Here is a 72,089-nt window from a genome sequence, read left to right on the forward strand (position 1 = left end):
AACCCCGGGGGCTGGATATGAATCCAGATGTATATGTGAGAAGATGGAGAAAAAACGGGGTTAGAGGAGAGAGACGCGCTACATCCAAAGTGTATTATTGATTTTGGTTATTTTTATTGGAAAAGTGACAACGCGTTTCAACGCCGTAATGGCGTCTTCATCAGGTCAAAACACTGTGGGGTTACATGGTAAAAGAACATGAGGTGACATAATTAGTTAGTTAATGAGTTAGTGGACACAGACATAAATACAGAAGTACAAAAATACAAAAATACAAATCTAGTGAAATGTACAGATACAGAAATAAAATATACTAATACAAAGGGGAACCGGTATTTGATCAAATAGTAAGTGGGTAATGGGCTGTACTAGTGAATGTGAATATATTCGAGGGTCTGAGCAAGTGAGCTAAGGATAGTAGAATCAATTAATTAAATAATTAATTAAATAAATAATTAAATAATTAAATAATTGGATTCAGTAAAAAATGAATAAACAGAATGTGGTACATCAGTTGGTTAATAAATAAATTAATAAATAGATAAACTAATAAATTATTAAATTATTAGATTATTAAACAAGCAGTAAACATATGGGAGTATGGTAAAGTCGGTGTGGAGGAGAGAAGGGAGAGGTACCTGCAGTGTGACCTGCGGTGTTGTGGGCAGATACTGTGCTGCCTGGAGGTCCAATCCTGAGGAAGGGAATGCAGATGAGAGAACAGAGCATAAGAGACCGATGGAATGAAAGCAGTGTGTGGGATATAAAGTGGCGCTTACTTACCGCTGCAAACGGTGTAGCGGGGAAGGGAGGCTGCGTGCTGACACCGGCGTGGGATGGACAGAAAGCGCGCCGGGTAGACACGCGGTTTTTTATTTGGTGTGGCAGGCGGCTGATTGAGGAAGATGCGGGGGCAGTGCGCCTGCGCGGGTTGCGGCACGGAGATATGGGTTGAGCGCAAGGTGAGTTTGAAGTAACTGTAATGTAATGTGCTGAGAGCAGGGATTGTGTGTATGTATGGGGATGAGAAGAGTAAAAGAATAGACTGAAGATATGGGAAGATGAATTATTAAGGAAGACAGAAGAAATGAAGTGAAAATGAAGTGAATAATGCAGTGGAAAGAGGAGATGATGGATGGAAAGACATGGGAGACAGGAACGATTGGGGGGGGGGGGGAATGCGCGTGGAAGGAGGAGTACAGGAATTGAAAAGTAAAGGAAGGTGATAGGAAACAGTCCCTGCTCTCAGCACATTACATTACAGTTACTTCAAACTCACCTTGCGCTCAACCCATATCTCCGTGCCGCAACCCGCGCAGGCGCACTGCCCCCGCATCTTCCTCAATCAGCCGCCTGCCACACCAAATAAAAAACCGCGTGTCTACCCGGCGCGCTTTCTGTCCATCCCACGCCGGTGTCAGCACGCAGCCTCCCTTCCCCGCTACACCGTTTGCAGCGGTAAGTAAGCGCCACTTTATATCCCACACACTGCTTTCATTCCATCGGTCTCTTATGCTCTGTTCTCTCATCTGCATTCCCTTCCTCAGGATTGGACCTCCAGGCAGCACAGTATCTGCCCACAACACCGCAGGTCACACTGCAGGTACCTCTCCCTTCTCTCCTCCACACCGACTTTACCATACTCCCATATGTTTACTGCTTGTTTAATAATCTAATAATTTAATAATTTATTAGTTTATCTATTTATTAATTTATTTATTAACCAACTGATGTACCACATTCTGTTTATTCATTTTTTACTGAATCCAATTATTTAATTATTTAATTATTTATTTAATTAATTATTTAATTAATTGATTCTACTATCCTTAGCTCACTTGCTCAGACCCTCGAATATATTCACATTCACTAGTACAGCCCATTACCCACTTACTATTTGATCAAATACCGGTTCCCCTTTGTATTAGTATATTTTATTTCTGTATCTGTACATTTCACTAGATTTGTATTTTTGTATTTTTGTACTTCTGTATTTATGTCTGTGTCCACTAACTCATTAACTAACTAATTATGTCACCTCATGTTCTTTTACCATGTAACCCCACAGTGTTTTGACCTGATGAAGACGCCATTACGGCGTTGAAACGCGTTGTCACTTTTCCAATAAAAATAACCAAAATCAATAATACACTTTGGATGTAGCGCGTCTCTCTCCTCTAACCCCGAAATCAATATGTTGATTGACTCTTTTGACCTTTTTTGGCAGATATTCCTTCATATTTGAAGCATGTGAATGCCTTTCTGGCAGCAGTGAAGTTTTTGCGCCTTTTCATATCGTCGCACTGTAATGAAAATGATATTGCTTTAGTCTGTGATTTACTGTTTACGTTAAAGCATAACACGTTTATGTCTGAGGGCTATTTGCAAAATATTAAGCAGTCATTGACGTCAAAGGCTTGAGAAAGACGTGGCATGCAGCCTTCCTGTAATGCAGCATCCTTTGAATAAAGACACGACTTACCTTCACATAGATTAGTGGCGCTCTTCTTTCTGGAGATAATTACAATAGTCTGGCTGTCCACTAACTTCCCGAGATCTGGTTCTTGAACCTCTTGTTGTTTACAAGCCACCGAAAACGCAATACTTCATTTCGAGGTAGTGGCTGTTATTTTTCTTTTCATTGTCTATATTCATATGTCATACATGTACACTGGATGGCTATTATTTATGTGTACTGCCTGGTTATTACATATGTACAGTGGCTGATTGTTATATAAGTTTACTAACTGTATCAGAAGTCGCATTAACGCCTGTACAAGCATCATAGACACTTGTACAGACAGTTTTACTTCTCAGAAAAGTCCCATGCAGATGAATCTGCATAGGACTTTTCTCTCTTCCGTCCTGGTCGTAAACTGCAGTAGCTTCATGTTCCTCACTTCTGCAGCTCACAACCCCAGTAGAAAATCTTGTGACCGGAGCAAAGTAGCCGCTGAAGCTTCAGTGATATGTTTGCTAAGGGCCCCGAGCTTCAACAAAGGAACCTTGTGTGTCCACCTGACACTGTGCACAGCGTTCATATATAATGTGTTCCCTTTTAAAAAATGTAAAAATCAAAAAAGCTATTTAAAAAAAGTACATTTAAAAATCCCCCCTCCCCCCCCCCCCTCATAGTTTGGTCAGGGGAACAGGGTTGTGGTGGAGCCAGTGACCATTTTCATTTTATTACTGCGGGAGTCTGCATGGGCAATTCAATAGTAAGGGAAGGCTGCATGGGGCATTTCATTCCTGGGGGAGGCTGTGGCCAAGGTATTTTCCACCCTAGGGTTATACTCAAGTTTATGGCCCACATTTAACAAAGTATTTGCACCAGTTTTCTGTCTGACTTTGCACTAGAAAGAACGTACAAACTGTTGGCACATGTATTTATAAAGTGTCTGCGCCAGTTTCGCATTGCAGCTACACTGTGTCGGACAAGACAAGAAAAATGGTCCAAATTTACTAAGGACCATGTGCCAGTTTTCTGGCAGACTTTGCACATGTATTTAAGAAGTGTCCGAGACACATTTCTGGTGTACAGGACACAATTTGTGGATGCAAAACATTATGTGGCGCGGCTGCACTATACCCGATGTATTCTGCACTGAAATAGGCGTTTCAGGGCTCCATCGGGGGGCTATAGTGTTGCTTTTATTTAGCAGTCAGATGAGTGTTGCAGACATAGTCACCTATATTTAGTTGTAGGGTATAAGAAGGTGCAGTGTGAGCACACGAATATATACAGGGACTGCTTTATGTATTGGATCACCAGGGACACAAAGGGGTGTACTTTCAGATGAATTTAACAGCAATAGTGTGCCATCGTGACAACCTATATCAGTGGTGGCGAACCTATGGCACGGGTGCCAGAGGTGGCACTCGGAGTGCTCTCTGTGGGCACTTAGGCTCAGCACAGAGTTCACCAGACAGGACTCAAAGAATCTAACTGCAGTTCCACACAAGTCAAGAATTACTAATCTCAGTGCTATTTTAAACCTTTAATCGCCAAGGAAGTATCTCATAGTCTGGATTTGCCCTCCTGCTTTCAATTGTATCAGTGTCCGTAGGAGGCTGTTATGTTAGGAGAACAGTTCAACAAATAAATAAATTACTGCTTATATTGGCACTTTGTGATAAATGTGTGGGTTTTGGTTGTAGTCTGGGCACTCGGTCTCAGAAAGGTTCGCCATCACTGACCTATATGGTTATATTAACGGTGTTACAGTGTTGCAAGTGTTATAGAGTGGTTGATTAAATCACAAACAAAACACTGGTGACCCCTAATGGCATTCCCTGATAGTGTGTTGAAACAGTTACTGAGTACATCCTCCTACCTGCATATGGTGACAATCCATTAATTTGTACACAACACCATTGATCTGTAGATTTTTAAACTTTTTTGTTCAGAAATAGAAAAACAATCAATTATCTATACACATTTTTTTATTGGTTGACAGAAATAAAAGTTAAACGGGTATTCCAGGAATCAGCATAATTCATATACAAATGGGTACTCAAAATATAAGCTAATGTGTAATTAGTTGTTATTTAAAATTTTGCTCCCCTTAGCAGAAAAATGCTGATGACATAGACTGTAATGAAGAATTAAAATGCTACTGGCCCTTTAATCAGTCCGTTAATTTCCTCCGCGCGGTCCGTTGCAGAACAGAAGATGGCCGCTGGTCACATGTCCACATCACATGTCCTGCACCTGCCTGGGCAGGTCATGTGATCACCACTAGGTTTGGCTGTAATCGGTTGGTTGCAGTGCACCCAGTGTGACTAGTGCTGTGGTGATGGCAGTTACACATCATTACTATGGTAACAGAGCAAGAAAACCTGTTACATCATCACTGGGAGCAGAGCATAAAAGGTAGGAGGAGTTACTGAGAACTAAAGGATCATGGAACTTGTAGTTTCCAGTGGCAGCCATCTTGGTGATAACTCCACCTACTTTAGAGAGGCCATACATTTTGTAAATCATAAAATCAAACAATTTATGCTCCATTTTGTGACAAATGACATTGAGTTGTGTTATATTCATTTATTTATATCATCATGGGTTTTTGTGTCAGACGTTCATATTCCCGGAATACCCCTTTAAGTTTTAGAACAATGGGTCTCAGTGAGGTCCTGATCGACCTATTTTTGGAATAAATGTTGAAACACATATGCACCCAGTCGGATATTACATCCATTTCTGTGATATGATTCTCCGTCAAACCGTGCACCACATTTATCAAGTCCAAAAGAAATGTGTTGCACACCCAATGTTAAAGGTGCACCATAAAAAAAGTGGTGCACTTTGTCGGAGCAGTGCAGGGGGTGCCAAATTCATGAAGAACGCCACAGATCACGTAGTACACAGTGCACTGTTTTTAGTAAATGTGGGCCTATATGTTTTCCCTTTTTGGGGGGTAAAATTAGGTGCCTTGGCTTATACTCGGGCCAGCTGTTTATACGGGATTACTGAAATTTAGGGTGCAATGAAATGTCAAATGTTATCTATATGAGCACAAATATACAGTCATGGCCATAAGTTTTGAGAATGACACTAATATTATATTTTCACATGTTCTGTTGCCCTCTGTTTTTTATGTTTGTTTATCAGATGTTTTTATCATATAAAGAAATACAAGTGCAATCTTATTATGAGTAACAAAAGCTTTTATTGACAGAATGAGTTACTGCAGCAAGTCAATATTTGCAGGGCTGACCCTTCTTCTTCAGGACCTCTGCAATTCTCCCTGGCAGCCCTCAATCAACTTCTTGACCAAATCCTGACTGATCGCAGTCCATTCTTGCACAAATCAATTGGTTTTTGTTTGTCCACCCGTCTATTGATGATTGACCACAAGTTCTCAATGGGATTAAGATATGGGGAGTTTCCAGGCCCAATATCTCTATGTTTGTTCCCTGAGCCATTTAGTTATCACCTGTTTTATTGAAAGGTGCTCCATCATGCTGGAAAAGGCATTGTTGATCACCAAACTGCTCTTGGAGGGTTGGGAGAAGTTGCTCTTGGAGGAGATTCTGGTGCCATTCTTTATTCATGGATGTGTTTTTAGGCAAGACTGTGAGAGAGCCGATTCCCTTGGCTGAGAAGTAACCCCACACATGAATGGTAGCAGGATGCTTTACAAGTGGCATGAGACAAGACTGGTGGAATCGCTCACCTTGTCTTCCCCGAACAAGCTGTTTTCCAGATGTTCCAAACAATCGGAAAGGGGATTCATCCCAGTAAAGGACTTTACCCCAGTTCTCAGCAATCCACTCCTTTTGCAGAATATCAGTCTGTCCCTGATGTTTTTTCTGGAGAGAAGTGGCTTCTTTGCTGCCCTCCTTGACACCAGGGCTTGCTCCAAGTGTCTCCGCCTCACAGTGCGTGCAGATGCACTCACACCTGCCTGCCGCCATTCCTGAGCAAGCTCTGCACTGCTGGTAGCCCGATCCCGAAGCTGAAACACTTTGGCAACAATGGAACCTCTCTCCTTCAATTCCTTGATGATGCGATAGATTGTTGACTGAGGTGCAATCTTTCTAGCTGCGATACTCTTCCCTGTTAGGCCAGTTTTGTGCAGTGCAATGATGACTGCACATGTTTCTTTAGAGATAACCATGGTTAACACAAGAGAAACAATGATGCCAAGTACCAGCCTCCTTTTAAATTGTCCAGTGGTGTGATTCTTACTTAAAAATTGATCTCCAGCCCTGTCCTCATCAGCACCCGCACCTGTGTTTATGGAGCAATCACTGAAACGATGCTAGCTGCTCCTTTTAAGGCAGGCCTGCAATGAAGTCGAAATGTGTTTTGGGGGAAAAAGTTCATTTTCTAGGCAAATATTGACTTTGCAATTAATTGTTGTTAAGCTGATCACTCTTTATAAAATTATGGAGTATATGCAAATTTCCATTATAAAACCTAATGCAGTAGACTTTGTAAAAGTAAACATTTGTATCATTCTCAAAACTTATGGCCATGACTGTACGTAGGTGGGCCGAACAAAGTTGGGGGATTGAGCCAATTTTTAAAAACTGTTTGCTACAAAAATCCGTGAGGTAGTTCAAGGAAGAAAGGGAATGCTGATCCTCATCTTTCACATATGCTTTGAACTGTATCAACATCCAGAGGGCAAGAATACAGTTTAAAGCACTGAGTGCAATAGACTCACTTCTCTAAACAATAAAATACAATTCTTTTTTAGGGGACCTGGTCACTAGGTTTTGGACCACTAAACTAATAGCATCCAAAGGAACAATATTGAATATCCTTAACACTCCTGCTTTTATGTTGTTTATGAAGCTATAATCCAGGTCTGCAGCCTTCTACTCTCTGCATTAAGCTTTTCCGCTGCTCCTCTCATCTGATAGGAGTAAAAGCTGTATCAAGATTTTGGTTGCATACTTACAGTAGTCACTCAGAGGAATGCTGAGTGGCTGTAGAACAGTTCATTGCAATGAGCCAAAAAAAGTTAACTTTTCACAATTTTTCTGCAACAAAGAAATGGTTACACAGATCTCCCTGGCCTATACGCAGTACTGTCTGCAGTTATTCACAGATGTCCTTTAATTCTCTCTTTTATTATCCGAGTGGAAACAAGAGAAAGCTTTAAAAGTAAAATGCAAAAAAGTCACCAGGGATTCTCATCCAATCTATTACATGGGTAAAATATGGTAAAATCATCCGGTATACATGTACAAGTATCATAAAAAATTAGACAGAAATGGTACTGGATTTTCTTAAGCACTGATTTTATTGAATATAAAATATAAAAATGTTCACAATGTAAGAATTTTGCATCAAATTTCCAGGTTTATCAATTTTTCCATTTAAATTTGCATTACAACGTGCAGACATTAATAAGCATTATTATAATCTCATTAATATGACATCATTATATAGAGATATACAGCAAAAAGTTAGTAAATCTGATATAAAGGAACATTAATAGAAGAATCAAAAATATGTTATATTGAGTTATTTTGAGTAGATTTAAAGGTCTTGTCTGGGTTTAATTTTTCTTTTTTTTTACTTGGGACCCCCGTGGGTAAGAAAATGTCAAACAGGGTATACCCACCCCTCTCCAGTGTTCTGGTGTTTGTATTCCGAGGCTCATTGGAGCTGGCTGTGGACTGAGCAGGTAAACCTACTGCCAATGCCACAGTACTGCTGAGTCTATGTGACAGAAGGCCCCACACTACCACAGAGTGCCGGAAAGGCGGCTAAGTATAACATGTATGTTTATACCGATTGACAACCTCTTTAAACCAGTTAAATACTGAAATGCTAATTTAATATATTATGCCTACATTTTTTAACATCAAAAAGTAGATGTTAAATCATAAACATCATAAAAATTGACAGTAACTGACTATCATCAACCCCCCCCCTCCCCCACATTTAATTAAAAAAATATATATTACATGTTTTTCCATTCTACTTGAGCTTTGGTGGTGTTTAGTAGTAATACTGCAGATATTTAATGGGGAGCAATCAGCTAAACCAGGCTGTATCCCTTGAAGAATGAATAACTCAAGTAAGCAACCCCTTTAAGATCAGTTATCGAAAAAAAATAAGTTATAAATGGGATCTTAATCTGCAACTCATAATTACTAAAGTGTGAATCTCATCTTTCCAATTCTCATTAGAATCATGGTACTGGTTGCTATACAGACCAAGCTATGGGCATCTAAAGGGAGTTTCTAAAGATGCACTATTCTCAGCTAATATTTATATTATTTCGGAGGCCCTTTATAGGAAAACAGGAGATTTCTAATGTGGAACCGTAATTTGAGCTAATTTTTTTAGATTGTCTGTTGGGGGATGTGGTGAAAATTTTCTAATATACTTCATTAACAAATTCTGCTTAGTTTGTAAAAGAAAATCAACCTACTCCTTCCAATAGAGATGCATAGGCCAGCCTTTGTGTCTGTTGAGGCTGCATGATTTAACATCTAATCTCCCTGTTTTTAGTTAAACAAACACTGAGATCTTGCTCTTTGATAATAATGCTCATAGCCAATTACAGCCAAATGGAGAGACCATGAAAGGATATACAAACAGGAGGGAGAGAGAGACCTTTAGGTGATTACATATGTTTTTCTATCTCCCGAATGGCTTCCTGCTAGCTTATTTGTCTCCATTGATAAGGGATTGTTCCTCGACCTTGGAATTGCAAATTATAATACTTTTCAAAGTCAGATTGGAAACGGCAGGTGACCCACTTCCAGTATGATAAGTTAGATTTGTCTGGAGTGATAGACCATTCGTTGTAAGGAGCTCCTGCATCTTTATAGTTTTTCATGGGAAATTGTTTGACAGTATCATCTTCCACCCACCATATCTCACTTGCTACAAGAGTTGTGCATATATCTATGCAAAAATATGTGGTATTATGCCAGTTTTCACCTCCTAAACCATTTGGACGATGGAACTGCATACTGTGACATCCGTCATGTGTATTTGTAGTATGTGTGCAAACTGCTTTACAGAATGGACATTGTTTCCAGCATCCAGGAAACTGGTCAAATAACATGGTGGATGTCATATTTTGAAGACTATTTAGATCACATCCTGATATCTCATCCTTTAAGCTTTTCACAACTTTTTGTAAAGCCTTTGTCATTGCCTCCCTCAGAAAACTTATGTCAGTTATGTCCTGATTTTCAACACTTTTCAGGTTTTTCGATGATAGTTGCATATCATTTTCAAGTCCCTGGCAAAATACTTTGATCCATAATTTTACATTTCCACATTTGTCTGTGACCTCTGCAGTCGATCGATCTATAACTTTTGATATAAGTTGTTTAAACACATCCACTTTAATCTTGAAGATAGCAGAGACACTGACTTTTTCTCTACAATACTTGTCAACGCTTTCTTCGATAAAGGTTCGCACTGCTAATTTAGGATCTTTTATGTAAGTAATGTAATCTCTGAAACATTCCTTCTCTGCCAGTGACTTGAGTAGACAGTATTCTAGTTTTGATCTGTTCCCATTAAAGGACACATCATTGCTTTTTATATCACTAGCTAACTGAATCGCGGCTCTTTTAACCCCTTAAGGACGCAGGGTATTTTCGCTGATTTCTCGCTCTCCATCTTCAAAAATCCATAACTTTTTCATTTTTCCGTGTACAGAGCTGTGTGAGGGCTTATTTTGTGCGTAACAAATTTTTCTTTCCCATGATGTTATTTATTATTCCATGCCATGTAGTGGGAAGCCGCAAAAAAATTCCAAATGTGGAAAAATTGAAAAAAACTGCATGTGCGTCATGTTCTTGTGGGCTCAGTTTTTACGACTTTCACTCTGCGCTCCAAATAACATGCCTACTTTATTCTTTGGTTCGGTACGATCGCGGTGATACCAAATTTATATAGGTTTTATTGCGTTTTAATAAATTTTCAAAAATTAAGCGAATGTGTACAAAAAAGAAAAAAAATTTTTTGCCATCTTCTGACGCTAATAACTTTTTCATACTTTGGCGCATGGAGATGTGTGAGGGGTCATTTTTTGTGAAATGAGCCGACGTTCTCATTGCTACCATTTTGAGGACTGTGCGACATTTGGATCATTTTTTATTACATTTTTTATGTCATCTAAAAAGGTGTAAAAGTCGCATTTTGGACATTTGGGCGCCATTTGCCGTTCCGGAGGTCACCGCCGCCCGTAACCGTTTTTATATTTTGATAGATCGGGCATTTTGGGACGCGGCGATACCTAATGTGTCTGTGATTTTTACTATTTATTATATTTTATATCAGTTCTAGGGAAAGGGGGGTGATTTGAACTTTTAATATTTTATTATTTTTTTACATTTTTTAAACTTTTTTTTTTCTCTTTTTTTCCACTGTTTCTTAGACCCTCTAGGGTACATTAACCCTAGATGGTCTGATCGCTCCTGCCATATACTGCAATACTACTGTATCGCAGTATATGGCATTTCTGCACACTATACATTACAATGAGGCACAGGCTCATTGTAATGCATGTGCAGAAGCCATGTATCCTCGGGTCAAACGAAGACCCGAGGCTACCATGGCAACCGATCGCCGCCCCCCGATGACGTTCGGGGGAGCGGCGATCGGAGGTAAGATGGCGGCGCCCACGCGCCGCCAAATTTAAAGTGCCGCCGGCGACTTTGCCGGCGGCAAAGAAGAGGTTAACACCCGCGATCGGTGCAAGCACCGACCGCGGGTGATAGCGATGGGTCTTTGCTGCGATATGCAGCAAAGCCCATCACTGTATGAAGAAGGCTCAGCCCGTGAGCCTTCTTCATACAACCTTCACAGCTCCGTGGCGGATATATCCGTCACGGAGCGTGAAGGGGTTAATCACTTCTTGCTGGATAGACCCTTTTAATGTATTGCACAAGAGCTCTGCTAGCGATGCTGTATCTTTAGTTTTTTTGCAGGAGATTTTAAAACCTTGACAGAATTCATTCTTTTTACTTTCTAGGTAAATGAGAGGATTATTCGCTTTTCTAAAAGCATCTGAAATCTGTCTGAATCTTCTGGCAGCTCTTTGGCACAAGAACAGTGATCCATACAGTTCGTATTCTCGTATAAATTTAAACTTGTTATCCAGCATACTTTTAACTTCTGTTATTATCATATTCAGAATTTCATGAAAATAGACACGCTGATAATCCATTTTCTGCTTCTCTTTTTCACTAATATATTCATCAACTCGTCTCTGTATAGAAAATGTTATATGTTCTATTTTCCTTTGATCATCAGAGCTGAGATTTTCATGCAAAATCAGCCATTTTTTTATACTTTGAATATATTTAAGGAACACTGTAAGAAAATCCTCCCAGTTGTAAGAATCCCTGATTGTATCACCAAGATTGGTTTCTGTTTTGAAGCGTTCTAGGAAAACATTTTCTAAATCTTTATGGATCCTGGGAGGTTGAGGCAATTGTATGGTGCGTGTTACTTTATTTATTAATGCATTCCACATGTCATTGAATTTTTCTTCTAATTCTTCATCATTAAGGTTTCTTCCTTTCAAACTCAGTGCCAAATTTTTGCTTTCCTCAAACATTTGATCTTCATATTTGTCCTTTAGAATGTCTATATGTTTATTGTTCTTTTTTGCTTCAAATAATTCATCAGCTTTTTTCTTCACCTCTGTTATAAGATCCCCTTTAAGAGTCGAGAGTCTATTTTCTGTACTTGCCTTCCATTGTATTAATAACTCACAGTTTTTCTCTTCTGTAAAAAAAATATTCAGCTCTTCCTGAGTATTTTTGTATTTTTCTTCAAACTGTTTGGCTAGAAAAGCCAGATCTACATATTTTATTTTATCATTGCGTATCTGATTCATGATTTTGTTTTGAAGGGTCAGCATGTGCTCTCTTAAAGACCATGCCCAATGACTATATTTAGTTTCCAGTGAATTATAAGCTGCAATTTCAAGAGAATTCTTAAAACTGAAAACAAAATTTTCATTCAGCAATGCATTCCATAGATCACCAACACGTGCTTTAAACTTAGAGATGCTCAAGATATTTGCTTCTTTTTCCTGCTTTCCTGAATTGAGAATGATCTTTCTTAACTCTTGCACATTTTCACTATAACTTGGATTTGGTGGAGCCATAGGCGGGTCACCTTCCCATAGATGGGCAAAATAGTGAATATGAGTGTTAACATCAAACTGAATCACATCATTAAAGTAAGTGACATCACAGTGCTCCTGTTCTGCTGCACACAATGTCATCTCATCCAGTTTCTCTTGAAGTCTTCTTCTTCCCTCCATATTTTTTTCTTTGGCTGTGATCTCTCCAACATTTTGATGAACAAATAGACAGCTTGGCTTTAGGTTCACTTGTTTCATTCTCAAAAATGCTTGGACAGCAATCTGTAGAATGTCTTGCATTTCAGAAGGATTTTCACCAAAAATGTTGATTACTGTAATATTACCCAAACCAATTACGAATGTAGCCAGTTCATTGTCATGGTTCACGGAATTCTTATTTGATAGTTCAACAGCTCTTAATCCTTCGGTGTCTATCACAAGAACATATTCAAACTTTAGTTCATGTTTCAGTTCTTCATCAACCTTAATAAGCTGCATAAATGCTCCTCGAGTACATCTTCCTGCACTCACTGCAAACTGAAGGCCAAACATTGCATTGAGTAAGGTTGATTTCCCTGTACTCTGTATCCCCAGCACAGAAAGAACGTAAAGCTTTTTGTCTCCAATTATTCCTTTAAGTTCCTCCAGAACAGCTCCTATCCACTTTAGAGGTACATGAGCAGCATCACCATCCATAAGCTCAATGGGATAACCTGAATACATAAGTTGTGCTGCAATTTTTGATAAGGTGCAAAAGCTTTCATCTTTTTCGGGGAATGTTTCTAATGCTTCATAAATCTGTCCCAGTTCTCGTAGAATATGCTCAAGCCCAAACATCGAGAAATTGATCCTAGTTGACAGTTTTTCCAGGCTGTTCTCGATTTTTTGTATTACACGTTTATTTTTGGCCTTTTGTTTTTCTTCTTTTAAATTTGACCAAACATTGTGATATTGTTGATATAGAGATGATAATGTTTCTGAAGACAAATTATCCAAAAACATTTTAAACCATTGTAGAAAATACATTTTTGCACCCTGGTCATTTGAGTGTAGAATCTGTAGGAAAGATCTCATAAAGTCATTCAGAGGAAATGCTTTTTCTAGTTGTTTGTTTCTTAGTGCTTGTTTCTGAGACAAAATGTCACTCCGCTGTTGCTCAATGCTCACATTACTTTTGTTCTTCAGTCTAGTGAGTTCCTTGTCCTTTTCGCACCACCTGTGCCAGAGATCACCTTGTAATGGAAGAAAGTACTCTTTCATGGCTGAGTTGTGTCTTTCTTTGAGTAGGGACATGAGAACCTCTGCTTGCTCTCTTCCTTTCTTGCACAAATTCTTGTCCAAATCCACCATAAATCCTTGGCTTCTGGCAAAACTTGCACAATTGTAAAGTGAACATCTTTGATTTGAGCTGGTCAGTAATGATTGTATTGCAGTTTTTATTCCATTTACTAAATCAGCTTCGTTTCTGTCTTTTAACCCTATTTTTAAGTTTAAGCCTGGCTTTGGTGCAGTATATTTTTTGTCTGTAAGAAGACAGATTAATGGTTTGGGCGATTTCAGTAATTGTTGGAGAATTGCTTTACCTTTTTCTTCTCGAGCATCAGGTTCATTAAATAGGACCACAATGACTGAAGACATTTTTTCTAAGAATTGCACTTGTGCAAGAAGTTCTCTGGCATCGCCATGTAGATTAGTAAATGCAATACAGTCATCAAAGCCATCGTCATCTTTCCCACCAGGGCAATACCAAGCAATTTCTGCAGTGCCATTCATTAGCACAGACTTCTTGGTACTGCCTTTACAGTGACGGTGATAAAATATGTCATGCCTTTGCTTACTCATCAGCCAGTTAATAATTTGTGACTTAGAAAAAGTGGATGGACCAAAGCGAATAAAAGAAACTACAGAAGTTTCTGCATCAGTCATAAATTCGTTTTTAGATATATCATCTTCGCAAGTTTTTCTTTTTGTTTTCCATTTCTTCTTAACTTCTTGAAAAGACCAAAGGGGAAACTCAATACACTTTGTGCTGGGATTAGTTATCAGTAGTGGTAGAGCAAATTGACAAATAGAAAGTTTTGTGTAAATATATTGTCTCATAAAATCATTAGCACAATGGAAAATTGCCATTTGCACATCCATAGGGTGAATGGGTTGTTCATTGTCTGCAATATTTTGTTCTATTTCCTCATCCACGTCATCAAGGAAATCATCTACAGAATTGTCACAGGTGTCAATTTGATCTTCATTTTTGGTCACTGTATTCTTTTGATCACTACTACTTTTGCACTGGATATATCTAGCTTGGTAGTCCAATGTAAGCAGCTTTTGTAAATAATGAAAAGACAGTTGTTTTTCTCCTAAACTCTCGGTATCAGACATGGAAGATCTAAATATTTTATGAAAATCCGCTGTTTTCATTTTTTGTGGATAATATTTTATAAGGTCAAGCCTCTTTACCAATAGCAAAAACTCATTGTCTGTGTTGCTGCTGTCAGTTTGTTCGTCAGTGCTTGTAAAGTTTATTTTGTTTTGACATAGATTTTTTAGTTCCTCCGCAATCTCATCTGTGCTAAATTCCCTTTTTACTTTGTTTCCGTAAGCAAATGCCCTTAGATTATCCTCCATTTTGCTCCAGTCACAACACTCAGATTGTTGATACAGGATTGTTTCAACATTTGCTGAGATACAACCTTCAAGATGACTTTTCATATAACGCAAGCGTTCTGCTTTCTGTTGTGCACACATCTCTTTGTATTCACCAGCAGACGTTAATCCTTTATAAATGACAAATGCTTGCGCCCGTTCAACACACTGACTTTTTATGTTTGTGTATTCTTCATAGGCTTGTTCTATGTTGTTTTGCAAAAATTCTATCTCTTTCCACCCTAAAATGTTACGGAAGTAGAGATTTTTTACACAAAATCCAGAGTCAAATGCTATCAGGAGAAGCAGTAATTCTACGTCTTTTTGTTTCACTTTCTTCATGGTCTTCAAAAATGAATAAAGTGATAGACTAATATGCTGGGTAGCTTTTATCCTTGCTTGGTATTGTTCTTCTGCAGATGATGACAGAGACATTGTAATCTTAGAAACATCTGCATTCGATTTCTTTAAAACATCAAAGAGCTCCTCAAAAACAGACACAGAAATCTGATCCAGTTCACTCTTCTCAGAATTATAAATCCATCTCATAATAAATGAAGCTTCAGGAAAATGATCCACTGAATAAACATGGGTTTCAAGTAGTTCTTGCAGTAAAAATCTTATGCGATACAGATCTTTTTTTGAACTCTCTTGATATTTTTGAACAACTCTCACTAAAAATTCTTGAAGGCCTTTATCGGACAGGCATTTATTCACCCAAGCCGTGTAACTGTTTGTGGTCTCACACAATGATTGTTTAAAATCATTTAGTGTTTGCAAATGTTCTTCAGCATCCTCAGCTTTCCAGGACTGTATATTTTGTAGGAATAGCTCTGTTTTTTCCAGAGTAGCTAAAAGATTGTCTCCAACCATCGTTTTTGAAGTCAGACCAGTGGATAATGTGTACGAATCAATTAAGACAGAAGAAAGTTTTGTGACATCTGTGAACTGGTCCCTATGATTTTTCACAATTATTTTCCATACAGGCATGAGCTGAAATCCACGATCTATGACACTCCAAGTCTTGTTACAGGTTACAAGACCTGATTTCCATTGAAAGATAGAATCAACTTCTGAAGGACCCCCTGTTTTGGTGGAAAAGAACTGGATATGTTTCTGAAATTTGGAGATAGTTGATCTGTCAATGGAACCTTCTATATTTACTTTTGATAAGTTAAAATCTGCTCCATTCCCAGCATAACTAGCACCTATATAGAAATTTAATGCTTCTGATGTCATTTTTTTAGCTTCTTGCACCTGATCAGATGTGATGCCTTCCATGGAAGCTTTCCACCAATATATTCCCCCAAAGTGTAAAGGGCCTAGGTTAGCATGGGAGCCAAACCTCTCAAAAAAATCAGTGCATTTCATTCTTACTATGTGTTCATCTGATTGTATGGCAATCAGATTTTCAATGTCTTTTAATTCATTTAGAGCCGTCTGTGAGAGAGTCATCTGATCTTTAGTAAAGTAACAGGAGGCTAACGGAATGTAATTGTATCTTGTTGTACAAACATAAGTTTCCTCACTTGAGTGTTCACTTTTTTTTTCAGATTCTGAATCTTTACTATAATCTATGCTACTTTTTAGACCAAAGCCTAAAAAACTGACGTTCACTGAGCTACCTAAACTCAACCCTGTTTTTTCAACAGTTTTTTGAAATCTGGATTCCTGTACTCTAGAAATAAATTCTGTTTGCTGAAATACTGGACTTTTCTCTGGTCCAAGAAGTTGGAAACCTTTTGGAATACACAGCAGTGGTTCACGTTTCTTCAACAGATCATCAATGTTTTTTGTATGGAAAATTCCCTCAAGTGCCAAACCTCCAGAAGCACATTTTAGGATATCTTCATCTGTAATATTGTCATTTTGCTTTAAAGAATTTTCCATGGACTTTATCTGTTTTTCATAGTAATCTATGAGATCCGGGAATGACTTATCAGGTGGTGCAGAAAACTCAGATGGTATTTCTAGGGCTTTGCTAACCTCTTCTACTTTCTCCTTGATCATTTTATCATGTTGATCTTTTCCTTCAGATCTTAATTTTTTCATCTCATCTATGTTTTTCAATGCTTGTTCATTTTTTTCTTTTATTACTTGACGACGCTTCTCTTGCATTTCCTTGACATTTGCACTCTTATCCGGTACATTAAAAAGTTTACGTAATGCTCTTTTTTCCCATGGAAAACGTATCTTCTCCTCTACTTGTGAGCAGTCTTCAGGCTGAATGTGTTGTATTGATTGTATATTAGTAATGCCCAGATTTTCTTTAATCACACTGAGCCAATGCTCAGCATCCAAGCCAGCCTCTCGAAGTCTATTGGTAAGTTCAGCATCCGTAGTAATTTCATTATCATCTCCTGACATTTTGGAAGAACTAAAAGAGAGTGATTAAAAAAATTAAGTTAATTACTCCTAAATAAAAGTACAATCATATTCTTCAAGCAAGACATCTACAAATCACTATCTATTTTTTATTAAAGGACATCTACCATCATATTGACTGGACAGGTGAGGGGAAATAGGAAATAGGCTCTTAGAGGTGCTCCATAATGTAAATGTCAGACTAATTTGCATGATTCTAAAACTTATTTGGCTAAATGGCGGAGTTCTGAATTATAATAAGAAGACGTCATAAGGAGCAAGTAAGTTGGGCTAGCCAACCATCATTGAATATATTCTTCAAGCAAAACTAGCTACCACCATCTATTTTTTATTGACTGATGGTAGACTAGCCATACTCACATGCTCCTTAGGATAATGGAATTGGATAATGGCAAGGTAAACTTAAAAGGTCACTTTTATGAGTAATTAGTTAAAAAGGGCCCGATTGGTAAAATGTGTAACAAAATGTACAACAACCTTAAAGGACATCTAAATAAGCCTGAAGGGCTCCAGGCTCTGTTAACACATATGAAGCCTGTGAGACTGGAGACTGTATGCATACAGTATTTCATCCAGGTGGTAGAAGCCCTTTGAAACAAGGTCATTAAATACCAGATGAGACTGACCCAGAGCGGAATGTAATAGTATATATGCATATATGCAGGTTGTACTGTAATTACGTGTAGCCTTCCATATCCCCAGCGACTTAACAGAAGGAGCTGTTGTCATTATCCCATACATCACAGCCCTGCTCTTGTCTTTAGCGCGTGCTGGCTAGAAGGCAAGTGGACTAGATATCCCGTTGCCTAGTTCTAGGTACCTCAGATAAGGTACGTGGACCAGTTTTCTGTCTGACTTTGCACGTTCTTTTTAGTGCAAAATGTTTGTACAGGTATTTAAGAAGTGTCTGCATTACATTTGTGTCACACATGACCCTTTTCTGGAATGGGTGCACTAGTCATCATGCAACACAAATTAAGGGGCGCCAGATTCAACATGCAAAGTCCAACAGAATTATGTTGCATTCCCCATATATAGGTGCACTAAATAAAAAGTGGTGTCAGAGGAACAGGTGCCAGAAATCCTGAATACACAGGTATACTGCACATAGTACAGACTGCACTGTTGTTAGTGAATGTGCCCTTATCTCTATGCGTTTCCTTATCGGGCTCACCAAAAGAGATCATAAGATCTGCTGACACTGAAGTGTAGATGAATACTGTGTTACAAAAAAGAAAACACAAAATGCCAGTGTTCTGATGGTGGATGCCGATAATTATAGCAGTAGGTCCCAGGTGCCCCAAACTTTCCAGTGGCAGCCCTGACCTTTTAAAGTTGAGGCTTGATAGAAACTTCAGGACAGAAGTTGGGATTAGGGGCAAAGGTAGGGGAACCATGCCTGGAGAAGCTATTGTGCCTGGTAGTTCTATTCTTGAAATACCTGTGTAACATCTGTGTCAGTGTCTTTCCTCTGTGTTTCCTCTGTGTTGTTTGGATCTCTGAGTTCTGACCCAACCAATTTTGGGACTAGGCTCTCATAAGAGTCCTGCACACCCTACAGTCATTCTTATCTATCTCCATACCTGGTTTGAGACTTTGTTCATTTGGACAGAGCTGTGGTTGGTTGACCAAGAACCCAAGAGATCCACCAAAGATTTACTTCTCATATTATAGTAAATCTCATACATTTTTAAAATTTACTTTTTATATAAATGGTAAGATTACTGTTTATTGAACTTCTAATACATACTCTTTCCCTACCGTACTTCTTAAATTTCTTTATAACATTAATGTATTTACATATCATTTAATATTAGAGGGTGCTTCCCCCAGCATGGAGACTCCCAAAATAAATATTCCAAGAAAGATCTCTCTAGTATTTTGAGCATAAATTACTCCACAACCAGGACATGGAATAATAAAATAAAACAAAAAAACTAATAGAAAAAATAAAAATAGACATAAAAAAATTATTTCTAACATTTATCAAATAAGAATTACTGTTAATTCATGGCTTTTCCCATGAATTCAAATTAGGACCTATGCATAGGATAGGGCATAACTTGTTGACCGGTGGGGGTCTCAGTGCTGACGGAGATCGCCGAGTGCCGCCGGCTCCATTGAGATGTATGGAGCAGAACGGTCATGCACGGCCATTACTCCATTACTCTAACCCCAACAGACACCTCGTTTTTGTGATCTGTGGGGGTCTCATCTGTGGATAGAGCCTACTTGCATTTGTGGGAAAACCCCTTTAAGTTTACGATAAGCAAGGATCATCCCTTCCAATCATTCAGTGCGGATGCACATAGATAGTACAATAGTAGTTATATACTACTAATCCTACACTATAAATACTAATAATATATGCTTAAATTCATTATTCATCATCTATATGTTCCCATATGTATTTCGCCAAGAGCTAACCATCCTATTCGACATAGTCAGACCCGCTTCAGGACTTCTCCAGGCACTATCCACATTTGATGGACACCAGTACCTGAATGTAGTTTTTCCAACCATCCTCTAATGTCATTATTTATTGTATTTTTTTCTCAATTCTGCTTTCTGTTAATATCTGGTTAACACGATTCTAATGCCATAAGGCACTATTTATATCTTCCTCCTTCTCATTCATAACATCCAACCATGTTATTGTAAAAAAAACAGCTCATCTTCACTTGTTTATTTCTAGTCCAATATAAAAAGCCGAAAAAATAATAATATTAGTAGAAAAGCGTCCATACCTTATGTCAAACCGCCCACTTCCTGAAAGTGACATGTACCACGCCCCCTTTGATTCAGAAGTGCACGCCCCTTTGATTTAGTCTTATTTCTCTCCCTTTTTTTATGGGGTTCTGTAATGTGAGGGTGCAGGGTTGTTGTAATGTGTGGGTGCCTGAAGGTTGTGCAGAGTGAACCCCGTTTTATGTGATCTGTAGCAGATTCATATTATATTGGATGTGACACATAGTTTAATTTAACTTTAATTGGGGCTTGTATAACATTTATATAAAATGTTTAATCATAGATTAAAGGGTGGCTGCTGATGTGCAGAGAGGCTGTGCAGAGTGAACCCCCTTTTATGTGATCTGTAGCAGATTCATATTATATTGGGTGTCACACATAGTTTAATTTAACTTTAATTGTGCGTGTATAACATTTATATGCAATGTTTAATCATAGATAAAATGAAACAAAAATGAAACAGACGCCTCAATGTTTAACGTTTTATTGCGCAAAAATTGTATACAGCAAAGAATAATAAAAAATGTATAAAAATTCAGACAATTGCATTAATCTGATACAAAAACAATGGGGCAGATTTATCAAGCAGTCTGAAAGTCAGAAAATTTCCAATTGCCCATGGCAACCAATCACAGCTCCCCTTTAAAATATTCATGAGCACTGGTGAAATGAAAGCTGAGCTCTGATTGGTTGCCATGGTCAACTGGAAATATTCTGACTTTCAGACTGCTTGATAAATCTGCCCCAATGAGTTTAATTTATACAGCAAAGAATAATAAAAAAGTCCTTATATTCTGTTCTCAGCTGGTAAGATCCCATTAGCACACTGTCCTACATTAATTACACTGTATGATGCAATAGGATGTATCAGAAAAGAAAAAACAAAGTTACGTGGATGCTGAAGTGCTAAGATAAGGGAAAAATCTGTGAGGAAGTACCTGACAGGATATACTTTTTACACAAAAAAAGCAGAAGTTGGAATTTGTCTGGACTAAGATAAGTAGTTTGTGTAGGGTTTACACAATTGTTTAAAAGTACATTGCGAAATACAGTTACGCATCACAGTAGTTAGATTTTTTTGGACAAACGTATACATTAAGCGATCGTTATTTTTATAATCATTTGTAAAAAACTGTAAAGCCTGCTTGTAAGATAGACCCCTAGCTATATTATAAAGCATAAAAATGCATTAATTCCCGCAGAAAGAGCTCATGGTATCCTGTAATTGTTTGTTCTGATAAGTGTATGTTATGCAGTTTCTTTTTAAAAACTGTATAAATTCTTAGCTATCAAAAAATATGGCATCTTTCTCATTACATAGTATAATTAATATCCAGTGACTGCCTGGTTTGCGGGAATCGTTTGTATTCACTATAAATGCCGCAGGCCTTTGAACTACTTTATGTTCAGGTAGGAAATCACACGGAAATACGCCGGCAAATATACGTCTCATACAAGTGTCAGATAGAGCGAGGTTTGTAAGCTCCAAATTATCCATCGCTAGTTATAGTCATTCAGTATTTCTCTTTTGTTGTTTATTTCCAGTATATTAGTATTTAGCGCATACACTATCATATTCACAGTGTGAGGCATCGGCTCTGCAAATCTTATCTCAGCGCGTAGATTTCCAGACCTAATAAGAGAGAAATGACCGCCCGGTTCTTGATCCAGGGATAAATCAAAGGCAAAGAATGTGTATCCGCGCATAAACTCTTCACGGTCTATAGCTAAACCGCTATCAGATTTATGTTTTCCTGAGATGTGTACAAGAGCAGCATACTCTCTAATGGCTAATTCAGCCTCAAAATTTGGTTGAAAAGGTCTGGCAGGTATTTGTTGACCGTCCAAGTACAAAGCTGCATGATTTATATTATAGTGGTGGAAACATAGCGGATTTTTTTGATAATTACCGCTAAAGCTGTCATTCTCCACAAAGCCTACTATAACTGTTTTAGGGATTTGACCCAGGAACAAGTTCTCATGGTTGGTAATTCTTGTACCTGTTGGAATGCTGTATACTTTTAAACAAGCCCTATCGAGGCAATATTTAGCGGTGGTTGTAAGCAGCACCTGGCTGTGGCCTATTCTGACGGCCGGTGCAACCTGTACTCTTTTCACATACAGGGCAGCGTGTAGAATTTGTATTTTATATTGTTCAGGGTCAGCAGACATCAGACTAAAAGCATCTTTATTTCTGGTCAGTCTGATCTTAAGATCAAGGCCATTCAGTACAAGCTTTGGCTGATTAAATATATCTGCAAAAATCGGACCCAAAAGTTCGATAGGTTTAGATAGGGCTGTTGCGCAAAGTCTTTTGCTGAATCCCAAATTGTTACCATCCACTGCTCTTTCCTGATGATGACCGGCGGTGTCTTTGTAGAACAATCCCGCTGTAAACTGAGATGCCAGTGCTTGCGGACTGAAATTTAATATAGTTTCTATGTAGGATCTATAACTATAAAGGTTGTCCGATTGTGAAATAAGATGGTCCCCTAGAGTTATGTCCACTTGATTGAAAAGCGTGGCTAAACATCAATATGCGCCTATGATATGGTTTATTTATTTATTTTATCACATAATAAAGACTTACCAATTTATCCACCCACATGAGAATCAGTTTAATATTGACTATATTTATGATTTATATACCATTCCGGATAAAATGTCTACATACCTAAATGTATTGCGTTGTGTGAAGTAGCGCCATATTTATGTATTGTCATAGCGCATGTTCAACATATTTCCAGTGAAAACAAATCTCCTGCAATTTGATTGTATATCGCTGTTAGGCTATATTCACACTGCCGTTGCCCGCCCGTACCGTACCGTAGCGGGCAACGGCAGTGTACGGGGAGAGGAGGAGGAGGTGAGCGCAGCTCACCCCCGCCCCTCTCCATAGCAACCTATGGCGCACGGCGCCGTATTACGGGAAAAGATAGGACAGGTCCTATCTTTTTCCCGGGCTACGGAACGGTACGGTGCCGCACGTGTGCTGCACCGTACCGCTCCCGTAGGGTGCCGTGCGCCCATAGAAGTGTATGGGGACGTATATCGGCCGTATATATACGTCGGCCGTATATACGTCCCCCATACGTTAGTGTGAATGTAGCCTTACACCTTCTATACAAGGCTTTATATAATATGATATCATTCAGTATAGTATAGGATTATATAAAATAATGCCTCTGACATGCAATTACTGACATGTTATTAACAGATGCTTCACTTCAACCCCCGACCTCTTATCAGCTGAAAAACCAGGATATAAGACCAGACAAAGCAGAGGTATCCTTAACTGTCTAAGCATTCCAAGCTTATTGAGACTCTTGTCTTTAGACAACTCGTCAAGACCTAGTTCAGAAATACATCCAAAAAGTAAGTTGCAGTTACATTTTTTATTACTTGTTATATTACAGTGTAATTTGTGTCTGTGTATATTTTTAATGTAAAGTTATTATTTTTAGATGGAGTATCAGGATAATATTGCATTGTCCCTATCCAATAATATCACAGATACTCAATTAGGTAACCAGAATCTTTATTTATTTATTTTTTACTTTTTTCCGTCAAGTCGCCTTTGATATTTTCTATAATTGTTTGCGGGGTATCTCCTTGTTTAAATGAAAATAAAGCTTACAAAGATACTGATGGTAAGCCACACTTTATAGACCCAAACAATTTTCGGGTTGCAAAAATAAACACATCTCACATACACAGATAGCTCAGTTATCTACAGAAAAACTACGGCGCTCTGTAGAAATGTATAATTGCATGAACCGTTTGACAGCCTTCAGATACGCGTCTGAAAGAATACGCCATCAATAAAATCTTGCATGAATAGGTATTTACAGTTTGAGCATAGGACATTCCCTTACAATAAAATACAGGACATATCAGACCTACAGAAAGACTGTCAAGAGCTACTTGCTGAGTATAAAAAGATAGCTGGTGAACATAATTTATGACTAGATATGACTGGTAGGGGCCCGAACAAAGTTAACTAGGGCAAAACATTTCTTTTTAAAAGATAGGGCACCCATCCTGGTGAAGAATTTGACAAATATTTGAGTATACCTATTAACGTTACGTATCACAGTCAGGGGGCTTGGTGTAAGAAAACGATATCCTGAAATATATTTTAACTGTAATTGTTGTCCTTTCCAGATACGCATGGTACAGCATTTTGAGAGACCTGACTCAGAGTCACAGCCTGCTAAAAACAATATACCTACTGGCTGGGACATATTTCTGTCATGGCTGAACTAAATATCCCCTCTACAGTTGTGGGTAATTCAACTACGCAAGAGAATCTTAAAGAAATAAAAATGTCACTGATTGAACCATTCGGATCATTCACTTCTACACGCAGAGGCATATCTATTTCATCCACCCTAACAGGGATAACACAGGGGTAGTTTACTCCCAAAGAAAAGGGGGCTCCCCTTATTACAAACTTTGTGGCTAACTCTGTAATGCGATTGTTTCTACTAGTTTTATACATGCTGATGTAGCATATTAGGTAAGTGTAGTTAAACTTCTGTTTTGTTTTGTTTTTTTGTGTAAAAAGTATATCCTGTCAGGTACTTCCTGACAGATCTTCCCTTATCTTAGCACTTCAGCATTTACGTAACTTTGTTTTTTCTTTTCTGATACATCATATTGCATCATACAGTGTAATTAATGTAGGGGCAGTGTGCTAATGGGATCTTATCAGCTGAGAACAGAAGGACAGAGCGACCCTTAGATTCTAAACTTATTGAGCCTCTCACAGGCTCTTGTCCAGACCTTCTACAGAAAACATACAAAATGTTATTCTTTGCTGTATAAATTTTTGCTCAATATTTAACTTTGTATTAAAGTTATATTAAACTCTGTGTTACAACATAGTAATATTTCTTTTTATCTGGGATTTTGTTTTTTGTATCAGAAAAAAGGGAGAAAGGGAAATAGGACTGAATCAAACACTGCATTAGATAAATATACAATGAAAGTTAAATTAAACTATGTGTGACACCCAATATAATATGAATCTGATACACATCACATAAAAGGGGGGTTCACTCTGCACAACCTCTCTGCACACCAACCAGCCACCCTTTAATCTATGATTAAACATTTTATATAAATACACAACAACATTCAATCCAGCTTCCAATAAGATGCCACGTGGGGTAAAATCCAATACCAGGTAGCCATGAATAAGGAAAGCCATTTCCGAAACATGTAGGCAAGAAGTGGTCTCCCCGCTACCCTGTGTAATGTATTAACGTTTTTCACATTGCTTTACGAGCTGTTTTTAGCCGTGATTATTAAAGAATTGGATTTTACCCCACGTGGCATCTTATTGGAAGCTGGATTGAATGTTGTTGTGTATACCATTGTGCTCCAAGCCGAGGATCATCCGTGCCTCCGATTTCCACGTCCTGATTTACAGTCCACAAGGGTCCAGGTGAGCTGACTATTTTGTATAAAAGTTTTTTGTTGATTTTATATAAATGTTATACATGCCCAATTAAAGTTAAATTAAACTATGTGTGACACCCAATATAATATGAATCTGGTACAGATCACATAAAAGGGGTTACACATAAATTTTTGTTCAATAAAAACGTTAAACATTGAGGCGTCTGTTTCATTTTGTTTCATTTTTGTCAATTTCCTCACAGATTTTTCCCTTATCTTAGCACTTCAGCATCCACGTAACTTTGCTTTTTCTTTTCTGATACATCCTATTGCATCATACAGTGTAATTAATGTAGGACAGTGTGCTAATGGGATCTTACCAGCTGAGAACAGAATATAAGGACTTTTTTATTATTCTTTGCTGTATAAATTAAACACATTGTTTTTGTATCAGATTAATGCAATTGTCTGAATTTTTATACATTTTTTATTATTCTTTGCTGTATACAATTTTTGCGCAATAAAACTTTAAACATTGAGGTGTCTGTTTCATTTTTGTTTCATTTTATCTATGATTAAACATTGCATATAAATGTTATACACACACAATTAAAGTTAAATTAAACTATGTGTGACACCCAATATAATATGAATCTGCTACAGATCACATAAAAGGGGGTTCACTCTGCACAGCCTCTCTGCACATCAGCAGCCACCCTTTAATCTATGATTAAACATTTTATATAAATGTTATACAAGCCCCAATTAAAGTTAAATTAAACTATGTGTCACATCCAATATAATATGAATCTGCTACAGATCACATAAAACGGGGTTCACTCTGCACAACCTTCAGGCACCCACACATTACAACAACCCTGCACCCTCACATTACAGAACCCCATAAAAAAAGGGAGAGAAATAAGACTAAATCAAAGGGGCGTGCACTTCTGAATCAAAGGGGGCGTGGTACCTGTCACTTTCAGGAAGTGGGCGGTTTGACATAAGGTATGGACACTTTACTACTACTGTCTGTTACTGGCAGTCTCTTTCAGTGACTGTCTGTCGCTGGCTGTGTCTATGGGGAGATTTATCAGAAGTGTCTGAGAACAGAGCTGCTCTAGTTGCCCATGGCAACCAATCAGAGCTCAAGTTTCATTTTCCCCCAGCTGTTTATAAAATTACAGCTGATCTCTGATTGGTTTCCATGGGCAACTGGAACAGTTTTACTTCAGACATTTCTGAACAATTTCCCCCTATCTCTGTATGCCTATCCATCTTACCTCACACATAAGTGTTTTATACTCATTGGATGTAGTAGCCAATCAAACCTCAGAACTCATATTAACCTGTGGGAGAACAGCAGCCAATCACGGCTCAGCTTCCAACTGCCACAGAAGAAGGCGATGGCTCCCGTATATGGTGGTAAATAAGTGGATTTTGAAAAGTGTGGGCTGAAAATTTCAGTTTAAAACCTATTCTATGATGTCCCTGGAGTTACAGAGAGCAGCTATGCAAAATGATTGTAACCGCGACTGTGCACAGTCCTTTAGCGGATGTACATACTGTACATATATACATACGCAAACACATACACTCAGCTTTATATATTAGATAATACTCTTCCATTTCTCTCTTGCAATATCAATCATAGCTCCTGGTGCAGATAATTTCCTCTGCTGGTTTAAATGTATAAATATCTTGAAATAGGTTAAATATTTAATGCCAACACCCCACTAACAATGTGACATCCCCACCACTCTTACATTGCTCTTAATCTCTTTTAATTCAATTATATAAGTCCTTTTGTGTAACATATAACTGGTGGATCATCATAAATTGTGACATTCTGTGATTATTTAACCCCTACATGCACCAGGACGTTATAGTACGTCTCTGTGGGAAGATACTTCCCGCACAGGGATGTTTTATAGCGTCCCGCTTTTGGCAACAGAAGCAGTGGCATGACCGCTGCGTGTAAGGGTGTTCCCCCTATGGTCTGCCAAGTGCCCCGGGGCTGCCCGATCTTCCCAGCAGTGAGACCCCTTCCGGGTCTGACTTTATACTGTCTGCGCATGCGTCTGCATGCTTAGACAGTTTACACTGCTCTACAGAGAATTAGTATTGTAGAACAGTGTATTGGACTTGAACCAGCAATCAGAGCATCGGTGTTTCAAGTTAAAGTATATATAAGTATATAAAAGTCAAAAACACTAAAGTTTAAAGAACAGACTAAATAAAAAAAATATAAGCCCCTAAAATGTCATTTTCCCATACAAACACTTACCGGTAACACCGGCTATCGGTGCTAGCACCGATCACGGCTGTTATCCCGTCCATTTGCCGGCAACGCGTGGGCCACCAGTAACAAGCAGTGGTACACCATTGTTGTTAATTTTGAAATACTAAGAGCAACCTCAAGAAAACTCCACCACATAATCCACAAACACGACTGCCTAAAGACAATGTTCCCCAACCCTCCACTGCTGTGCTACAGCTAACTCCCAAACCTGAGGAATATTGTGAACAGGAGCTCCCTACCATTTAACATACAAAAAGGAACTTTCCCCTGTATTGTCAGGAGCTGCCAAACCTGCTCACGGATTTTGATCACAGACAAGATACAGATCCCCAACACATAGCAGGAATAAAACACCCCTGGGACATTTTCCTGTTCCACTTCTAATGTGGTCTACCTGATGTGCACAAAATTTCCTGTGGGGGGTCTTTATGTTGGAGAAACAGGACAAAAATTAAAAGCCCGGATAAGGTCTCATCACCACAATAAAAGAGGAGCATCTACCTGTGGCAAAACACTTCTGCAGTCATGGACATAATACCCTGGATATGAAGGTTCTAGTATTAAAGGGCAATTTCCAGTCACAAAATGAGAGAGACGAATTTGGGATACAAGTTTATTACCCTCTTTGACACCCTCCACACAGGACACAATCTATCAAAGGGGTTTATGGCCCACTACAACTTCTAACAGATGTTATCTTGAGATAATGGTTCATCAGAGACTCCAGAGTCTTTAACTTGGAGACAATAAACCATAACACTGTCCAAGGCACCTAATTAACCCCTAGGCGCACCAGGACGTTATAGTACGTCCCCGGGGCTAGATGCTTAGCGCACGGGGACGTTCTATAACGTCCTGCTTCTGGCACCGGCTCACAAACGGAGCCGGTACCAGAAGCAGCGGCTGTCAGCTGTCTAGTACAGCTGACAGCCTGCGCTAACACCCGCGATCAAAGCCGGCTCCGATCGCGGGTGTTAACCCCTTACACGCCGCGGTCAAACATGACCGCGGCGTGTAAGGGTGTTTGCGCTGTGGATCAGATCCCCCGTGCCGCTTACCGGGGGATCCGATCCACTTCTGGGCAGCTCCGAGGACTGGCATGTGCCCCGGAGCTGCCCGGTCTCCATGGCAGTCAGACCCCTTCTGGGTCTGACTGTAAACTGTCTGAGCATGCGCAAGCTTGCTCAGACAGTTTACACTGCTCTACAATAAAATAGTATTGTAGAGCAGTGTATTGAACTTAAACCAGTGATCAGAGCATCACTGGTTCAAGTTCAAGTATGTATAAGTAAAAATATGCAAAAACAGTTAACACTACACATTATAATAAATAAAAAATAAATACATAAAATATAAGCCCCTAAAATGTCACTTTCCCATAAAAACACTTAATAAAGTATAAAAAACACAAAAAACCCTGCATATTTGGTATTGACGCGTCCGTAACAATCTGTATAATGAAACAGAATCGTTACTGGACCCGCACGGTACACGCCGTAGAAAAAAAAACGCAAAAACGTTCCGAAAAAAGATAATTTTTAATTAATACCCTATAAAAAAGTTCTCTAAAAAGTAATTTAAAAAATGTTATGCACTCCAAAATAAGCCCACTAAAAAGAACAACTCTTCTCGCAAAAAATAAGCCCCTAACCAGATTTGTCAGCCGAAAAATAAAAAAGTTATGCATATGAAAAGATGGTGATGCTAAAATGAACAAGATTTTCTCCAAATTGTTTTTTATTCAGTACAATTGAATAAAATACACAAAACCCCCACATATTTGGTATCCCTGCGTCCGTAACAATCTGCATAATAAAACAGAATCGTTATTAGATCCGCAAAGTGAACCCCGTAAAAAACAAAACAAAAAAAAGCTCCAGAAAAAAGATCATTTTCAATTAATACCCTATAAAAATGCTCTAAAAAGGGATTTAAAAAATGTTATGCACTCTAAAATAAGACCACTAAAAAGAACAATCCTTCTCGCAAAAAATAAGCCCTTAAACAGATTTGTGAGGCGAAAAATAAAAAAGTTATGCATATGAAAGACGGTGATGCTAAAATTAACAACATTTTTGCCAAATTACTTTTTATGCAGTAAAAATGCGAAAAAAATAAAAAATCTATATAAATGAGGTCTTTTTGTAATCGTGGCAACCCAAAGAATAAAAATAATATACTATTTTTATGGTATGGTAAACAGCCAAAAAAACCCCCCATAAAAATCTTCCTGAAAAGTGATGATTTTCATTTCCTCCACCAACAAAGAGTTAATAAAATCTCACCAATTAGCATATAGATTTCCCCAAATTACGTACCAGAAAAGTGCATCTCATGTGGCAAAAGAAATAAGCCCCTATAGGTCCACATTAAAAAAAAAGAAAAAAATTATAGCCTGTACAAAATGACATAGCAAATCTGATCTGGATGGCGCCTCCTTCCCCTCTATGCCCGGCCGTGCGCCCATACAGCAGGTTACCAGCACATGTAGAGTATCCGTGTACTCGGGAGAAATTGGGTAACAAACTTTGTGGAGCCTTTATTCATTTAATCCATTGTAAATGTTTAATTTTCCACCCAAAATCGGTGTATTGTGAAAAAATATTACAATTTGCAGACTGTACCTCCATTTTGTTTTAACCCCTATAAAACACGTAAAGGGTTAACAAACTTCTTAAAAGTGGTTTTTCATACGTTGAGGTGTGTAGTTTCCACAATGGGGTAATTTACGAGTCTCGCTATTATTTAGGCCTCTCAGTGTCAATTAGAATTTGAGCAGGTCCATCTAAATACAGGTTTTGGTGATTTTACAAAAAATGTGAAAAATGGCACCCAAATTCGGAGCCTCATAACATTCTAGTAAAATATGTGGAATCTTATAAAACCATTCCAACATAAAGCAGACATTTGGGAAATGTAAGTTATGAATTTATTTGGGTGCTATGACTATCTGCATCAAAAGTAGAGAATTTAGAATGTTGAAAATAAAGAATTTTTCCAAATTTTTGCCAAATTTTGTTTTTTTTCATAACTAAACACAAAAGATATCATCCAAGTTTTTAAACTAATTTGAAGTACAATGTGTCACGAGAAAACAATCTCAAAATCCCCTGGATATCTCATAGCGTTCCAAAACTATAACCACTTATAGTGACACAGGTCAGATTTGAAGAATGGGGCCGCGTCCTTAAGGCCAAAAGAGGCTGAGTCCCGTAGGGGTTAAGGACCTGTTGTCTCAACTTTCTTATTGCTATTGTTTACATTGTTTTTGTTTACATTTTGTTTGCATTTCTTCTCTGTCCATGGTGTATAAGATCTTTGTCACTTCAGAAAGCCTGTTATACCATGCCTGATGAAGGGACCTAAGATGTCCCGAAAGCTTGCTTGTAACATCTTCTATTTCAGTTAGCCATCAAAAGGTATCCCAATCTCAAGAAGGTGACTTTATTAAAAATCAAAAGCAACAGGAGCCTCTTTAGCATTATTTTACAAGTTGATTTTAGATGGAAGGAAGCCATGGATAACATATATAAGAAGATACCACAGGCACAGTGCCTGGATCTATGAGCAATGTCCCTGGTTTATCATTATGGATTTCAATGGTAAAAGTTTTTGAGCACTGCCTGTGTAACCGGCTCAGTATTTGGTAGGAGGGATGTAGGTAGTGTTGGAAGATGGTATAATGATTTGTATAAATTGTATATTGTAATCTCCCTGTTGTACACAGCAAATTGCAGCAATACTATACAAAAACAATTACCCTATTAATAATAAATAAATGCTGTGTATAGATTAAAGTGATAACAGTACAGTTACTTACTTACTGGTGATGTCTTATTGTAGTTACTTTCAGTTTCTTTCTTTATTTGGCCCAGGTCCTTGATGACTCCTTTCGACCATGGCTTGTCTCTGCAGAATTTTATACACAGAGATCTTAAGCTACTTGCTGTTTACTTTTTAACACCTTTGACATGATCCAGCCATACAGTAGTTTCATGAGATTAAAAACTGGATTTGATTTCTTTTTACCTTTCCCTAGGAGCACTCTGCACACTACACAGGAAAACTGCACATGGTTCAGTTTGCACAGTTTTTAGTAAATGTAGCCATAGACTACATTTTCGAAAATACTAGAATCTGTTTAGGGATGGGGGATATTTGAAGAATCTACCATCAGGATCTACTAAGTAAATAGATTCCTGATGGTAGATTTCATTTCAAAAGGAACATAACCTCCTTTTGGAACAAATCGACATGTATAGTTAAACCTACAACATTCAATTTATGTAGATTCAAAGACAGAGGGGCACATTTACTAAGACTAGTGCAAACTGCACTAAATGCAGTTTGCTTGTGTATAATGTAGGGTGCGCTAGCTTCATTATTTCTGGCGCACATTCTTCATGAATCTGGCGTCCCCTGCATCAACTTTTTTGTGGTGCACCTTTAACACGACAAACTTTGCATGATAAATCTTTTGCATGGTCCGACTGAGCACCAGAACACCCCCTAATTTGGGTCACATGATCACTAGTGCAGCCGCGCCACAAAATGGTCACATGCAACACAATTGTAGTGCAGACTTCTTTAATACATGTGCAATCAGTTTACACCTAAAAGAAAGTGCAAATTCCATCAGAAAACCGGCGCACAGCCCTTAGTAAATGTTCCCAGAATATCAAATTTTAGACAAGATGAACAAAAAAAGACCTTTTGCCACCAGATATCTCTATAAAAGGATTTAGATATTTCTTAAACTTCCTGCCAAAGCCCATTTTATACATAATTAAAAAATATTAATTCATTTTACACTGAAATACACTATAAACTATTTGGCACAATCTTGACAATGATTATATAATGAAAGGAAAATATAAAGAACAGAAGGAAGAAAAAAATTGTATAATAATATAATTCACCTTGTTCCACGAGATTCTGATGCAGGCTACTGAGCTCTGTGATCTTTTGCAATGCTTTGTAATACCAGGAAGTTCTGCTTCTATTTATACAAGTAAAAACCTGCTTCCACTTTACATTTCTGATAACCTTCTAGTGAAATGTGGCTAAATTCCACTTGGCGACTTTACTATTACAATCATTGTTTTTCGAATCATTAGGTGTTAAAAAAAACCTGTAAAAAGGAAAAAGAATCCCTCATGTTTTATATAGGCACAGATATTCTTGGTGCTAAGGTAAAATGAAACAAGCAAAAAAAATCCACATTCCAGGTCAAAGTCAAAATGCAATCTTTTTATTGCAGTAAAAACATTTCATCTAACATGTACAAAAGGGCAATCCACCGATATGTTTCCAGTGTGTATATCACCTTTGATTATGGAGGTTTTTTCTGCAATGATAAGCATCTTCTGTGGCTTTTGCACAATATATAGCGAGTGATGCAAATCAATCTATTTGTATGTATAATTTATTAAAGTATAAGCATGGTCGGTACAAATCCTTACATCATAAGTAACCATATGCTGCCAGCTTGGAATGGGTTTTAGGGCTCACTGGCAATGTCTTTCTTACTGTTAATTCAGGCCGGTACCTTACAGCAGCATAACACTTACTGTATATGTTATAGACTGTAAGCTCTTGAGAGCAGGGACCTCACTCCTTTTGTGTTCTGTCATGTTTAATTATATTTGTATTTGGGATCAAAATCCAGGGTATATCCAACACTGCATTTCAATGGACGCAAAATAGGACCTAAGTGTGGTGGCATTTAATGATGAGTGGACCCGATCCATACTAAGCACGGCATGCTTGTAGATTGTCACGGGTGCCCCTACGACCCATGTCTCGGGTCGCAGGCACACACGTTTGCCTCTGTGTGCCCCTCAGTGCCTGCTGCAGCCTCACCCCTCTGCACTCCAGCGGCATCTACCGCGGCTCAGCGCTTGCGTCCCCACCTCCAAGGTCACGTGCATCGGCTCTGTAAGATTTAAAGGAACATTGTGCCACTAATTGGCGCTGGCCAGGCACTGACCTGTTAAATAGCCGGGCCTCTTCCTGTAAGATTTAAATACTCTGATTCTGGACTATTTGGATGCTACAGGAATGGACTAGGCCATTGCTAATCCATGATGCTGACCACTGTCGGTTTCCTTGCAGCAGGTCTATAAACTGACATTATTTCCCTGATGAAGGTTCCACTATTTGTGGAACTGGAAATGCGTCGGGAACGCTGTTGGAATTGATACCCACAGGGCTTATTAGGGTAACTCTATGACTAGGGATTACCTGGGACCATCCTTGTAAGGACGGGAGCTATATTTGGGTAACTAGGGCGAGTGGAGTAGAGGGCATACTAGGGGCAGTGCATCCATTTTCCTCCTGACCGTGACCGTGATGTGCCTGAGACCCATGATCTACAACCCTTGTCTCCTTCTACCTTGGGATTGGTGAGATCTGAACATTACCCCATTCAGAGTCTATAGTTTTGATGCTGTATGTGTTTGCACAAGGACCAACTGTTTCCTTCACAGGTTGACAAAACGTACTTATCAGTAATTTGAGTTCATGTACTTAATGCTGTTTGTGTTTGCATCAAACTTGGATGGTTGCTGTACCCGTCAGAGAAACCAACAAATTGACTTTGGCCAGCTTTTTGTTTATAATTTTATGTGATGATTACAGGCTTGTATTTGGATTTATCTAAATAATAGCTAGACTCATAAATTACCCCATTGTGGAAACTAAACCCCTCAACGTATGAAAAACCACTTTTAAGAAGTTTGTTAACTCTTTAGGTGTTTTATATGGGTTAAAACAAAATGGAGGTGCAGTCTGCAAATTGTAATATTTTTTCACAATACACTCATTTTGCGTGGAAAATGAAACATTTACAATGGATTAAATGAAAAAAAGGCTCCACAAAGTTTGATACCCAATTTCGCCCGAGTACACCGATACCCCATATGTGGTGGTAACCTGCTGTATGGGCGCAGGGCCGGGCATAGAAGGGAAGGAGGCGCCATCCAGATCAGATTTGCTATGTCACATTGTACAGGCTATAATTTTTTTCTTTTTTTAATGTGGACCTATAGGGGCTTATTTCTTTTGCCACATGAGATGCACTTTTCTGGTAGGTAATTTTTGGGCATCTATAGCTAATTGGTGAAATTTTATTAACTCTTTGTTGGTGGAGGAAATGAAAATCATCAATTTTTAGGAAAATTTTTATGTTTTTTTTCTTTGGTCGTTAACCATACCATAAAAATTGTATATTATTTTTATTCTATGGGTCGCCACGATTACAAAAAGACCTCATTTATATAGATTTTTATTTTTTCCCATTTTTACTGAATAAAAAGTAATTTGGCAAAAATGTTGTTAATTTTAGCATCACCGTCTTTCATATGCATAACTTTTTTATTTAGCGCCTCACAAATCTGTTTAAGGGCTTATTTTTTGCGATAAGGATTGCTCTTTTTAGTGGTCTTATTTTAGAGTTCATAACATTTTCTAAATCACTTTTTAGAGCACTTTTTTTATAGGGTATTAATTGAAAATTATCTTTTTTTGGAGTTTTTTTTTTTTTTTTACTGGGTTCACTTTGCGGTCCTAATAAGGATTCTGTTTTATTATGCAGATTGTTACGGATGCAGGGATACCAAATATGTGGGGGCGGTCCCCTACCGCCTTACACTCGACTTACATACGACCCCTATTTACAAACAGACCACTGGATATTGGTAATTTATTGTACTTTAGTCCTAGGCTACAATAAACAGTTATCATAGGTGTCTGTAATGAAGCTTTACTGTTAGGCCCCTTTCACACTTGCGTTTTTCATGCGCGTTTTCTGCGCATGCTTTTGACGCGCAGAACTTGCATTGCACTCTGTCCCATTGTAACCAATGGGTCTTTTCAGACTTGCGTTTTTTTCACGCACACACGCGCGTGCGTGCGTGAAAAACGCACCATACAAGTCTATGGAGATGCATCAAAAACGCATTGCACTCTGAGACACTTGCAAGTGCATTGAAAACGCGCGTGAAAAACTGAGACACTGAACAAACTCTGACTGAAAACTGATTGCACTCTGATGCAAAATGTGCGTTTTTCACTGACCAAAAACTGATTGCACCCTGATCAGACTCTGACGTGATCTGCAACGCAAGTGTGGAAGGGGCCTAACATTTTTAAAATCCAATTGTCACAGAGACCAAAAAAGTTCTGGCTGGGGACTACAATGATAAAATATACAGTTCCAACTTACATACAAATTCAACTTAAGAACAAACATACAGACCCTATCTTGTATGTAACCCGGGGACTGCCTGTACTGAATAAAAGCTAATTTGGAGAAAATCTTGTTCATTTTAGCATCACCATCTTCATATGCATATTTTTTTTATTTTTCGGCTGAGAAATCTGGTTAAGGGCTTATTTTTTCCAAGAAGAGTTGCCCTTTTGAGTGGGCTTATTTTAGAGTGCATAACATTTTTTAAATCACTTTTTAGAGCATTTTTTATAGGGTATTAATGAAAAATTTTCTTTTTTCAGAACATTTTTGCGGGTTTTTTTCTCCGGCATTTTAGGGGCTTCTATTTTAATGGATTTATTTTTTATTTATTCTAATGTGTAGTGTTAAAGGGCACCTACCACCACGATTCTACCTATAAAGGTAGATCGGGTGGTAGGTGGATGTAAGGTGCATGAGGATAGCTCTTTTCAGAGCTAATCCTCACGTCCCCGCTAACTTTTAATAAACTTTATTCCCTTAATATGTAAATTTAGTTATGCGGCTACTGGGGGGTGGAGTAGTCAGGCACGAGGCTACACAGCGCGGCTACTCCACGCCCCAGTAGCCACGTTACTCCTCCTAACCTGTTGTGTGGGAGGGAGACCGGGCAGCTCCGGGGCACATGCCAGTCCTCGGAGCTGCCCAGAAGTGGATCGGTTCCCTCGGTAAGCGGCACGGGGGATCCGATCCTTAGCGCAAACACCCTTACACGGCGTGGTCATGCTTGACCGCGGCGTGTAAGGGGTTAACAACCGCAATCGGAGTCGGCTCCGATAGCGGGTGTTAGCGCAGGCTGTCAGCTGTGATAGACAGCTGACAGCCGCTTCTTCTGGTGCCAGCTCCGTTTGTGAGTCGGTGCCAGAAGCAGGACGTTATAGCACGTCCCCGTGCGCTTAGCATGTAGCCCCGGGGACGTACTATAACATCCTGGTGCGCCTAGGGGTTAAAGTTTTTTAAAAATACAGGGGACGTGAGAAATGTGCAATAGAGGCACCTACCACCCCATCTACCTTTAATAGGTAGATCTGTGGTGGTAGGTTTCCTTTAACGTAGGACGTGCAACAGACTTTGCATGATAAATCTGGTGCATGGTCCAACTGAGCACTAGAACGCCCCTAATTTGTGTCACATGATGACTAGTGCAGCCATGCCTCAAATTGGAAACTTCTTAAATACATGTGGCAGCAGTTTGTACACAGTTAAAGCAGCTCTCAGATTTGTGGCCGCATTACCTACGTATTACCGTATTACTTTCAGTCACGTAGCACTTGTCTGTTCCCTACTGTTCCCGGACTACTTCACTTTTCCAATAATTCTACAACCTCACACAATTACTCAACATTTTTATTTCCTCAATTATTCCCCAAGTTCTCATTTTCAGCTTCTCTCATTTCACTCTAGGATTTAATTGTATATAAAGACAAGAAGGACAAAAAAAGACCTTTTGCCACCAGTCATCTCTATAAAAGGATTTGGGGCTACTGTATGGGCCTTTCAGCTTTACTACATATATTTTTGGTATTTTTAAAAATTCCTTCTGGAGCCCATTTTTTTATAAAATTTAAAAAATGTAAATGAATTTTTCACTGAAATACAGTGTAAAGTATTTGGTACAATCTTGACAATGATTCTATAAAGAAAGAAAAATAGAAATAACAGAAGGAAGAACATATTTGTATAATAATATAATTCACCTTGTTTCCACCTTGCAACATTCCCCCACTGGGGCCTAGCTTTTTCTTGGTGGCCTGGAGACAGCCGGGGCCCAGAATACCGCTGGCTAGTGCAGCCTTGGGCATGCTGTGGTCCTTGTGCTTGGTTTGTGGACCAGAGGGCTGACCTACAGCCTGGCAGGTCTCCAGCAAGGTGTGTGTGCAAGAAATATGGAGCTAGAGGCTGATGCAATGCTTTATCCCTGGGGCAACCCCTGAGGTGTCTGTAGCATGAATCCATGGGTGATGGATGGGGAAGCCCGTGGTGGTAAGCAGCCTGGAACCAGGGATCAGACAGAGGCAACATTGTGCAAATCAACTTACAGTTCTTAATTCAACAGCAGGCAATGGCCGAACGATAATAGCAGATTCGCAAGCTGGAAGAGTCATGGAGAGTTGGTCCACAGGAAGGTTACACGCAGTAGATTCAGGCTGGGCTGGTACAGATGGAGCTGATTGTGAATGATGGATTGCGGCTCTGGGCTTAAGTCTCCTAACTTGCCCTGGGTGCTAGGCGATGCCCTGAGGCACCTATAGTTCCTGGAATTAGGATACTGGCTGTCGAAGATCATGAGGTCTGGTGCTCTCCTTACTGCTCTCTGCAGGTTAACACATACCTAAGACCATGTGCTTCAGGCTAGCAGGGGTTTAGCATGTGGTAGCATTCCCCCTATCAGCTTCCAGCTTGTTTTACAAGAACATAATTTGACAGTAACATCTCACAGTGTTAACTCTTGTCTTACCAGGCATTGGCTGCAACTGCAATTACGGTACTAAGTTCTCCAATATCTTACAGCAGCATAAGACTTACTGTATATACTCCTCTTCCTTCTTCCCTTCACTCATAACAGAGCACTCAAAGACGCATCCATATGCCCTTCCCAAGCCACACACATACATCAACACGCTGTGTCATAGTGTGTGCGTGGGCAGAGCATTTTATTTATTGGTGGAGGCAGCTGTAGGGCATTTTATTACTGGGTAGGTTGCATTGGACATTTCTTTGCTGGAGGAGGCTGATTGGGGTATTTCATTGCTGGTGAAGGCTGCATTAGGCATTGCGTTACTGAGGGAGGCTGCTGCAGAGCATTTCATTACCAGGTAGGTTGCATGGGGTATTTCATTGCTAAGGAAGGGTGCTTGGGGAATTTAATAACTGGAGGAGGCAGCATGGGATATTTCATTACTGGGGAGGCTGCTGCGCATTTCTTTACTCAGGGAGGCTGTGACCAATGTATTTCCCACCCTAGGCCTATACTTGAACCAATAAGTTTTCACATTTTTTGTGGTAAATTTGAGTGTCGGCTTAACCACTGGTCGGCTTATACTCGAGTATATACGGTATGCATGCAGTGTGATGTAGAAAAGTAAGAAGGAAAACTAATGTGCACTGAAGGTCTTGCCAGTCACTGGTCCACAAATTCTCTGCAGGCCTGCCTACTCTTCCTCAATACTTTTAGAATCGGGGCACTTATTGACAAACTTATTTTGAGCCTAAATGTCCAATAAATTTTACCCACTTTCGAGGAGTCATACTTGAAATTCTGCCTTGATAGGGCTTGTTTTTTGCAGCTTGACATGTAACTTAATGACAATGTATTTAACATATCAGAACCTAACTGATAAGCAGCTTATTAGAATACAGACATCAAAGCCTTTAGTAGGCGACCACTGTATTTTGAAATTTAGGTTGCTAGAGAACTAAAGTACACATGACTTTAGGCATTTAGATTTCCCAGGCACCCTGACTGACATTGGCTTGGTACTAGGAAATAGGCAGAGGAAGGAATTAATCCTGAGAGGAATTAATCCTGGGATCAAAATACAGGGTATATCCAACACTACATTTCAATGGATGCAAAATAGAACCAAAGTGAGGTTGCAGGTAGTGATGAGCGGACCCAAATGCAAAGTTCAAGCATGGCATGCTTGTATATTTCACTGGTGCACCTGCACACCTGTTTGCATCCGTGTGCACCTCCGTGCTTGCTGCAGCCTCACTTACCTCTCCTCGCTCCAGCGGAATCTTCCTAGGCTCAGCACACACCTCCTAGGGCTTGTGCGTCGGCTCTGTAAAATTTAAAGGTCCAGTGCACCACTAATTGGTGCTGGCCAGCCGCTGAGCTGTTAAATGACCGGCCTCTTCCTGTGAACCCTGCTGAGCTGTTAAATGGCCGGCCTCTTCCTGTGAACCCTGCCGAATCTTTGTGCCTCATAGCCTTAGAAAAAGCGTTCCTGTTGTAATTCTTGTGCATTTTCCGTTGTGACCTTCTGCTACATTTCTGACCTCGATTCCTCGCTGCCTATCTTGACCTTCTGCTATGTCCCCAACTCCAACTCCGCCGCTTGTCCGGACCTCCTCCCTGAACTCGACTAAGATCCTACCGGCTGATTCTGTACCTTGCCTTAGCCACCACCGCGAGCAATGTCATGCCTGTGGAACAACCTGGTAGTATTCCGCTACAGCAAGTCCAACACGCTTTTGCAGCAGGGTCTTGCTCCAACTTAAGTCATCACTCGCGATGGTCCACTACCCCTGATCCTAGCATAGATCACATAAAAATAGGATCGTTTATAACCCAATAGAAAATATATTGTAGTTTTAAAATTTAAAACGCATTGCACTTGCAATACTCGTGAGTGCAATGCGTTTTTGGTGTGTCACCATAGACCATGAATGGCGCGTCAAACAAACGTCAAGCACGTCAAAACAAACGCATACACACGGGTGAAAAAAACGCAAATAAGAACAATCCCACTGGAAACACTGGGACAGAGTGCAATGCAAGTTCTGCACGTCAAAAGCACGCACAGAACACCCGCGTGAAAAACGCAAGTGTAAAAGGGCCCTAACACCTTCGGGCACCAGGACGAACTATATTGTCCTCGTTCTGCGAGGGGTGTATGGAGAGAGCTCACGAGCTGATCTCTCTCCTTACACAGCAAGTGTTGGCTGTATAATACAGCTGATGCCCGACCGTGGCACCTAACTTACCATTACATAGGATTTTAGGTTGCGATTGGTTGCCAGACAGTCTACAGTCTCATTGAGACCAGTATGCTTGCCATATGTAATTATATCTAATAGCCAGCAGATGGTAGGTTATTAGGAATCTTCAGTTATATTGCTATATACCCCAATACAATAGTATTGCAGTGTATAGTATTAGCAATCAGATCCTGCAGGGTTAAAGTACTCTAGAAGGTATGAAATAATGGTAAAAAAAAGTAAAAGTTTAAATCACCCCCCCTTTCCTTAGATCACATATAAAAGTAAATAAAAAGTAAGAATCATAAACTTTTTCGGTATCACTGCATCCCAAAATGTCCAATCTATCAAAATGATATTTTGAAAAATATAAAAAATTTCTATAAAAAGTGATGAAAAGGCTGTACAGTCCTCAAAATGGTGGCATAAAAAAATTCAACCAAAGTCGCAAGAAACGACACCACCCACAGTTATGAAAAAGGTATGAAAAAGTTATTAGCGCCAGAACATGCCAAAATGAAAAATTTTTTTTTTGTACAGGAGGTTGAAATTTTTGTAAATGTATGAAAACATTATAAAACCTATACAAATATGTTATCTCCGTGATCGTACCGACCAAAAGCATAAAGCAGACATGTTATTTAGGGTACACAGGGAAAGCTGTAAAATCCAAGCCCACATCTAAAAGGCGCAAATGCATTTTTTCACCAATTTCCCTGCATTTAGTATTTTTTTCCCGCTTCCCAGTACATGACATGGAATATTAAATACCATCACTATGAAGTGCAATTTTTACACAGAAAGCAAGCCATCACAGACCTCTTTACATGGAAACAAAAAATTTATGGATTTTTGAATGTGAGGGGTGAAAAATGAAAACACAAAAACGAAAAAGGGCCTGGTCGTAAGGGGTTAAAACAAGTTATTTTTTAAATAATAATGACAACATTAATACAGAGAGTACAAAAGGTAACATATAGGAAGGGGAGTATGTGAGTTTAAGGCAGCAGGAAATTCTAAAATTATACAGGAATTGCAGTATTGTTTAGACCCTTTACCTGGTAGACCTGGTAACTAGAGATAGAATTGAAAGATCTCTGGATACATGTGTAATGCTTTCAATGGCATTAATAGATGGTATGGAATCTGAGCCATGATGCATATCCCTTACATGTTTAGAAATGGCTGTTACATTACATATGATAGTGTTTGGTTTGGGATTAGCATATTTTATATGCTCATTCATATGTCTTGAGGTTTTGGGTGGCTCCCTATTGTAATTTGCATAAACTGCATTCAGCCAGATATACTGGGGCACATTTAATAACCAAGTTACTCGAGATTACTGAAAGTGCACTGTCTGTGTATAATGCGGCCTGTAGCGATTCACTAAGATCATGTGCCAGAAATCATGAATGTGTCCCTTCCCTGCTCAGGTGCGACAGAGTTCACCATCTTTTTTGTGGTGCACCTTTAACATTGAAAGTTAAATACGGTGGTCGGTCTGAATCAGTTGGATCGACCGATGGCACGCCCCCTAATTTGTGTCACATGGAGACCAGCGCAGCTGCGCCACAAAAGGGTCGAGTGTGCCACAGTTGTAGCGCACACACTTCTTAAAAACCTGTGCAAGCAGTTTTAGCAATGAAGAACATGAACAGTCTGACTAAAGTGCGTTGCAAAACGTAGTAAATGGGCCCCACCATGTGGTTTGAATTGCATTCCATGTATTTCTTTATGTTGTATGTAGATTGGGTGACCACTAACTGAAAGACTGAAGTTTTGCACTCATAATGGGATAGGAATCATCTTTAACCTCTGCAACATAACTAAGTAAAATTATCATTTTGTGTCTGAAAAATATTGACATGTTTCCCAGTTCGCCCTTGAAGTTTTTTTTTTGTGGATTGTAGCCCATAGACACATCCCAATGTGGCACATTTACTAAGGGTCCCCACCGCGAATTTTCATCTGGTTTCCCGACTATTTATGGTTTGCACTGCATTTAAGTCGGTTTTTGGCGCACGCAATCTGATTTTTTCTCCCCCCACCAAAAATACTCGGTTTTAAGATGTTTGTGAGTATAAAAATAATTGCAACAAGAAGCCTACCTGGGTGAGTGCTGTTCCACATTTTCTACTTTTACTTTTTTCTCTGCGAGGAATGATGCAACAAGTTTTTCACACCTGGATTTGGTTATCCAAATACATTTTTCGTTGCAGATCCTCTCCAGTTCCCTCAGGTTGGATGGTGAGCATTGGTTAACAGCCATTTTCAAGTCTATCCAGAGATGCTCAATTGTGTTTAGGTCAGGGCCAGTCAAAAATGGTCACAGAGCCACTGCTTTGTTATTTTACCTGCGTGTTTAGGTTCATTGTCTTGTTAGAGTGAATCTTTGGTTTAGGTCTTAGGTCTGAGGTCTAGAAAAGAGCACTCTGGAAGATATTTTTATCCAGGATATCTCTGTACTTGGCCACATTTATCTATCCTTCAATTGCAACCAATTGTCCTGTCCCTGCAGCTGAAAAAAAAACCAATAATGCTTCTACCACAAATTTGGTAGGTGATGAGCTGTGCCTGTTTTTCTCCACACATACCACTAAGAATTAACACCAAAAAGTTCAATCTCCATCTCATCAGACCAGGGAATCATATTTCTTAGTCTGGGACTCCTGCATACTGTATGTGGACTTTCATATATGTCTTGCACTGAGAAGAGTGGGGGGGGGGCTGTAGTGATAGTTGACTTTGTGGAACTTTCTCCCATCTTCCTACAGCATTTCAGCCACAGCCATCTTGGGGTTCCTCTTTACCTCTCTTACCAAAGCTCTTCTCCCATGATTGCTTAGTCTGGCTGTACAACCAGGTCAAGGAAAAGTTGTGGTCATCCAAAACTTCTTACATTTAAAGGACATCTACCACCATTGAAAACCAAGCACACTGACATACTGGTATTTGCCCTCACAGACAGGATCTACACTTCTTTTAGCTTCTTATTAAAAAAAGGATTTTAAGAGGGCTTCATAGGTTTTATTGGAGCCCTCAGGCTCATTTGAATATTTTTTAAAGCCTTTTGTTCTTATAAACAAGCAGGGGCATAACTTGAGGGGCTGCAGAGGTTGCGATCGCACCCGGGCCCAAGAGGTTTATGGGGTCCTTATGGTGTCACTTTCCTATATGAGAAGACTATTACTATAAACCATTATAGTCAGGGTCTGGCACAGACTTTGCACTGGGGTCCATCAGCTTCTATTTATGCCGCTGTAAACAAAGGCATAGAGGGGGCATATATCTACATGTCGGTTTGCTTGGTTTATAATCTTGGATCCTGGTGTTAGATTTCCTTTAAATATTATTAATGCCACTGTGCTCTTACGAACCTTTTGTGCTGCAGAAATTCTTTTGTAACCTTGGTCAGACCGCCCTGCTACAATTCTGTCTCTAAGCTTCTTGGCAGTTCCTTAGTCCTCATGATTCTCATGTGGTCTGACATGCACTCTGAATTGTGAGGTGTGAATTAAGGACAGGTGTGTCCTTAATTAAGCACAGCTTGACTCCAATGAAGGAGTAGGAACATCTCAAGGAGGATCAGAAGGAAATCAACAGCATGTGAGATAAATATGGGTGACACAGAAAAGGGTCTACATAGTTATGACCATATGATATTTTAGTTTTTCTTGTTTAATACATTAGCAAAAATATCAAAATTTCAGTTTTTTTCTTTCAAGATGGGGTGCAGAGCGATAATGAGCAAAAAAGAGGTTTTCTAATCTTACCAATTGGCTGCAATGAAATAAAGGGTGAAAAGGGGTCTGCATACTTCCCATACCCACTGCAGTTAGCTTCACCCACACTTTATTGCTGTTTGTTTTGTTTCTTCCACCAACATTTAAGTTAAAAAACAATTTTGTATTGTTGTATTTCTTAGGGTATATAAATTATGGGGATATAACTGGTGCATTTCCACTTATTACTAAAGTTTTTCTATATTGTATGGAAAACATGAAGAGGTGCCAGTAATGGTGATCAGCACTGTAAAATATCAGGCTCTGGTGGTGGTAGAGGGATAGCTTTATTTCTTAGAAAAAGAAATGATCAGCTTAACCCTTTTCCCGGCAACCCAAAGCATACGCTTTATGACTCGAAATACCCTCCATGAGGAAAAAATATAACACTAGTCAAGATATTTCTTCTAAATTAGCTGCAAGTACTTAGCTGGATCATATGAGTAGGGCTTCTAGATTTGTAAACAAAGCAGAATAAATGTTCAAATGATGTTCAAATATAGTATGCAAGTATGAAGCTTGGTTAAAGTTTCTGAACCCTTATGTAGTATGTGGCATTAATGCGGCAGCCATTCTGTTTAGTATCTTCTTCATTGCAATTTTGACTTCTTTATTTCTCAGACTGTAAATAAAAGGATTCAGTAGCGGGGTAATAATTGTGTACATGATGTTCACCAACTTGTCTTCATCCTTACCATAACTTGATTTTGGTCTCAAATACATAAAAATGACAGAGCCATAGAAAATGGTGACAACTATTAAGTGAGAAGTACAAGTGGAAAATGCTTTTTTCCTTCCAGAGGTTGAATGAATGTTCAAGATGGTTGAGATAATTTTAACATAAGAGATAATTGTTAATATAAGGGACCCAACTGTCATCCCACCCCCAAAAATAAAAACAATAATCTCATTAAGGAAAGTGTCCTTACAGGCCAGTTTCAGTAACACAGGAATGTCACAAAAGAAACTGTTAAGTTTACGAGAGCCACAATACGGCAAAGTAAATGTAAATGTAGTGTGAATTAAAGCATTTGTTGCCCCAATGGCCCATGATCCTACTATGAGCTGAATGCAGGCTATTTTCCTCATAATGACAGTATATAGCAATGGATGACATATAGCATTATATCGATCATAAGCCATGGCTGCAAGAATGTAGAACTCAGTCCCTGCCAACAATAGGACACAATACAACTGAGCTGCACAACCATAGAATGATATGCTTTTATTCTCTGACAGGAAGTTTGCCAACATTTTTGGAGCCGTAGATGAAATGTAAAACATTTCTAGAAAGGAAAAGTTAGAAAGAAAGAAATACATTGGATTCTGAAGATTTGGGCTTAATTTATAGGCAACAATTATGGATAAATTCCCAATTAATGTGATTATATACATGAGAAAAAATAAAACAAATAGTAAAAGTTTAAGTTGTGGCTTCTCGGTAAGATCCACTAGTGTAAAGTCTGTGTTTAGAGTCTGATTGACAGTGGACATTGTAAATTCTTTGGCCTGTGGAGAAAACATTAGACAATATGAAAATCATTTTTGCACCTTCATTGTTCATAATGATGTTTTTATTTAAAAAAAACTCTTCCTAAGAGACAAGGATATTACTCCATGCCATACTGCAAAAAATATTCAGCAACTGTTTGAGGAACACAATGAAGATGTTTATCAAATGGAAGATCAGTAAAGGACAAAAAATAAATCTGATTCATGGCACCTTTACAAACAAGTATTATTAATGTATTGCTAATGTTGTGGTGCCATTGGACACATTCATATGTCTTCAGAGTCTTCCTAAGTGCTGTCTTGGTATCATAAGGTTTTGTATCAAAGGAAAGTCGTCACCACAATTCACCTACTCAAACTAACTGCTATGTTATGTAGAGCAATGCCCACACATGTCACAGTAATTTAATTTAAAAAAACAAACTAACTAACCAGCTTATTTTATGCCATACAAACCTGTCATACAAAATAAAGAAAGTGTGAGCTATGGAGTCATGTGTCACATATTGTGCAGCACCTTAACTATAATATAATAGACACTGGCTTTATATATGTTTCATCGGGCACCTGGGATTCTGGAAGTCTCACTGGGCTTAATTCCCTTAATGGTAATAATTACAGAATAACAAACACAATGTGCACATAAAAATACACAAATGCCCTTTAATTACCCTAATGACAAGAATGTTACATTTACAATGTGATACAAGCTGTATTGAATTTTTGTAATACAGTTTAAAAAATTTAATTTACAATTTTACACATTGAGTGGTGCTATGGTTACGTTATATGTTCCCCCGCCAAAATCATTGTGTATTATCTTTTTAAATATCGCATAAAGCTGTTTAACGTCTGGACATTTAGCTTTCTGTGAGCTTTTTTAACCAGTTTTATAATAATGATAAAACAGGGACTTGCAGGGAGCTGAGACTTCAGAGGCTACAGGGGTGTGTAGTAGCCTTAGCTCCTGGCACTCCATCAGCCTACTCCATGGTCCAGTAGCCTCTGAAGCTCATTTACATAAACAACAGATATAGTTTTTATTTAGTTAGTAAGGGGAAAAGATGAGGTAAAGGCTGCATAGGGCTTAGAAGACAGAAAGAAATTGACCTTCAGGAATACCTCATTTAGGGTTCTCCTGATGGTAGATTTCCTTTAAAATACAATGGGTTTTTTTTTATAATCGCTTTATTGACACATGAATGAAATGGAACAGAATCATAAAACAAGGAACATTAGTTGAGGTACATCAGAAATAAAAAAAAACCCTTCCCAACTTATAGATAAAACATAAAACATCCTGGTCGAGTGGTGTCAGGTAAGTAATACAGGTAAAGTAAAAGTAGCAACTATGGTTAGGAAACACAGTACTAAGCCATCTTTCCCCTGTAAATTGAGAAATCCCTCCTGTCAGCAATGTGCAGAGAGGTACAGGAAGGGCGTCTGTCACTAAAAATACAATGTTAGAATACAGAAGTTGCCTAGTTTAATTCCTTCTCTTATATGTACAATCAGTTCTGTTCAACTACATAAATAGTTACAGTTTTCCAGGGGGTAGATGAGGGAAATACATGAATTGGAATTGGGATTCATTACTCTTATTCATGGCTCAGCTATAAATAAGAGTGTTGGATGACACTGAAAACGCGTAGGCCAAGTCAGGCTACAAATATCATCATATAGCCAGCTGTTGACATGTGACACAAGCAGTATCGTGTATTTCATTTTTAATTTGAACAAGTATCCCTCGATAAAGACAAAGTTTTAAATTAAAATCCTGAATGCAGACACTGGATTCATTACATACTCTTCATTTGTGAGCTTACACGCACCTGGTCCGAGTGGAATCCGAGACGCTGAACAATCCAGGACAACATCGGATGAGCTGCAACTAAATTTTCTTCCTTTTTTAACACTGAAAAATTCCCATATACGGCCATACTGTAATATGACAGGATCATATGGTAGGATCAGTCAGACATACTAGGATTAAGGTACCCCAGTTGGTCTGAAAAATAGTTAAATTTTTTTTTTTAAAGTGACAAATAAAAATAAATAAAAACCCTAAAGATTGAAATCAATCCCATTTCAATAAAATGTAAATAAACAGTAAAAATCATAAACATGTTAAGTATCGCTGTATCCCAAAATGTCTGATCTTTTAAAATGTAATAACAGTTATTCCCACTTTTAACCCGGTAACAAAAAATAGCCCCCAAAAGTCCAAAATGCCATTTTTCGTCATTTTGAAACATATAAAAAATGAAATTGAAAGTGGTCAAAAGGCTGTACAGGCCTCAAAATAGTAACAATTGAAACATCATCTCATCTTGCAAAAAAAGACACACAGCTCTGTACACTGAAGTATGAAAAAGTGCCAGAAGATCGCAAAATGAAACATTTTTTTTGTACAGAAGGTTTTCACTGCATAAGGAATTTGTTTCCAGCTTCCAGTCACAGCATGCAGTATTCAATACTGTCACTATGAAGTGCAATTTGTTATGCAGAAAACAAGTCATCAGACAGCTATTTATCTAGAAAATGTATAGAATAAAGTTATAGATATTTGAAGGTGGGGAGTGAAAAATGGAATGAAAAAAGACCTGGTCTTCAAAAACACGTTGAGCTGATGAAGGACCTTCAAGTCACATGACCAAATAACTGCAAATCTTAAGCCAATGAACAGCTGCACAAATAAGAAGGTTATGACTTGTTACATAAGTGTTTGGCATGTAATTTGGTGCCAGTGTGGTGGGATCTAGTCTGTAGTCTTTACAGGGCACAGTGTATTTGCACCACAGTAATAAAATGACGGACCATTAAGTGACACCATAAGGCTGATGTGGCCCCAGTGAAAATCTATGATATATCTTTGACTTCTCAGTAAGGGCAAATGTATGATACTTTACAAGAAGCTCTGGGAAGACTTGCCTGTCCACTACATGAACATGAACCACCCTATGTCATTGAAACACATAATAGTATGGCACAACATTGTAAGGCTACATTCACATGAATGTGTGAAAACAGGCGTTTATATGGCCGTATATTAGGGTAGCATTTGGCCCAATACGGCCTTATTGTGCAGCGTACCATACCATACCGTTTTTGAGCCGTATAAAAAAAAGAGCATGTCCTATTTATCTTGTATTTGCGTCCGTACGCCCCCTTAGAAGTCAATGGGAATGTACAAAATACGGGTTGCATACGTGCTGCATGTGGCTGTGCACCATACGCTGCCGCATATATGACCTGTATCCAGGAAGAACAGGAGCTGTGGGAGGAGCTTCCTATCAGGTTGTGGGCTCTGGAGACAGGAGAGAGAAGAAGACAATCATGTCATTTGTAAATATGGAGAGACTGCTGATATTGTCGCACGCTAATACCATTCTTTGGGATAAGCACCTCGACATCTTTAACGACCGCTTCCAAAAGTACAAACGATGGGAGGGTATCACCTTACAAATCCTCCCTGACGAGTGGAGTTGGGTGGAACAAAAGAACGAGAAGACCTTGGTGAGTGTTGTTGTGCCACTGTGTCCCAAAAACGTCCCCTGTATTAGGCCCCACACCTGGTGGCACGCTGTATGCATTTTATACTAAATGGCGGCACGCTGTATGCATTTTATACTACATGGTGGTACACTATGAATTTTATGATCCAGAAAAATGGAAAATGGCACTTCAGGGGATTGTAGATATAAAAACTTTCTGTTTATTTCCAATCTAAATAAAAAGACACACTTCGTTGCAAGGTGCACAGACATGTAATGTGGTATCCAGGGAACAACCAACGGGTCTTGCTCTTCAGAGCTTAATCATGGTTTGAATTTTATGAATTTTATACTACATGACGGCACGCAGTATACATTTTATACTACATGGCGGCATGCATTTTGCATTGCTTTATTTTTACACCAAACCAATAGGATGGATCTGGACCTGACACTCCCTGATATATTACATATATTGGGGCTAGAGACATCTCTCTATAGCTCACCTCGGGCAGCAGAAAGGCTTGGTTCACCCCTGGTCGCAACATGTAACGGGAAAGTCCAAAGCCTTTATCAGCGACCATAACAAATGGTGCAAGAGGTCCAGTAGATCCAGGTAGACATCTTGGTTCTGGCAGGAAAAGCTGGTTTGAGTGAAGCTGTTCACACATTTTGGAAGACCTCTGCATCCACAGAACTTCCATAGGCCCCAATATCCACAAGTACAAACTTATAGTCAGGTGGGACGGGCCACCACATTTTGCTATCCTGCAACCATTGCGCCGATCTCAGATCCTTCAAAAGATTGTCAAAAAAAGGTAACAGACATTTGAACGTAGTTGCGAAATTGTCCAGATGCAGCCACAGGTCAACATACAGGTTCATAAATTGACCCATCCTAGGCCACTCAGCGACAATGGGATGAACCCAAAACCACCTGGTCATCTTCGGCTCCTCCTCCAGTATAGCAGAACGCCTATGTAGAAGCCTCAGAACAACCCAGTCTAGGAGCAGATCATCACAGGATTGTATGCCATCACAAGAGCCTATAAATGAAACCAGAAACCACAACCAGAAGCAGCAATGGAGTCTAATCTTTCTCTCAGAAAAGAGAAAATGGAGTCTGGACCGGTCAGGTGACCAAATTTGGGGTTGGGCAAGCATTTCTCATTTTTTGCTGGTCCACCGTATTTGATACAGTACAGATGAAGAGGACATTGATCATAATTTTTTAGGTTGTTTTTGACATTTTTTTGTGCAATTTTTTTATGAAGTTAATAGATTTGTCTCTAATTTCTGACTTTTTTGGTTGCAGACTAAACTCCCGCACTTAGTGGTTTTGAGTGTCTGCGCCTTATCTGACATTGTGAATGGATGTTCTGCTGATGTTTGCACAGCGTCTATCACTGTTTTGCGCCTAAAAAACGCAAAAAACGATGCAAAAACTCACCAGCTCTGAGCAGGTGAAAAAAAGTGGAAACAAAGGTGTTCCCTTCCCAAATGAAAAAGTAAATGAATGCAACATGAATTTTTTTTTTTAATAACATGTCTTTAACATTTTAACTATAAATGTAGTCTGGGCATTGTACATGCAGTTACTTTTTTGTGCAAAAATTAAAGGGGTTTTCCCACGAAGACAAGTTATACCCTATCCATGGGATAGGGCCTAACTTGCTGATTATTTGGGGGTCTCATTTCTGAGATCCCCGCAGATCGCGAGAACGAGGGGTCCGACAACCCCCTCGCCGCTCTGACCGTTCTGCTCCATTAATCTCTAGGGAGCTGACGGAGATCGGTGAGCGATTTCGAGTAAATGTAGTCTTAATCATGCTATGAAGAGGGGGGAGCAAACCCCATTATATAAACCGGAGACTCCTCCCTTCCGCATACATCATCATAAAACAGTAAAAATATACACACAAATTATAAACATACAGCACAATCTAACACTGTTCTAACTGTGGGAATGACTCCAGCTTAGACTATTGCACAGCAGGTTCAAAAAAACTTTAATTACAATTTTAGTCTTAAATGAATATGTTTTTCTATCACGAGAAAAATATTACATGATTACCGTTATAAATACATGCTAGCAAAACTCATAGTTGGTCCAGAATGTGTCTCTGTTATGCTGTTGAACTAAAAAGAAAAAATGACCATTGAGAAAAATTTAAGTCTGAACTATGTCTAAGAAATGCTGCCTTTCTAGGAATGACTTCCCACATAGACTAATTAACCATCTGGGGAGAAATAGAGCCTACAGGGCTCATTCACACGGCTGTCTTGGGGGGCGTACATGTGGCCACAAACTTGCGGCCGCATATACGTGCCCATAGATGGCAATGGCTGCCCGGCGGAGGTACTGTGGCACCAATCCGCGCCGTACACCGCAAAAAGATAGAGCATGCTCTATCTTTTTGTGGGTGTGCGGCCGTGCGCCGCTGTTTTCTATGGAGGGAGGAGGGGTCACCTCCTCTCCAGCAGACGGCGGTATGCCTGCATGCTGGGCTTTCTGCGTGTGAATGTACCCTAAGATAAAGAAACAGCACCACCTACAGACACATACCAGAAAAATAGGAAGCAATCAATTCTAACAGGGCAAGAAAGGTTACATACAAACTTCTACCAGAGAAAAGGAGAAAATGCATTGAAGTATTGGTTCATAAAAATACAATAAATACAAGACTAGATGACATAAACCTAGTACATCCCTCCTAAAATCAGTACACTTTATGTTAACTTTATATTATTCTGTCGATAAAGACAACTATCTTATCTATTTTTTTGTATTTTATTATCAAGCTAACGTGTCATTATAAAAAAATCAGGTCCTGTTTCAGATTCAGTCCTGAAGGTTTTCGGGTGTTTAATATGAAAATCCAATACGATTCTCGTGCGCTTCACATCTCTCCCTCTCGGGGGTTTGCGTATCTTCTCTATATCACGCTATTCAAAGCCTGTCAGACCCCCATGTACTGTTCTGAAGTGTTTGGAAATAGCTGAGATATTAATAGCCTCATTAGATACATCGGACATGTGTCTTCTCAACCTTACTTTTAAGGGACCATGTGGTGCATCCCACATATTGCTTCTGGCAACGAGTGCAACTGGCCATATATACCACATTGCTGGTATTACAATTTATATAAGTCTTGATATTGTATTGTTTACCTGTGCTTTACAATGAAAAATTGGAACTTACTGTAATATATTTGCAAGCCTTAACATAGCTATGACCAAGTGATATTTTTGTTTTTCTTGTTTACATACACTAGCAAAAATATTTTTTGGCAAGATGGGGGGCAGAGCATGAAGAAGCAAATAAGAGGTTTTCTGATCTTACCAATTGGCTGCAATGAAATAAAGAGTGAAAATGTATAGGGGTCTGCATACTTCCCATACCCACTGCAGTTAGCTCCACCCATGCCAAAATGTGTGAAACCAAGTAATTGGGGTGGGGGGGGGGTTTGATTTGTTTCTTCCACCAACTTATAAGAGGTTTTCTGATCTTACCAATTGGCTGCAATGAAATAAAGAGTGAAAATGTATAGGGGTCTGCATACTTCCCATACCCACTGCAGTTAGCTCCACCCATGCCAAAATGTGTGAAACCAAGTAATTGGGGGGGGGGTTGATTTGTTTCTTCCACCAACTTTTAGGTTAAAAAACAATTCTGTATTGTTGTATTTCTTTGGGTATACAAATCATGGGGATATAATTGGTACATTTCCACTTATTACTAAAGTTATTCTATATTCTATAGAAAACATGAAGAGGTGCCAGTAATGGTAATCAGCACTGTAAAATATCAGGCTCTGGTGGTGGTAGAGGGATAGCTTTATTTCTTAAAAAAAGACATTATCAGCATTCCCGGCAAAGCAAAGCATACGCTTTATGACTCCAAATACCCTCCATGAGAAAAACAGTAACACTATTCAAGACTAAATTAGCTGCAAGTACTTAGCTGGATCATATGAGTAGGGCTTCTAGATTTGTAAACAAAGTAGAATAAATGTACAAATGATGTTCAAATATAGTATGCAAGTATGAAGCTTGGTTAAAGTTTCTGAACCCTTATGTAGTATGTGGCATTAATGCGGCAGCCATTCTGTTTAGTATCTTCTTCATTGCAATTTCGACTTCTTTATTTCTCAGACTGTAAATAAAAGGATTCAGTAGCGGGGTAATAATTGTGTACATGATGTTCACCAACTTGTCTTCATCCTTACCATAACTTGATTTTGGTCTCAAATACATAAAAAAGACAGAACCATAGAAAATGGTGACAACTATTAAGTGAGAAGTACAAGTGGAAAATGCTTTTTTCCTTCCAGAGGTTGAATGAATGTTCAAAATGGTTGAGATAATTTTAACATAAGAGATAATTGTTAATATAAGGGACCCAACTGCCATCCCACCCCCCAAAATAAAAACAATAATCTCATTAAGGAAAGTGTCCTTACAGGCCAGTTTCAGTAACACAGGAATGTCACAAAAGAAACTGTTAAGTTTATGAGAGCCACAATAAGGCAAAGTAAATGTAAATGTAGTGTGAAGTAAAGCATTTGTTGCCCCAATGGCCCATGATCCTACTATGAGCTGAATGCAGGCTATTTTCCTCATAATGACAGTATATAGCAATGGATGACATATAGCATTATATCGATCATAAGCCATGGCTGCAAGAATGTAGAACTCAGTCCCTGCCAACAATAGGACACAATACAATTGAGCTGCACAACCATAGAATGATATGCTTTTATTCTCTGACAGGAAGTTTGCCAACATTTTTGGAACCGTAGTTGAAATGTAAAACATTTCTAGAAAGGAAAAGTTAGAAAGAAAGAAATACATTGGATTCTGAAGATTTGGGCTTAATTTATAGGCAACAATTATGGATAAATTCCCAATCAATGTGATTATATACATGAGAAAAAATAAAACAAATAGTAAAAGTTTAAGTTGTGGCTTCTCGGTAAGATCCACTAGTGTAAAGTCTGTGTTTAGAGTCTGATTGACAGTGGACATTGTAAATTCTTTGGTCTGTGGAGAAAACATTAGACAATATGAAAATCATTTTTGCACCTTCATTGTTCATAATGATGTTTTCATATAAAAAAATTATTCATCAACTGTTTGTGGAACACAATGAAGATGTTTATCAAATGGAAGATCAGTAAAGGACAAATAAAAATCAGCTTCATGGCACCTTTACATCCTAAGTATTACTAATGTATTGCTAATGTTGTGGTGCCATTAGACACATTCATATGTCTTCAGAGTCTTCCTAAGTGCTGTCTTGGTATCATAAGGTTTTGTTATCAAAGGAAAGTTGTCACCACGATTCACCTACTCAAAGTAACTGCTTTGTTATGTAGGGCTATGCCCACACATGTCACCCATACCTTTTTTTTTATTATAATCAAGCCACTCCAGCCAAAAGATAGCCAGGGCTCCGGCTTTACAGCAATAACAACCCCATGCCTACAAAACCACATCCTTCTCTGATCTTTCTCCCTTCAAATATGTCAATCCTGGATCCAGCGAGATGTAGAACTAGAGCCCTGTAGTGCTACACCAAAGAACTGGAGCCTAAATTGTACATTTCTAGAGTTAGTTTTGTCATGGAAGTAGCAGCAGTCCAAATAAAGGCTTAGGAAGCATGTATGAGCATAGCCCTATATAACATAGCAGTTTATTTGGCAAGGTAATCATGGTGACGGATTCCCTTTCAAAAGAATCAAAATGCAGTGAAACCTCTCATGTGGAACATCTTTATAAAGAGACTATCCATACCTCCCTCCACCCATAGACTGATTTTCAATTGGATGCTTGTTCAAAAAAAGGCTAATTTTATATAAATGCTAATGAATAAACTAGGTGGGTGTATGATGGGGATGAAATGTTCACAGAAAAAAAAATATATATAATATATATATATATATATATGTAATTGCCCCACAACAATTGTCACATTCCCAGAATCTTGAAAATTGATAACCCCCGATCACATTAAAAAACAAACTAACTAACCAGCTTATTTTATGCCATACAAACCTGTCATAGAAAATAAAGAAATGTGAAAGCTAAGGAGTCATGTGTCACCTATTGTGCAGCACCTTAACTATAATACACTAGACACTGGCTTTATATATGTTTTATCGGGCACCTGGGATTCTAAAAGTTTCACTGTCCTTAACTCATACAATGTTAATAATTACTGAATAACAAACTCATAAAAATACACAAATGCCCTTTAATTACCCTAATGACAAGAAAGTTACATTTAGAATGTGATACAAGCTGTATTGAAGTTTTGTAATACAGTTTAAAAAATGTAATTTACAATTTTACACATTGAGTGGTGCTATGGTTATGTTATATGTTCCCCCGCCAAAATCATTGTGCATTATCTTTTTAAATATTGCATAAAGCTGTTTAACGTGTTGACATTTAGCTTTCTGTGAGCTTTTTTATGGTTCAATAGAAAGGTTATTAAAAAACTGAGTGGCAAATAAGAGTAACAATAATATTAATAATAGAAACAAAAGTTCAAGTACCAAGTGACCTACATGACGGCCAGAATGTTCAGGACGCAGCCCCATAGAGCACTCATGAGAAAAGACTTATAACGCGAGTGTAAGCACACTAGGTACCTTTATAGTAAGAGGAGGAAACCGGGGTAGGTTGGTACTGGGGTAAGGATGGAGGAGAGAAGGGGAGGGTGGTAAAAAGGAAAGGGGGGGGTCCCCCTGGCTCTGCGGAGTCGTTGTGAAAAAATTTCTAGTTAGGTGCAATATGAGAAGTGCCCCAGGCATCAGGGGACACCAGAGAGCCAGTTGTTGAGCGAGTCTGAGTTCCTCCACTGGGTCCATTTAGACAAAGTGAAGAAATAAGCCTGCAGTTGGCGTCCGATGCCCGCAGCTCTTCCATGTGACAGATACTTCCTTCCAGTCTACTTCCTCGACCCACATCAGTCAGGTAGAGGGGGGGGGTTGTAGACTTCCAGAGTCTGGAAATCACCAACCTGAGGGCTACTAAAAAGTGTCTCAGGATGCTCTTCTTAATGTCGCGGATGCGACCTGGGAGCATTGAGAGTACTGCCCCGCATATGTTCCTGTATAGGTCCCAGACGGCAGACCAGATGGAGGCTATTACTTTGCAGTCCCACCACCAGACATGGAGAATGGTTCCCGGGGAAGAATGGCAGTGCTAGCAAATTGGTGATACAGATGGGAACATGCTGTGGAGGCACACCAGGGTCCTATACCAGCGTGTTAGAATTTTGTAATTAGTTTCTTGTATTTTGCCAGATATTGACATTTTGTGGGTCAGGACCAGGGATTTCTCCCAAGATTCCTTGGCAAAATTCTCCCTTAGTTCCTCTTCTCAGGCCTTCATGTACGACAAAGGGAGGTCCTCGGTATTGGTGTCAGATAGCAACCTGTACAGGAAAGACACACCATGTGGGGGCACTATTTGTTTAGAACATAGATTCTCAAATGTGGTCAGATCTCTGAAGAAACACTCCGTGGTAGTCAGGGAAGACTTGTAGGTAGTGTAGCCAAGCCCCTGGGTAACTCCCTTTCTCACCTAGTAGTTCAGTGAGGGGGCGTATACCTGCATCAGAGATAAGGTTGGTAATTTTCCGGTGTCTCCCGTCTATAAGTTCCAAGAGTGGGGATGATGTAAGCACCTGAGGGAGGCCAGGGAACTCCTTGGCAGGTGATAGGGGGCCGGGGATATTAACTGTCTTGGATTTAGTTGCGAACTTACCCCAAGCTTTTAAGACCCCAGACATTAAAAGGGAGACCTGTAATAACTCCCAGTTGGATTTAGGGGGTAACCAGAACAACCCAGCGAGATCACCGAATTTAGGGAAGCCACTTTCTATACCAACCCATAGTTTAGTCTTTATTCTGTGAGGCAATATCGAGGGCCAACTTGCTAATAGATGCTCTATAGTAACGAGTGAAGTCTGGGAAGCCTGCCCCCCCATCCTCTTTATGTCTGGTCAAGATGCTGTGTTTTAACCTGGGAGAGGAGTCCTTCCAGATGAACTTAGTGGCTTGTTTACATAGGCGTTGTGGGAAAGATCGCGGTAGATCTAGTGGGACCGTCTGGAATAAATATAGGATTTTTGGTAGCGAATCCATTTTTAGAGAATATATTCTGCCAAACCACGAAAGCGATAGGGAGCTCCAGGACTTGAGATCCATTTCTAGTGTTCTTAGAAAGGGGGCATAGTTAAGATTGAATAGGCGGTTAGTGTCTGATGGAATTTGTACTCCCAGATATTTTATATTTCCCCTAGCCCAGGAGAAGGGTAGGGAATAGCGTAGTGTGGAAACCACTGTCTCGGGGAGAGAGATGTTAAGGATGTCCGATTTTTGTGTATTAACTTTAAAGTTGCTAACTTTGCTGTACTCCTCAAATTCTTTCAGGATATTGCGGAAGCTGTCGAGTGGGTCGGTGACATACATAAGTAAGTCGTCAGCAAAAAGCGACAACTTGTGGGATCTACCCCCAATCCTAACCCCCCCGATCACAGGGTTTCTCTTTAGGGTGCTCGCTAGGGGTTCCATGACCAAAGTGTAGAGAAAAGGTGATAGAGGGCACCCCTAGCGGGTGCCGTTGCAAATGGGGAAGGAGGCTGACAGGGAACCATTCACTCTGACACTAGCGGATGGACCTTGGTAAAGGGCCTTAATCATCTCCCTTGTGCGACGTCCCAAACCCATCCCCCTAAGCATGGCCTCCAGGAACCGCCCTATCAAAGGCCGACTTGGTCTGGGTGGATGAGGCCGGGGATGAGATGGGAGAGATGGGTGGCGATAATTTTGGCTTACATTTTGACGTTGATATCAATTAGCGAAATAGGCCTTTAATTGCTGCAGAGTTTATGATCCTTACCATGTTTTGGAATTACCGAGATATGGGCTCTCAGTGTTTTGGGGGAGAAGGAGCAGCTGTAGGAAATGGAGTTAAAGAAATCTGTTAAAATCGGGGCTAGTATCTCGCCAAAGACTTTATAGAACCTGGGGGTAAACCCGTCCGGTCCCAGGCTTTTTCCAACTTTGAGATCTTTTATCACAAACAAGGTCTCCTCCTCAGTGAAGTCACTGTCTAGAGAAGAGGCGGATTCGGAGGGGATCTTTTTGTGTGGGTGTTTGTCTAGGTAGGAGGAGATCGCACAGTTAGAAGAGGCCGATGGATTTGAGTCGGGGTTTGGATCTAGGCTATAAAGGGCCACATAGTAATTCTTAAACTTCTGTAGTATCCCCAAAGGGGAATTAATAGTGTCACCCTGGGGGGAGTTAATAGAGACGATCAGGGGTTGTAAGGATCGCGGGTGGAGCGCTTTGGCTAGGAGCTTTCCGCATATGTCGCCGTATTCATAATAATCTTTCTTTATTTTGTCTCTGAAGCAGAGACTACTTTGTTCTAGAATTTGGCGACGAATGGCGGAAATTTCAGCCTGGGTGGTATCTAGAGGGGAAGTCTTATTTGAGGATTCTTTTGCACCTAGTTCCGAGAACAGGGAGAGCAGTTTGGCAGAATTTTCCCTCTTAAGGCGTGCTCCGTGTGATATTAAAGTGCACCTAATATTTCCCTTTAATGTCTCCCATAGGACTGGGGGGGGGGGGGGGGGTAACTGGGTTGATGCGTAGTCTATCAGGAACTTAGCTATTGCATCCCATACTGCCGTTGCATCGTTAAGGAGATTGTCATTGAGTCGCCAAGAGTACTCTTTCGAGCGTCTACCTATGCTCCCCAACCAACCATAGACTGGAGCGTGGTCGGACCATAAGATGCTATCGATGGAGCTCTTAGGGCCTCTGTCTAGCAGAGAGTGGGAGACAAATAAGTAATCCAGTCTACTATAACTATTATGGGAGTAGGAGTGATGGCTGTAATCCCTGACACCGGGGTGTAGAACCCTCCATATATCTATCAGTTTTAGTTTTAGCATAGTGTGCCTTAGCCTGCGGATCGCAGAGTGTGATTCCGAGGACCTACCTGTGGATGAGTCAAGCGAGGGTTCAAATGGGATGTTAAAGTCGCCTCCTGGGATTATTGCCAATCCTTCAGCGAAGTCGGTTAGTCTCCTCAGTATCTGCATGCCGAAATGGACCTGCCTCTGGTTTGGGAAGTAAACATTAGCGAAGGTGAGAATGTTACCAAGGAAATCTACTTTGAGAAAAAGAAATCTGCCCTCCGGGTCAATATCCGTTTTCGGTACCTTGGGCTGGTGGGACTTGTGGAAAGCAATAGATACCCCGCATATTTTTTGTGAAGGGTGAGGACAATGATACCAAGTTGGATAGTATTTACTAACACATCGTGGGACTTTGTCAGCTTTAAAATGGGTCTCTGTAGAGGATCTGACTTCGCTTTTCGGGTTTGTTGAGACAAACAGAATGTACAGAATGTTGGAACCATCTTGTGTGTGTGGATGGGACATACAGTCTAATGAGCGACCCGCGGAGTGCAGAGAGCCAGGAGGGTGGAAAGGGTGGGGAGGGTTGAGAGGGGGGAGGGGGAGGAAGGAGTACACAGAATAAAACATGATCATATACAGCCTGGGAGCCAAAGGGGATCCAGTCAAACTAAGCAACGGCTATAAGAGCCTTATGTGGCGACTAGCACCACCACCCTAGTTGGGGAAAGCGCAGAGGATGGTGGAGCAGAGCTCCCGGCCCCGCTACCAAAAAAGGGGTGACCTAAAAGAGGTCACTACTACGGGACGTCCAAATAAGAAAGTATATCTGGATATTAGCTAGAATCTAAGGAACATAGATTATTAAGACATATAACAAATAACCATTAACTACGAAGTATACTCATGATAGGCACGCAAGTCCTTCAAGAGGTCCGCTGTTCAGGTGCCAGAGAAGAAATCGGCTGACTTGCTTGTGCTTTTCCGAGCAGGGGTTATCCATTTCTCTCTCAGAGGTGGCACCGGAGCTGAGTCTGGAATTTATATTAGCGGCAATTCAAAGGTACCTAGGAATTTGGGCAAGTCACCTAGGGATCTGAAGAAGGCTAATTTACCATTTTTCTTGGCTATGAGCTGAAAGGGATAGCCCCAGCGATAGGGAATGTCCTTTGCTTTCAATTCTGTCATTAGTGGTCTCAATGTCTTCCGTAGTTGAAGAGTTTGTCTCGCCTGGTCAGGGAGCACAACCACTTTGGAACCCCGAAAAGAAATCACATTTAGATCCCTTGCTCTGCGAAGGATGGTTTCTTTCTCTATGTAAAAGTGGATTCGGCAAATAATATCTCGAGATCGATTTGGGTCAGATGGTTTGGGACCGAGAGTGCGGTGTATGCGGTCAATTTCAGTCGGAGAGGAAGATGGATTGCCTGTTAATTCTGTGAAGAACGCCTGGTCCCATTCCTCCAATTGGGATGGTTCTACTGACTCATTCACCCCTCTGATTCTCAGATTGTTTCAGCGGTGCCGGTTCTCGATGTCTTCTAAGTGAGATAGGATGCCAGAGATGTGGGCTGCATGTTCCTGCAGTACTTGTGAGTGAGAATCTAGCTGTTCCAGTATTTTCTCCTGGACTGCTTCAGACTCTGCCACCTTGTGGCCAATATGCAATTTCTTGCTTTAAGCCAGCAATGTCCCTCTTATGTGATTCCTCTAGCCCCCAGTGATTTTCAACCAGTGTGCCGTGGCACACTAGTGTGCCGCGACACATGGTCAGGTGTGCCGCAGGGAAAGTTCCCCAAACTATGGTGCCCCCTGTGTTTTGTTTCCCGGCAATGCGCAGCGATGCGCAGTCACGGCTTCTTACAATGTAGGAGACGTATATAATAACACATGCGCAAACTTTGAACCTTGCATGACAAAATGATGTCACCGAGGCCGGTGCATCATCCTGAGAGCGGAGAGACTCTTGCATTTGCCCACCGCCAAGGTAATGCCCACCAATAATGCTGACTATATGAGCTTTTGCCTGAGTATATGCAGAATACTCAGCATATGAGCTGGTACTTTTAGTACTCCAGCAGTATACTGCATATAACAATGATTAATTGTGTTTATCGAAACGTGCCCAGGTTTCACACTAGAATCTATATTATTAACTATATGTATAATATGACTGTTTTAGTGTCATTTTGTGCTATTTTGGTTGGTGGTGTGACCCAGGATTTTCTAAGTATAAAAAGTGTGCTGCGGCTCAAAAAAGGTTGAAAATCATTGCTCTAGCCTTTGCAAAAGCCCATACATTTCAAGCGCAGTGGGAATAGCTCTAATATGAGCCTTCCAGTCCCAGTCATCTTCAGATGCTGCACAGGTAGGAGATGGGGCGTCTCTGGAGGCTTTTGGGGTGCGAGGGAGCACTCTATGTGCAGAAGAAGGCCACGTGGTGGGGGAGCGTGAGGAGGAAGAGCCGGAGCCAGTATCGGGACCCCTCGGTGGCAGGGGGAGAAAATGCATCCGCAGAGTGGTTTTGCGGGAACCCCTCTGATGTGTTGGGGGGTTTTACTGGTGATGCCCGGTCCTGGTCTGCGGGAGCAGCAGCCGCGGAGGGTGTTGCTAGCAGTCAGCCCCAAATCCCTGATGACGCCAGTTCGGCGAAACATGTCGGGTGGGCATGGTTGAGCGGCACGTTTGAATTTTAATATAGCAGCAGACAATTCATAGGATAGGTTAATGAACTGTGTATAAATCTAGTGAGGGTTAACTAGAATCATTGAGGAGCCTGAAATAAGGCAACCCTCTATATAGGAATAGGCTAAGTGGTCTCCATGAACAATACGTTCACTACAGTGACATATGGTATCTTTCAGTGAGAACTGATCAATCTCCCTATAGGAAGATATTATACTATAGCCCTAATGGAGCATCTTAGTAGAATCCTACTCCATTGACCCTTCCTCTATTGCCTGTCTGTCGATTTTAAAGAGTGTTTTGTTCTCTACAAATTCTTAATTTAAAATTAATAAAAGTTGAGTTGGTAGCTAAAGGGTATTTGTGGTCGCTGGCTGTGCGACTTTTTGGAGTTTAAATTGTATAAAAAAAAAGAGCATGTCCTATTTTATCTTGTATTTGCGTCCGTACGTCCCCTTAGAACTCAATGGGAATGTACAAAATACGGGTTGCATACGTGCTGCATACATGCTAGCAAAACTCATAGTTGGTCCAGAATGTGTCTCTGTTATGCTGTCGAACTAAAAAGAAAAAAAGACCATGGAGCACATTTAAGTCTGAACTATGTCTAAGAAATGTTGCCTTTCTAGGAATGATTTCCCACATAGACTAATTAACCATCTGGGGAGAACTGAAGAAACATCGCCACCTACAGACACATACCAGAAAAATAGGATTATAACAGGGAAAGAAAGGTTACATATAAACTTCTACTTCAATGAAGTATTGGTTCATACAAATACAATGAATACAAGAATAGATATAAATCTAGATATGAACCTAATATAAAATAGATATAATAGACATAAACCTACTGCATCCCTCCTACAATGAGTACACGTTATGTTAATTTTATATTATTCTGTCGATAAAGACAACTATCTTATCTTTTTTTGTATTTTATTATCAAGCTAACATGTGTCAATATAATAAAATCAGGTCCTATTTCAGATTCAGTCCTGAAGGTTTTCGGGTGTTTAGTATGAAAATCCAATACGATTCTCGTGCGCTTCACATTTCCGCAGATTTTGACTTACAAACAGATTAGGGGAGAATCTTGTACCTAAAGTAGGTGAAATAAATCTCACTTCTGTGGACATTATTTTATGTACCTCTAGATTCTAGTTTAAAATAGGTAAATGACACCTTATTATATTTTTAATCTTAGAGAATGTATTACTGTACACTATTGAGAAGTAAACAGGGGGATCTTTACTACCTGTCAAACGCAGTGCATCCTCTTGATTTCTATACACTAGTAGGTCTGCTCTATTTAACGCTTTTATATGTTTCTCAGCAGAATCTAAGATGTGCCTTTTATATTGTCTGCCATTCAGTCTCTTCTTCAATTTGCTCCCCTTCAAATTCTACGTCATCTGCACAGTTTCTCCTAATTCTTGTCATTTCCCCAAATGGTATATTATTCACTACATGACTTTGGTGGCAAGAAGATGCTAGGAGTACCGAGTTCCCTGACACCTCCTTTCTGTATGGTGACACTATAATTTTGTTTTCTGTGCCTCTTAAAACGATGTCTAGTTTGGGATCCCCCAAACTGATGGGTAAATTTTAAATTCATGTGGTTAGCATTGAGGTGCTGAATGGAAAGATTAAAATTATCCTCTGTATCACCCCAAATCCACACCAAATCATCTATATATCTTCCCATCCATTGGTTGGAACGCCTGAATGGGTTATTGAATGAGAAGATATATAGCTTTTCAAACTGGGTCATATAGATATTTGCAAGGGAGGGGGAAAAGTTAGTCCCCATGGGCACCCCCTCCACTTGCAAATAAAATTGGCCATCAAACATAACAAAACAAAAATATTATTTTGTAAAGGTAACTCAAGAAAAACTCTTTTAATTCAGCCGAATACTGCTAAACTCGCCCAGATGTTTTTTCAAAAACCAAATTCCCAAATTGTGTAGAATGGAGGATTATAAAGCCACAACATCACATGTGGCTAAAGAATAAGTATTCCTCCATTCCACTACTTCCAAAATCTTAAGGACATGCTTAGTGTCCCTAAGGAATGCCGGAGAGGCCCTTACAAGTGGCTGGAGTGAGACTGGTTTTTAAGGGTCAATTGACTCATGGGCAGGTGTGGGCAATTTTTTAATTATGTCATTCTCAATTAAGAAAATAAAAGGCCGGGAGTTGATGTGAGGTATGGTGCTTGTATTTGGAAGATTTTGCTGGGAAGAAAATATGCACCCAAAGGAGCTCTTCACACAGGTAAATCCAACTATTCTAAAGTTGTGCCTTCGGAAAAGAAAAGAAAGAAGGTGCTATAATGTACAGTTTGGTACATGCTGAGAAAGAAAGAAAGCACTGATGAACTCACCAGACCTGAACAACCAATGGAAGACAACAGTGGTGTATGAGCAGAATAATTTCTGTGGTGAAGAAAACCCCTTCACAACAGCCAACCGAGTGAACAACACTCTCCAGGATGTATGTGTATCAATAGCATATCATTAAGAGAAAACAACATGAAAATAAATACAGAGGGTGAAAGCCACAAGAATAAAAAAGCTACATCAAACTTTGCTGAAAAATAAAAACTGAAAGAACATTCTGTGAACATATGATACCAAGATCAACCTCTACCAGGATGGAACAGCTCATGCTCCAAAGTATACCACATCATCTGTAAAACACGCAGAGGTATGGCTGCCAGTGTCACTGGGTTACTAGTGTTTACTGATAATGTGACACAGGACAGAAGCAGCCGGATAAATTCTGAAGTATTTTGATATTTTGATACATACTAGGACGCAAGGATCGTAAGTTTGGCTTTGTATGTCTATTTTTTTTGGAGGGGAATGGAGGGATTTCCTGACTTTTCCTTAATAATAAATGTGATGTTTGGTCTTTATTGAATTTGGGAGTTTTTAAAACAAAAGCCTCAAAAACTCCAAAATATTCTCCAAAGGTTGCAATCAGCTAATTTCTGCACCTGGGTATAGGCAGCTGCAGATTTGTGACTTTTTAAAAATGTTGCAACTTTTCCATCTGGATTCAGGTGATAACGCAAAGAAAACTGCTGAAAACTAGACAACTATGAATAGAGACTGAAGGCACACATAAGCACATGTGCCATAAAAAGTAAAAAAAATTATGTGTGCACAAATGCTGCCAAACTTATTGGTCAGTGTTTCATATTACAGATGGATAATGACCCAAAACATAAAGCCAAACAAGACCAGGAGTTTATTAAAGCAAAGAAGTGGAATATTTTTGAATAGCCAAGTCAGTCAAGGCCTGGCAAACCATTAAAACTTCAGGTAGTCATTGCCAACAAATGGTTTTCAACCAAATATTAGAAAAGAACATTTTATTTATAGTTATTTATTTGTCCAATTACATGTCAACCCCTGAAATTAAGGGATTGTATTTAAGAACTGCTTTAGTTCCTCATAATTTTAATTATTTTTACATGACACTGAATTAAATCTGAAAGTCTAAAATTAAACTGCATGTATATTGTTTAAAATTGTATAAAATTCTTTGTGGTAATGTACTGAACCAAAATATTAAAAAGTTTATTTCTTGCCATGACTGCAGTAACACAAAAAAATCCAAAATAATGAATCGCTGCTTTTTCCCAAAAATTACACCTTTCTCCATACACCAAACTATAACAAGTTATGAGCATCAGAATGAGATAAAACATAAGATGAAGCACACTTTTAAAAAAAAAAATATTGTTGCAAAACAAAAACTATTAAAAAAAAATCTGGTATCTTTTTGACCATACTGAACTGAAAAAATTAAACTGGGAAATTGCATGGAATATTAAATGCTGACAATTTAATATAAGAACTATTTGTCTTCATGTTTGGCACAAAAAGGGATTGTCGAACAGTTGTCTCCTACCGCTTCGAGTAGGTAGGACAATTAGGAAGGGAAAGCTCAGAAGGGGGTTTAGTCGTTGGGCTAACAGTCTTTTGTCTGCCTGTTCCCATACCCTTCATAACTTATTGCATATCTAAGTACAACCGAAAGTGAAACTGTGAATGCCTCATTAGGTGAGTTATGGATAAGGTCTTTATTATATTTTCTGTTTTTATTCTTGTACATCATAACTTTTAACATATAGCCAAAGTAAATTTTTCACGAATAATCTTTCTGGCTGCATCCTTAACATCACTATTCCTTAGACTGTATATAAAAGGGTTTAACAGGGGTGCAATCACTGTATACATGATTGCAACTAACCGGTCGTGTTCCATAATGTAATTCGATCTGGGTTTTAGATATATAAAAATTCCAGACCCATAAAAAATTGTCACCACGGTGAAGTGGGATACACAAGTTGAAAAGGCTTTCATGCGTCTAGAGTTAGAACGGATCTTTGATATGGTGTAGATGATGTTGACATAAGAGATCATGGTTAACAGTAAAGATCCCATAGTTACTAAGCCTCCAATAACAAAAGTTGCAAGTTCATTGATCCAGGTATCAGTGTATGCTAAATTAAGTAATGGTGGGATATCACAAAAAAAATAATTGATCATATTTGAACCGCAAAAAGGCAACGTAAATGTAAGAGTAGTATGAATATTAGCGTTTATCACACCAATAACCCATGACCAAAAAATAAACTTAATACAAGATACTTTATTCATGATAATGTTGTATTGTAGTGGTTGACATATAGCATTATAGCGATCATATGCCATAGCTGCCAGAATGTAACACTCTGTGCTACCAAATAACATAAGAAAGTACAACTGCACAACACACCCATAGAACGAGATCGTCTTATGTTCTGAAAGAAAGTTCAACAACATGTTCGGCACTGTGGTAGAAATGTAACAAATATCAAGAAAAGAAAAGTTGGCTAGAAAAAAATACATAGGAGTTCGTAGATTTGAGCTACATTTGTATGTGAAAATAATGCACAAATTTCCAAGTACAGCGATAACATAAATGGAGAGGAACATCACAAAAAGTACAACTTGCAGACTTGGAATATCAGAAAGTGCCACAAGAGTAAACACCGATGGTGTCGTACAGTTTTCCAAAATCATGAATAAATCGTTAGAAAGATAAACAAAAATTTTAAAAAATGAAGATCTTTTAAGGATTGTCTAGAGGTAAATAAATTCTTGCTTTGGCTACTTTTATCCAAAAATTGGAATATCACTAAAACAACAACAGAATATAATCAGACAGTCAAGAATTCTGAACACTGTAGGCGCCTTACAGGTTTGGAAGATTTATGTTTCATCAGTATAAGAAAAAATCCAATTAAAAAAGTTGTAATATATAAAACACTTCATCCAAAAATGCTCCACCTGTTCACAGTTTATCTGTGTTATACTGAATTGTAACACCGCCCTATCCGCTTCAATAGAGCTAAGCTGCAATACCTGACACAACCTATAGACCTATTTGGTCTATATTGTACAACCCTTTCCATTCTAGGAGCCAGATATGACAAAGATTAGATGTGGTACAATTCTATAAAAAGTGATCAGTCTTCAAAATGGTAGCATGGAAAACATCATCAAAAGTCACACAAAATGCCACAGCTTCAAACACTGAAATATGAAAAAGTTATTAACGCCAGAAGATGGCAAAATGAAGACCTATTTTATTGTACCGGAGGTTTTAATTTTTGTAAATGTGTGAAAACATTATAAAACTTATATATATTTGGTATGCCAGTGATTGTACCAACCCAAAGAATAAAGTAGAAATTAATTTTTTCACCAATTTCACTGCATTCTGAATTTTTTTCCCAGTACACAGCATGGATTGCATTATGAATTGCAATTTGTTACGCAGAAAACAAACCTTTACACAGCTCTTTACATGGAAAAATAAAATAAAGTTATGGATTTTTGTAGTTGGGGAGTGAAAAATGAAAATGCAAAAATGAAAAAGGGCCTGCGCAACTGCGCAAAAAAACTGCAAAACAATGACAAAAACTGTCTAAAAACTATGATCAATGTCCGCTGATGTTTTCATTGCTACCATTTTGGAGACTGTAAGGCCTTTTGATCAATTTTTATAAAATTTTTTATATGTTGCATATTGCTTACTGCAAACCTTTTTGCTAAGAATGATACTGTATTGAAGGGGGTGGCATACGGCATTATAAGCCATAGCTGCAAGCATGTAGCACTCTGCTCCCCCCAAAAGTAGAAACCAATACATCTGCATCACACACCCATAAAAAGAGGACGTGTAGCTAAAAATGTTGAGAGCATCTTGGGAACTGTAGAAGTGATATAACATGTTTCTAAAAGGAAAAGTTGGCAAGGAAAAAATACATAGGAGTCTGTAAATTAGAACTGAATCGTATCACAAAAATAATGGCCAAATTAGCTAAAACAGTAGTAATATAGATATATAAAAACAATACAAACAGTAAACATTGAATCTCTGGATCATCTGACTAGAATAAATTCATCAATCCTGGTGAGGTTTTTTCTTTTCAGGTCATTTTTTATTTCTGCAGAAAAAGAAACAAAATAGACAAAAATATGTTGCACTACTGGTACTTTCTACATGTAAATCTCTCTGAACATGTTCATTTTATGGACCTACTAATATTTAATAAACAACAAATAAAACGGTTATAAAAAATAGATTATTGGGATGTCACACAGTGGCTGGAACAGAGCAGTCCCCCCCCACCCTTGGGAAACTGCTCCTCCATGTGTCCTTTTCAATATATGAAAACACTCATCACTTGGCTTAGCGATGCCACCCTGCTCCTCTACAGCCAATCCCGAGTGAGGGGAGTTATTCATATATTTGAAAAGGACACATGGAGGAGCAGTTTCCCAAGGGTGGGGGGAAACTGCTCCTCTACAGCCACTCCCAGGTGACGAGTGCCTAGTCACACAGCAGATGCTAATGAATGGTACAATATAACATATCTTTTTTTTCTGTAATACCTATTTTTTTTTATACAAAAACACTTTGGCAGTGTATGTACTATGCTCTGTGGGGTCTCCTGGTGACAGGTTCCCTTTAAAGGAAATCAACCATGCAAAAAACAGCAAAAAAATCAACAAATACTACGCTGGTCTTGACACATCGGGATCACCTAGAAAACAAACAAGCAAGATGTCTGCCACTCTGGGCTACTAATTATGCACGCCCCCGTAGCTCCCTCACCCATTCACGAGAAGCGTGAAATCCCGGCATGTCAAGACTAGCAATGGACAGTGCCAGGATGAAGAGGATTGGTGAAGGTATTTGTAGGTTTTTTTTATGCATGGTTGTTTTCCTTTAAATGTATTTATTCAGATTTTCTTTTTTGTGAGGTGTAAAGAAAATGTTAAGTGCTTTTGCAAAGTTTTGCAATGCAGATGACATGGCACATAAATATGAAGGTACTCTGGTTAGACCACGATTTTATGTTTTGACCTAAATGCCAAATCCAATGCTCCGAGGAAAGCAAACACTACAAATCATCCTAAAGCAGGGGTCAGGAACCTTTTTGGCTGAGAGAGCCATTAACATCACATATTTTAAAATATATTTCTGTGAGAGCCATACAATATGCACATGGCTCCCAGTAGATAAGTAGCCACGGCACATGTCCCCCAGTAGATAGGTAGCCCCAGTAGGTACCCCAATAGACAGGTAGCCACATCACATGACCTCCACTAAATAAATAGCCCTAGCACAAGCCCCCAAGTAGATAGATAGCCACAGAACATGCATCCCAGTACATTGGTAATCACGGCACATGCCCCCAGTGGATAGGTAGCACCATCACATGCCTGCTAGTAAATAGCTAGCCACAGCACATGCCCCCCATTAGATAGGTAGTCATAGCACATTCCCTCAGTAGATAATTGGCCATTCCACATGAACCCCCAGTAGATAGGTAGTCACAGCACATGCTCCCCAGTAGTTAGGTTGTCACAGCACATGCCCCCAGGCCCCAGTAGATAGGTAGCTCCAGCACATGCTACCAGGAGATAGGTAGTCAGAGGAAAAAAAGGGAATACTCACCTTTCTGCTCTCCCTTCTTCTCGCTTCTCATCACTCCCACGCTCTTCTCTATGACCCAGGCCCCACTGCTATCAATGCTAAGGCAATGGCACCTGGGTCATAAGGAACAGTGGATGCTGCTCTACTCTGACACAGGCGCTGTCACCTAAGACTGGTGCGGCGATGGCACTTGGTCACACAAAGGAAGCAGGCAGTGGTAACATTCCTGCCTGCATCCAGTGATCATCGCAGTGTGTGTCTTAGATTTGTCTGAGAGCCAGATGCTCCCATCAAAAGAGCCACATATGGCTCCCGGGCCATAGGTTCCCTACCCCTGTCCTAAAGCATGGTGGTGGCAGCAGCATCATGTTTTATAGCATGCTTTGCTTCAGGAGGGACTGGGAGCTGATTAGAGTAGGTAGGAAAATGGATGCAGCTAAATACTGCAGAAAAAACTTGTTAGGAACTGCTAAATGGTCGGAATATTCATCTGTTAGATAGGCCGAGACCTGTTGGCTAAGTCCAGACCCAAATGCCATTGAAAAACTGTGGCTTGATTTAAAAATTGCTGTTCACAAACATCCAATTGTACGGAGAAATAGCCTAACAGACCTGCAGCTATCACTGCAGCTAAAAGTAGTCCTACAAGGCATTGACTTAATTTTCAGTATATGATGACACCTTTATCAGTTTTTTAAATTCCAGAAATGTTCAACCACATGTTTCATTCCTTTACAGCAGTACAATTTGTATTAAAGGGAACCAGTCATCACATTTTTCACAAATACAGCTAGTGGCAGGTTCCCATAGATTCCTAGTAACTGGCACTCTTCTTTTAGCTAAAAACTGTTCCCCTCAGATTCCCATATATTCAACTGTTAATGTGGTCTTGGCCTCCTCGGGCTGAATCTAGCAGCTCCACCCCATGAATTCTCTGCATGCAGTATTCTCATGTGACCAGGGTGACAGGTTCTTCAACATTCTAACAGCAGCAAACTGTACACCAAGAATACATCTCATAAAATCACAGAATATCATATGACATGAAATATCTACTCCTTTCCTGCTTTGTGGACGTCTATGCAGGCTGCTGTTTTTTTATATGGTCAGATATGTGAGTGTGGAGGTAAAGGACTTGTGATGATGTCACCCTGATAACATAACATAAGGCCACACCCCTCGACTAAAGATACCAATATACCAGGCAAGTTTATAAATCTGATTTTATGGGGATCTGAGGGAAACAATTTTTAGCTTAAGGAAGGGGGTCAGATAGTTACTAGGGCTCTATAGGAACCTGCCACTAGCTGTATTTGTGAAAAATGTGATTCCCTTTAACTCCTAATTGCATGCACCTTCTAACAGTGGGGATAAATAAGCCAATGACACCCTAACAGAAATTCTTAATTATATTGGCACCTGGAATAAGTGGGTGTATGCAAAGATCCTGCATTTACATGTATAGTTCCTGCAGGTGGTGATAGGAGTTGCCCTGCAACCTTAAAGGGGTTGTCCGAGTTTTGAAAAAAAACTCGGACAACCCCTTTAATCAGTGCAATGAGGGCTGCATGTGAGTCTCTAAGCTTAGTGGCATTGCAGAACTAACACATTTCTCCTTCTCCGATATAAATGAGAATGTACATAGACTAT

General features: G+C 39.4%; 4 protein-coding genes and 1 pseudogene across 4 annotated transcripts; all 5 read right to left on the reverse strand.

Moving 5' to 3' along the window:
- Positions 1-7,785: 7,785 nt before the first annotated feature.
- LOC140065916 (interferon-induced very large GTPase 1-like) lies at positions 7,786-10,061 on the reverse strand (annotated as a pseudogene).
- Positions 10,060-33,127, reverse strand: LOC140135098 (interferon-induced very large GTPase 1-like). The gene is made up of 3 exons (XM_072156140.1): positions 32,985-33,127; positions 31,886-31,974; positions 10,060-17,604 (listed from the first exon to the last, which is right to left on the reverse strand). Exon 3 carries the CDS (start codon positions 17,592-17,594, stop codon positions 11,277-11,279), a length of 6,318 nt encoding a protein of 2,105 aa, XP_072012241.1. The 5' UTR covers positions 17,595-17,604; positions 31,886-31,974; positions 32,985-33,127; the 3' UTR covers positions 10,060-11,276.
- A 12,215-nt stretch (positions 33,128-45,342) lies between these two features.
- LOC140065917 (olfactory receptor 5I1-like) lies at positions 45,343-46,296 on the reverse strand. The gene has a single exon (XM_072113475.1). The coding sequence runs from the start codon at positions 46,294-46,296 to the stop codon at positions 45,343-45,345; it is 954 nt and encodes a 317-aa protein (XP_071969576.1).
- A 7,586-nt stretch (positions 46,297-53,882) lies between these two features.
- LOC140065918 (olfactory receptor 5I1-like) lies at positions 53,883-59,931 on the reverse strand. Its single transcript, XM_072113476.1, has 3 exons — positions 59,829-59,931; positions 58,738-59,333; positions 53,883-54,851 (listed from the first exon to the last, which is right to left on the reverse strand). The coding sequence occupies exons 1-3, from the start codon at positions 59,929-59,931 to the stop codon at positions 53,883-53,885; spliced, it is 1,668 nt and encodes a 555-aa protein (XP_071969577.1).
- Positions 59,932-66,568: 6,637 nt separating this feature from the next.
- On the reverse strand, positions 66,569-67,513 carry LOC140065919 (olfactory receptor 5AR1-like). The gene has a single exon (XM_072113477.1). The coding sequence runs from the start codon at positions 67,511-67,513 to the stop codon at positions 66,569-66,571; it is 945 nt and encodes a 314-aa protein (XP_071969578.1).
- Positions 67,514-72,089: the final 4,576 nt, after the last annotated feature.

The sequence above is a fragment of the Engystomops pustulosus genome, chromosome 6, assembly GCF_040894005.1.
Source record: "Engystomops pustulosus chromosome 6, aEngPut4.maternal, whole genome shotgun sequence".
NCBI lineage: Eukaryota > Metazoa > Chordata > Amphibia > Anura > Leptodactylidae > Engystomops > Engystomops pustulosus.

Bases quoted from the DNA above. Each gene is read 5' to 3' on its own strand.
- LOC140065919 (XM_072113477.1), bottom strand. From the start codon at position 67,513: ATGATTTTGGAAAACTGTACGACACCATCGGTGTTTACTCTTGTGGCA.
- LOC140135098 (XM_072156140.1), bottom strand. From the start codon at position 17,594: ATGTCAGGAGATGATAATGAAATTACTACGGATGCTGAACTTACCAAT.
- LOC140065918 (XM_072113476.1), bottom strand. From the start codon at position 59,931: ATGCAGATACTGAGGAGACTAACCGACTTCGCTGAAGGATTGGCAATA. The intron at 59,334-59,828 runs GTAGGTCCTCGG...TCTCGGAACTAG, and splicing joins CTCGCTTGACTCATCCACAG to GTGCAAAAGAATCCTCAAAT. The intron at 54,852-58,737 runs GTAATTCCAAAA...TTTTCTCCACAG, and splicing joins CACTGAGAGCCCATATCTCG to ACCAAAGAATTTACAATGTC.
- LOC140065917 (XM_072113475.1), bottom strand. From the start codon at position 46,296: ATGTCCACTGTCAATCAGACTCTAAACACAGACTTTACACTAGTGGAT.